This window comes from Triticum aestivum, chromosome 6A (genome assembly GCF_018294505.1).
Source record: "Triticum aestivum cultivar Chinese Spring chromosome 6A, IWGSC CS RefSeq v2.1, whole genome shotgun sequence".
Classification (NCBI taxonomy): Eukaryota; Viridiplantae; Streptophyta; class Magnoliopsida; order Poales; family Poaceae; genus Triticum; species Triticum aestivum.
The window spans coordinates 15,064,340-15,136,122 of NC_057809.1; the positions used below are offsets into that span (position 1 = coordinate 15,064,340).

The 71,783-nt window shown below is 48.9% G+C and overlaps 2 protein-coding genes across 7 annotated transcripts; one reads left to right on the top strand and one right to left on the bottom strand.

Moving 5' to 3' along the window:
• Positions 1–3,690: 3,690 nt before the first annotated feature.
• LOC123131684 (uncharacterized) lies at positions 3,691–12,620 on the top strand. 6 transcript variants are annotated; one of them, XM_044551358.1, is made up of 5 exons: positions 3,691–4,866; positions 6,479–6,562; positions 8,421–8,466; positions 8,556–12,171; positions 12,248–12,620. In XM_044551358.1, exons 1-2 carry the CDS (start codon positions 3,735–3,737, stop codon positions 6,493–6,495), a joined length of 1,149 nt encoding a protein of 382 aa, XP_044407293.1. In that variant the 5' UTR covers positions 3,691–3,734; the 3' UTR covers positions 6,496–6,562; positions 8,421–8,466; positions 8,556–12,171; positions 12,248–12,620. The 6 variants fall into 6 exon arrangements, with proteins under 6 accessions (XP_044407293.1, XP_044407294.1, XP_044407291.1 ...); XM_044551359.1 differs by having other exon boundaries at positions 8,556–9,061; positions 9,162–12,620; XM_044551356.1 differs by having other exon boundaries at positions 8,556–8,639; positions 8,759–12,620.
• Positions 12,621–14,010: 1,390 nt separating this feature from the next.
• On the bottom strand, positions 14,011–15,350 carry LOC123130002 (uncharacterized). The gene is made up of 2 exons (XM_044549952.1): positions 14,547–15,350; positions 14,011–14,451 (listed from the first exon to the last, which is right to left on the bottom strand). The coding sequence occupies exons 1-2, from the start codon at positions 15,335–15,337 to the stop codon at positions 14,052–14,054; spliced, it is 1,191 nt and encodes a 396-aa protein (XP_044405887.1). The 5' UTR covers positions 15,338–15,350; the 3' UTR covers positions 14,011–14,051.
• Positions 15,351–71,783: the final 56,433 nt, after the last annotated feature.

Sequence of the window (71,783 nt, forward strand, 5' to 3'; positions counted from 1 at the left end):
TTACCGTGGGAGCTAGGATGACAGATAACAATTTCTAAACCCTCCACTTGTTCACTTCGTCTATCCATATTATCCATAACTGTATTCATGATCCTCTGCTCTATATATATATGCTATGATAAAACAGCCATAACAAACAAAGTACACATACCAACCTGTGGTTGGATGGTTAGATGGACAGTGACGTGCTTGGGTTAACATGCCAATTTGTTGTCATCGTCTCACTGGAGTAGTGACCTAACATGCCAATTTGCGGTGTGCCCTGTCTGTGTTGGTTGTTCCTCGCGGATGGGTTTTCACTCGTTAGAGATATATAGTCTATATCGGTACATTCTAGTTTTAATTTTATCTTTCACGAATCCTATTTTCACCGAATGTACATCACCATTTACAATGGTTTGAGTCAATCATTTCGTGATCTCTCGATGTGCTCAAAGATCCATGCTAATGCGTGTACGAATGCTCATGCACTTGGCTAATGCATATATTCTGGTTGAGCGAGTCACGTAAACCATATTCACACTCCCCAGATAAAATATCACTTGGGTTGAATCCAAATATAAATGACATAACTGCATATTTTTCTCTTTTGTGGTCTTCTATTATAAAGGAGAAAAAGTGATGCGCTGATAACAAAATGAGGAATGTATAAAAAGTTTGCTTAAACATTTTTCTTTCATAGACCACGACTAAGTATAAAAACGTAAGCAATGCACTATGGTTTCTCCTTGTCGCCAATCAACACGTGAAGAACATGAACTGCCTAAACATGCCATCAGTCCAAGATGGTACTTTAGTTTAGCTACTGGTTGCTTGAAAACTCCCCCATCAGACATAAAGTGTATGGGAAAGAAACATATATGTGGTCTCGAGGTTCCACAGGTAAGCAGCCCAAGTCTTCCATCTTGGAGCTCTCGAAATGATAAGCCACTACTCTTTTGAGAGGTGTATGTAAGAAGACAGTCTCTTCGTTGGGATGAAATCCAAGTAGGGAACCTCTGTTATCACACTGTTCCGAGAAAGTATCACTGTGTTCCCCGAAAAATTCTGCTAGAAGAGGGCCAAGGTTGATGTCGCACTTTGACCTCCAGCTTATCTGATCACACGTTTCGTTTCGTCGAGGTACCAAATCCGAAGTCTGAGGCCACCATGACCATCAAGTAGAGCACAGTACACGCCATTCTCTGATTTCCCTAAATGCTGCTTCGTGGTATATATTTCAGAAAAACATCCCGGCAGCTCAATCACTCGGTATTTATCGTTTGACAAGGTCATTCTGCAAAACACAAACCACTCTAAAAGTTACACCAACAAACGGTTACCTCAAATCGTAACCAAAATAAGGTGATACGGTGCTTAGGATGTGAGACCCATGACAAAATACCTCAGAATGAAACCATTCTGGTGAACGTAGAGTGCCCCTCGCCAGTATGCAGCATAGCATCGTGGGCATTGGAAATCATCAAACATATAGCCGATGGTCGCCGCAGCTTCCCCTTGGCGAATAAAAGGCCTCTCTTCCCACTGCTTTGTCCTCGACGAGAGGACAGGCAAGACGAACGTCGATGGCGGCCATTCTCTTTCTGCCACATGAGCCTCCATGTAATACTCATGGCTAGGCCAGGGGAGGGAGGGAACACGCTTAACTAAAAAGACCTCGTAGTGCGGCGATACGGCGGGATCAAACACGAGGTACTGGTTATGGCAGTGCATGACTTTTTCAATGTAATAATCGAAGACGTCCTCCATGCCAGGGGTGCACATGGGCGGGGGAGGGGGCAGGCGCTCCCACCTTCGCGTGGCGGGGTTAAGCACCCACGCCTTCTCCTTGATAGGCCGTCGGCCTCGTGGCCATTCGTTGTCGATCAGGAGGAGGCTGTTGCAGTGCTGCTTGATCGTCGAGCACTCGGCGTCCAGGTAGTCGAATGCGGCCGCGATGCTGGTGGATGACATGGCGGGCGAGAAGTATTGTGTGAGCAGTTCACGCGTGTCGCCGCTGAGATGGACGAATATGCCGCTCAGAGAGCGCGGCTGGAGGTCCACGAGCAACCGGCGGGTGTCGACGACGTCACGCCACGCTTTGCAGACGCACCGGGACACGGCAATGCTGGGCGGCGACGTCGTCCGGAGGCGGCGCAGCACGTCGGAGAGCAGGTCGACGGGTAGCCGCTGCGTCAGGTCCTCCGTGGATGACGGCGTCTCAATCGTCTGCCCCATGGTTGCTTTGTTGCTACACAACTTTCGATGTAGAACCGTTTGATATGTTTATATAATACGGAGAGTTTATATTTGGTACTACCGGCACCATCATTGTCAAAAACCAAATCCTCCCCCGCTAGTGCTTTGCTCCTATCATCTTCATCGCACTTTAAGATCCAATTTATCGGATCATTTGTTACGTCGCTATCGCACTTTAAGATCCAGTTTATGTGATCACCTGTTTCGTCGAGGTACCAAATCCTAAGTCCGTGGGCATCGAGTAGTGCACAATATACACCATTCTTGGATTTTCCAAAATAATGTCCCATATGATATTTTGGAAAACCTTCCGGGGGCTTAACTAGTTCGTATTTGTGCTTTGCCAAGTTTATTCTGCAAAACGTAGACAACCATCAACGTTAGACTAATAACTTGCGACATCAAAACGTCAAAAAGTAAGGTGGTTGAAGTAAAGTGATTCATGAACAAGTCATGCTGGTTGAGGTAAAGTGATTCATGCCAGTATGCGGCAAACTGATAGTCAGATCCGTAAACCTGCAACATGTCGCCTACGGTTCCCGCGGCCTCCCCTTCACGAACAAAAGGCCTCTCCTCCCACTGATTTGTCTTCGATGAGTAAACAAGCAGGGCAAAGGTCGACGGTGGCCATTCCCTCTCTTGTATGTGAAGGTCCACCAAATGGCCGCTATCAGGCCACGGAATAAAGGGAACATACTTGACTAAAAAGACCTCATAGTGCGGTGAGACCATAGGATTAAACACGAGGTATTGGTCGTGGCAGTCCATGTAATCATCCATGTCCTCCATGCCCGGCGTGCACATGGGCGGAGGAGTAGGCAGGTGCGTCCATTGTTGCATGGCTGGGTTAAGCACCCATGCCTCTTCCGGTTCATCGTCGTTATCGTCGGCGACGAGCAGAAGGAGGCCATTGCAGTGTTGCCTAATGGCTAAGTATTCAAGGGTGTTACGGGTATCCAAGTAGTCGAAGGGGGCGATGTTCGCGGCTGGCGCGCGGCAACGGAGAAGTGCCTCGGGAGCGTCTCGCCGTTGAGGTGGAAGAAAATGCCGGTAAGTGAGTGCGGGAAGAGGTCCGCGAGGAGCCGCCGGGTGTCAACCACGGCGCGCCATGCCTTGCAGACGCAGCGGGACGCGGCGAGGCTGCACGCCGACATCTTCTGCAGGCGGCGGAGGACGTCGGCGAGAACGTCGTGAGGCAGCCGCTGCGTCAGGTCCCCCATGGTAGATGCTTGACAACTTGGCGATGCTTCGATCGATCGATCAAGTATATGGTTCGATATTTATTAAGTAAGTACAGGGAGACATGTTGGCACGTGATGGGATCCGATTCCGAACTGGGCTGGTGCTGGAGATCGGACAAGCACGTAGTAAAATGGGCCGGCCCAAGTGTCCACTGGGCTTTTCCTTCCTTCCTTCTTCTCCTGCGCATCCCCACTCCCCATTTCCGTTTCAACCAAACCCTAACCCTAGCCCACATCCACTGGGACGGCGACGAGATGGCGCTCCGCCGCCGCGGTCCGCCGTCGGCGTCGGCGCCGCCTCTGGAGGACGAGAACCTCCTCGGCGAGATCCTCCTCCGCGTCGCCCCGCTGCCCTCCTCGCTCCTCCGCGCCTCCCTCGTCGCCAAGCAATGGGAGCGCCTCGCCGCCGCGCCCGCCTTCCACCGCCGCTTCGTCGCCCACCACCGGCAGCCCCCCATCCTCGGCGTCTTCGGGCAGCAAGGCCGGGAGCTGGTGTTCACCTCCCTCCTCGACGCTCCCGACCGCATCCCGCGGGAGCGCTTCTCGCTGCGGCCCGGCGACGAGATCGATTTCTGGGGTCTGCTCGGGTGCCGCCATGGACGTGTCCTCTTCATCAGCACGTTTCGTCGTGCGCTCCTTGTGTTCGACCCCGTCAACGGCGACCGCCTGTGCGTGGCAATTCCGCTGTATTTGGAACGGTATGTCTTTGGTGGAGCTGTGGTCTGCGCCGCCGGCGACGACCAGGGCCACGTGCACGGAGACTGCCATTCGAGCCCCTTTAAGGTGGTCCTGGTAGGCACCAGAGAGAACCACCCAGCCATAGCCTGGGTCTACTCCTCCGAGACCGGCATGTGGAGCAATCTTGTCTTCACCACAGAACCATGCGACGGTCTGATTGACGTCCATTTCCCCTGTACCCTTGTCGACAATGTCCTTTATTGGTGGTTGTATGGGCATGACAATGGCATACTCGAGTTCGATCTGCATACCCAGACACTAGCTGTGACCGAGGGGCCTTCCCCTGTGGACATCAACTCTATCAACAGCCGGATCATCAGGGGAGAGGATGGCGGTGTTGGCGTCGCAGTATTTTCGTATCTGAGCTTGAAAATGTGGAAACGCGAGGTCAGTAGTCAGGGTATTCACACATGGCTGCTGCAGAAGATTGTTGTCTTCCACAAGATCATTGATCTTACACATCAGATCAAGGCAAGGAAGGAAGCTATAGTGGGGTACTCAGAGGATGCTCATGCGCTTTTTATAAAGGTGTCTTGCTGTTCAGGACCCCATACCTTCATTGTTGAACTTGAGTCAATGCAGTCCAGGAAAATTAATCAAAGTTTTTTGGAGAATTCATATCATCCGTTTGCAGATTTTTTCACTGCAGGTAATTGTTTATCTTTATATCACAGAAGTAGCTGAATCAACCTATTTGTATATGGTTGTAGGAGTGTCCTTATTGTGCTTTGAAATGTTTGCTAACAACTTAGTTATCTTTTTCTTCCTCATTGACAAAATCAATTTTTTTAATATAACTGAACTGTATTTGTCCTGAAAAATAGTGGACTATTTTGACCATTTGTTTGATCATATCAGTTGTGCGAAGGTTTGCACACATTCTATACAAACTCATTGCAAGGAACCTCATGGTGTGCTGTGTGCCCACGCCAGGAACCTAGATTTGGTTCTCTGTCCTTACAATTGGTTCTTGCACCGTACAAAAAAATTATAAAATCATTGTGGAAATTGGTTGATTTGCTTAACATAAGTGTAGTCAAAGGCACCTTCATGGAAAAAATATTGCACCTTACTTTTAAGTATGCGATGCTCTTAAGGGGGCGCCATTGCTTCTGTTTACACATTTTTCATTGTAGCTAAGGATTTTCTATTGGCAATATAAAATAAAGATACCATTATATATAGCATTCTTTTGCCCAGCTCTCGATATTGTATTACTAGTAGTTACTCAAGCAGACCTTAGCTTGCTTCAGGGTCGTGCTGCTGACAATGCTTAGCATGTTATTCATGTTTAGCCCGTCCTCGTCCTCCCTATTTTAACATGTTGACTGAGTATTTCGCTGAAAGCTTAAAAATTTATATTTGTGTGGCTGATAATCAATTGTTATTTGTTAAATCAGTGAAACTTGTGTCCTTGTTTTACTCACCTCTTTGTAGTTTCATACTTGTGTTTTGGACTGGATTACCCGTGTCTGATTTGGCAATCACGCATTATCATTTTTTAAGGACAAATTTGTCTGTATGCCTGTTAGCTTGCATGAAAATGCCAATGATCAACAGTGTAGGTGTCATCTATGATGTGCCCCTAAATTGAGGTGTGCATTCTATTCTGTCATCTTGACATTTTTTGTGTAGTTTGTTTCATTTGTCGTTTGGCCTTGTGAAGAGGACCAAACTTCCCATGTGATATTATTCACGCTTGTTCTACCTTTTGCCCTGAAAGAAAGGCAGGCTAGCAAGTTGCTCACAAGAATCTGATCATTCAATTGCAAGAATCACCCTCCCCCCCTCCCCCCACCCCCCAAAAACAATATTATAACGCTTCCTGGAATTTTGTGTGGATGTCAAGGTGATTCTTTTTACGAAAAAGACAAGGCTGTGAGGATTATACAGCTGCTACTTGCAGTACTTCAAATGTTTGAGAGTATTGTTAGCAGCTTCAGAAGGTTCAAATAGATAACTCATTATTATGTTTGATCATACTTGGGAATTGGTCATTTCAGAACAACCTGAAAATGTGACATTACTTGAAAAGAATGTGGTACTGTTTGGATCATTTCATACTTCAGCAATTTGAGGATGGGTTAAACCCAAATTAGATGTTCAAACATGAGTTTGTTCAGCTATTTTCCTAATAATGCTAGAGCGACCTGACTTCAGAGGTTCAGTCATTAATTTCATAGTGGTGAAGTTATTTTTTTCTGATCTTTTTGAGCTATGGCTCATGCACTCGTCACTAATGGAGATTGGTTGTTGCACAGGTACTGTTCGAGCGTGAAGTACTGTTCAAGTCACTGAGCCACCACAGCGTACTGTTCCAGCCGTTGAGCCACCACAGCTGCGGGGTATAACCCTATATTGTCATACATTTGTTGAACTTTCCAATTCTGCATCTTCTGCAACTCTGCATTTTTCTTTTGACTTGGTTAATGCAATGAGATGGTTGACTCATAATAAGGGGGGCACCCTGTTGTTAGCTGTGCTAGAGAGAGAGCCTTATCACTTTGTCTCTTTATTTTGCTTGTTCAACTCAGTCAACTGTTCTGCCTATATAAATATAATACCTTATGACTAATGTCACAACAATCCTGATGCTGCGCTATACCTGGTTCATGTATTCTTTCTTTTTGTGTGGAAACAATATGTCTATGTGGTGGTTGGTACTGGCTGCCGCTTGTAGGAGATATGACCTCATTTCTTGTTGAATTCTGAAGCCATACTGGGCACTGTCTCCACTTTTTCCCTAGGGCTGATGGTGCAAGTTGTGGGTAGTTTGAGTTTTTTTTTCTGAGGGGTTGGGGGTGGGGGCATAAATTATTCGAGGGACGAAAAGTAGTCTTCTTCCTAGATAGGTCGTTAACTAGTGTGGTACAGTTAAGGATGGGATGTATACTCTCAACATGTTTATGCAATCTCACTACATGCAGTATAATACGAATGTATTACTTTCTTCAAATGGCCCTACACTTGGGCTGGGAGAGCTACCTAGTGATGGGCGATCGTGGGTTATTTAATCTGGTATTTGCTTGTTTATCGCTACTGGCCGCTCGTTTTCATCGAAGCTCATGGACTTTGGTCACTAAGTCGCTACTTCTCTACTAGCTGGGTCTCTGTTCTCGTTGGTCCCGTCGGCAGCAGCTGGGTTTCATTGCGTCGTGTGTTCTGGGGCTTGACTTTGTTTCCAACACGGCCCTTCCTCTTTTTCACATAGGCTTTTCGTCCATTGTCCCATGGATCAGCCGTGAGGCACATTGTTGTGGTTGGTAGGAGCGTCGCTTCCTGCACCCTGCAGTGCCGAAAGACATACACTGTTGTTGGGCTCTTATCCAATAGGTCATATCCCCAGTGTCCAAGTCACGTCGGTTTTTAGGTTACCTTATTTACCTTTGCTTTCCCACACAACCCTCTCCTTTTTTGTCATGCATCAGCATGCTTCGGGTCGATGGAGAGCTGTTCCGTACTTTTCTTTCCCACCCTACTCTTCTCTGATTAAGCTGCCTAGTGCCTGCCGCTGGGCCATAGCCACTGTTGGGCCTGCACGGCAGCCGGGTGCTCCTTTCCACAGTAAGAACCAAGCGAGTGGTCAAAGCCTACACCTCATGGTGAATAATAATGCTGCCCCTCTCTTCCCAACTCTGCGCTCTGTCCTTTCCTTGTCATGACGGAAGTGGGCTCATGGCGTGTAACCATCGGTTTCAGCCCCTTTCATGGAGATCAAGGCAACAAAAACCACATCCACAATGATGGACGATGGTGAATCAAGCCCATATATCCATCTAAATATTTTCCTGCTTTGTGCAGCAATCTTTCGTTCATAAATGCCAGCCATTTATAGTTTTGCTATTAAAAGATTAGAATGAAACAGACTTGCTACTTTAGTTATGACTACATTTTAGCTAAAGACCTTAATATGGTGTCCGATGTTGTCCTGTGATTGCTATGGTAGTGCGCAGGGACCCACGGCATTGTTAGTGTGTCTAAGACTATCCGCAGTAAAATTGTTAAAGGAAGCCATGATGTGCGAGAGAATGTTTTTCATTTTCTTTTTCGGAGAGATGTTTTACTCACGTAGCTAGAAATCTGAAGATCTTGTTATTTTGTCGGCTAGCGGCACAGATCAAAATTGTGTACATTTTGCGGAATGGAAATAGAAATCAGAATTTTGTTCAGTACAAATCTTTATTTCCTTTGTGCTTGATGCAGGTGGTCACATGATTCAGTTGATCAATAGGTTTTCTTCAGCAACCAGGTATATACTTTTCGAATTGTTTCCTTAGCATGTTTAAGCCAGGTGTAGTATGCATCACCATGAATCATATGGAACTTCATCAATTGCAGTCATATGTTGATGATTTGACATGATACAGAGTTTTAAATTCATCTCCTATATGAAGACCGGAGAAAAAAAGTCAATAGTTGAATGTAAGTAAAAGAATCCCACTATGTTTTGATTCACATGACCAGCTGTTCCAAATTTCGTCTAACTGCAATCTCAAAGCTACTAAAATTCTTTTTTCATTTTGATTTTGTTCTATTATCAGCACTTGATCATACTAGTTGAATCGGAGAACAGGGGGCAGGTAAGCACTAGGTGGTAAGAAAACTAGGTGAGTAGGGGAGGGAGGCACTACCACGGACATTCTAATTTAGATTTTATCAGTCCTCACTATGTGGTAATAGAACACCAGTAAAACATGTTATTGCCTGATATTTTGTCTGATATTTTGAGCTGCCTTTTTTCATTGCCTGCTATTTTGTGCTGCCTTTTTTTAACAACATTGGTTATTTGGCAGATGCACAGTGTGCCGTTTAATGAGGCGGGATCTTGCACTGTGGTTTTACCGGTCAGCCATTGCTCTTTTATTCTTTTCCCTTTTTGTGCTGGACCCATTTTCAGTGCCTTCCTCCCTGTTTTGAAGTTTCATTTTTTTTTCTCTTTTGAAGGATATTGCGGGATGTTTAAGCATGGAAGATTCGCTAGTTTTTTCAATCTACATTTTTGACCTTTTTTGGAGCAACCGGCGGGAGCTCTGCCTTTTCATATAGAAGAGGAAATTGGCTGCTTATAAGGAAAATTGGCCAGCTTATAAGGAAAATTTGCTGTAAACCGGTACAATTGAGCCATGCAAACCAGCCCCGAGGCTGTACCCAAGCGAGCCGACTTTTCTACCATCCAAGCAACCATAATCGACACCCAACAACACAACCTGGAGCCACCACTCCGGCTTACAAACCATCACAATTGTCCACACACCAAACGAGTCGATGACTTTGCCATCCAAGTGATCACATACCAAATGAGTCGACGACTCTGCCAGCCCAATGACCAGACTCAATACCATACATCACAAAGGCGATCTCCGGAGCCACCGCTTCAGCCTCCACACCGGCCCCGAGGCTGTGCACTTGCCTAGTTGACGCCAAAGCCGTGGGACAACCTCAACCATTGTCATCTGGTAGAAGACTGGACCTCCAAAGGTGATGCCCCAAGGGGGAAGTGATGCGAACGCCGCCGACACCCGCTCGGGGCCTAGTTAGAGCTTGAGTTTTCACTCAAAGAGCTCGAGATCCAAATGACGAGGGAGGTGAAGGGGCTCCACGACGACATCTCCAAGGAGGAGAACAACGTTGAGGACGCCGTTGTCGCTGGCATTGTTAGAAGTAAGTGCCAGGCTTTCCCCTGGAGTTCACCATACACTTGTCGCCGGCCATCTTCAACACAACAATAGCTATGGAACCCAAACAACTTGTCGCCGACAACAACCAACTTAGTGACAAACCAATGCAATAACTTGAACCGCCGTGGCCATCCCCGAACCACCCATGTGTGAGTTCTGCTACGCTGCCATCTTCCGTCCACGGCACACCAAGGAACGACACCATGGGCGCCGACATGTTGGCACCACCAACAACCAGCGTTGGTGCCCTGCCGCCCGGGGGACCCTCGACACTGCGAAACAACCATCGCATCCGGAGCCGCCACTCGAGCTTCCATGTACACCGCAACTCTCCAGGTCTAAAGCAAGACCACTCCTGCAGCCTGCTATGGCGTCAGACTGCGCCTGGCCGATCCAGGAGACAAAGGGCAGATCCAGAGCATCATCAGCGACCCCTCCCTGGCTGCCGCCACACAGCCCACACAACCTCCTAGGGCAGATCCGGGCATGGGAGCCTAGGTTCGGCGAGGGTCGACTAGACTGCCACACCACCCTTGTGGCTAGGATAGTCAACCACCCGCAGCCGAGCATGGGCGCCGAAGTGCACCACCCTGACCATCACCTGAGCTTCCGCCTCCCTCGCATGTGGCCGTCTGGCGAGCTCGTCCCGGGGCCGCTGCTCTGCACGCGCTAGTCCGAGCAATGCCACACCAAACCGCGGGCCGACCACCAGAGCCTACCAACGAGAGAAAGAACTCCCCAGCACCTTTGGTAGTAGGGCATGCTGCCACCATGGTGGAGGCCGGCAGCAGTGGCAGCGAATGGGAGAGACCGGAGCTGGGGGCGCTAGGGTTGTCGCCTAGGGAGCGACGCGAGGGGAAACACAGATTTCCCCTGGTTGGATATCTGGACTCCCTTTTTATTTTAGTTCTTTTATTTTTTATTACAGTCTATTCTTGTGTCATTTTTCCTTCTTTCCATGGATTCTTTGGTCAAGAATTTGTCTTGTATTTTTTTATTTTTACTTGATTGAATGTGTATGCGATGAAAGAAGAAATTGAATTAGACTACTTCCTTACTATTTCAATTTACTAATCTGTTCTATGTAGATTTGAAGATAATACAATCTAGCACACTTTATGACTCCAACCAGATCCTTTCATTTAAGACATGGTTTTTTTGTATTTAATCCCTTCGTTTCTTCAGTGATTAATTGGAATTTCAGTTAATCATTTTGGCTGACTACTTTTACATAAGGATGTTGCAAGTTAACATACCCAATCACTGGACTGCATTATTAATTGTTGGTTATGTTGCTACTATTCAGTTTAGAAGTATGCAGTTATTATCAGTATTTTAGGTGAATACCTCCTGTAAACTGAGTCAGTGGGCTATGCAAATTTTATACTCTCACTGTAGAAGATTGATTGGTTTCTAGATTAGTTTTTATGTTCTCCCCCAGAACACTATCTAGAAAATTACAAATACGAACGCACTCACTAATGTCCATGCCTGTAATTCTGTTTGGAAGATTAAATTCGGTTAGCCAACTTTCTTTGTATGGATTTCTACCAGTTCAATTTCTACAATATAATGTTTTCAGAATTTTGTCCGACTTGCTCTAAGAATATGAAACACAAATAATTGTCTCCTCGGATTGGTTAAGCTAGCTAACTTAGTTTTTTCCCCATTGTTTTGTTGATTTAATACCGTTTTTACATTCATGTCGGTTTTTTTGGACACAATTAAGTCAAGGAATTTTCTGTTTCCTTGAAACCGGTTTTTTTGGATTTTTTTTCATGTACCTTGTGATACATGCAAGATCTGTATCCACATGATTTTGGATTTCTTGTAGGCAGGGTTGATGTTGAATCCTTGGTTGCTTGGCATGGCAAGAGTATGTACTCCGTAACTTGCCCTGCAAGCATCTGAGATCTTGTGGATTGATGAAGGCGAGCGCATGTTAGCTAAATAAGGCATGTGACCTGAAATGTCTTAATGAATGTACATATCTGGAAAGTTGCTCTATTTTCTAATCTCTGATGCTGCTAGAAAGTTGCTCCTTTTTCATGATTGTTCCCTCCTGGCTTACTGATATTTTTTCAAATTTTGTTGTGCCTATGTGCTCAAGTGTACGTAGCCTAAAAACTTTAGTGTGCATTATTTCCTTCTTTCCGCATGCCATGCAATCTAACCTTTGTGAACCGAAAACTCTCTAGTCGGAGAGGGCAGCTAGCCCTAGGTGCTGTCATGGAGAAGAATTACCCCGGAGGCCACTACCAATTGGAAGGGTCGAGGTTATCAGGATTTTTCTTTGAGATGGTTCAAGGTGTCAGGTTGGTAATGAGAAACAATCTGTGAATTTCATTGCAGGCTCTTGCAAACGGTATGAACGAACGATTTAAAGTGAAGACAATCTGCTGAGAGTTATCAACAATCAGAGATCAAGAACGTTCAAGGGAAATGTTAGCTGCTGCTTTTGGTTTAGTTCCACACTAGCCCTTCTTTTTGCTAATATGTACTCCCTCTAAAGAAATGCAAGAGTGTTTAGATCACCACTTTGGTGATCTAAATGCTTTTATATTTCTTTACGGAGGGAGTACGTAATACTCTTTTTTTTTCAAAAAAAATTGTAACTGTAATACTCTTGATGAATGAGGAGATGAGGTCTTGCTGTTGCACAAATGTAAACTGAAAGCTAGAACTGGCAATTATCCTTTTTACTCCATGAGTTGGAAGTCAGTCATATCATTCTTTCCTTTCAAAATTAGCAACAATTGTGTGAATAGCAACCTGGATATGAGAAATACCTAGAGATGGTGCGTATGAAGCGTCTGATATCATGTATGCATTTATTATAAAATCAATAATTTGTTATTTCTAAGGCAGCTACAAAATTGGTGTTGTTTAGTTGATAAAAGACGCACGCTGGCAGACCAGAGTTGCGCAGAAAACATCACATAAAACTTTTGTTGGAGTGTAGCTGCTTCTCCATTAGTAGATGCACACATTCAACGCCAACTCACTTACACAAAGAATCATGCCTACAAAGAACAAAGTCATACCGACTGAAGCTATGCCCAGACAAAGAAAAGGGGAAAAAAAAGACACGAAGTGATCAAACAACGGTTGAGAAAATACAACACCATTGACACCAAACATCTCTTGAAAATACAAGGACTACGATAAAGGTTCTCCAAAGCAACATCTTCAAGAAAAAAGAGATGGCGTGTAAGCGCCGTCGTTGCCCGAGCAAACCACTCAATGCGAGATTGTGGAATTTCACTTTGAAGATCAAGTCCGAGCAAACTCTAAGCAATGCCTCCAACAAAGCAATGATACAAAAACATCACCATTGTTAGGTATGTCCAACTAAAGTTAGACCTAGGATTTTTCGCCTTGGATTTTGAGACCAGTTACACAAGAAGCACCGCCATATAGAAGTCCTCTTGAAACGTCCTCCAAATTTTGTGATAACAACAGCTACGTACGTGCACGTCCCTGGTATGAGAAATCACGCGAATGATGACCATACCTGCAAAAGCATGCATTCGGGTCATGACAAGAGACGCTCACCATAAAAGCCATTACTTATGCAGCGGAGTCGATCAGGGAAGAAGTTCACTGGAACTGCCAAAATCCCAATTCGAGACGCTCCGGCAGCCACACACCATGCTCACAAGTGGCAGCCGGTGGTAGATCTACATCAGATGACACCACCATGCGCTGCCTCTTGCTCCGCCGTCCTCACCGGCAACACCGGACCACGACACTAGCCTCTTGGTTAAGCAAAGGGCCGCCTCACAGAGATGCAGATTGTTGTCGCCCGCGAACCAAAAGATTGCGAAATCGTGACCTTTGGTGCAAAACTGACCTCTGTACGATGGGCTCACTTGCCAGTCTCGAAATGAAGCCACCGCTGCTTCACAACCTTCACTACCGCCTAAAGCTGGTGCACATACATCGCATCATGTGGCCACACAGAAACGACCGTAGGTACCACTTTGCCGATCAATGTCTCCGTTACCTTGCCATGAAATAAGCCATGTTGTACCAACAATAAACTAATACAATGTTATTCAGAAGATGTTCATTTCGCTATATGAGTCGATCACTATTGTGCCCCAAATTAATGAACAAGTAAAACGTTCAGCTAATCCATTGTACTTTAACTAAGCTACTGCTTGTTGCTTGAATGCTCTCCCATCAAATACGATGTGTATGGGAAAGACAGCCATATGCGGTCCACATGTAACAAGCCCAAGTCTTGGACATCGGAGCTATTGAAATGATAGGCCATTACTCTTTTGGAGAGTGTGCAGAAGACGAAGATGGTCTCTTTGTTTGGATGAAACCCAAGTAGAGTTCTTTTGCCATAAACATCATTGATGCTGCACTTTAAGATCCACTTCACGTGATCACCTGTTTCAACGAGGTACCAAATCCGAATTCTGGGGTCATCAAGTAATGCACAATATATACCATTCTTAGATTTTCCTAAATAACGGCCGGCAAGATTTTTTCGAGAACCTTTCGGCAGCTTAATTACTTGATATTTATCATTTGACAAGTTTACTCTGCAAAAGATAAACCATGGACAAAGTTAGAATAATAACTGGCTACAAACGTAAAACAAAATAAGGTGGTAATTAAGATGCCAGTAGCCACTGACCTCATGATCACACCACGTTGGTGGAAGTAAAGTGCTCCTTGCCAGTATGCGGCATACCAGTCATCGGACGGGAGAACGTGTAACATGCTTCTAATGGTCCCCGCGGCCTCCCCTTCACGAACAAAAGATCTCTCGTCCCACCGCTTTGTTCTCGATGAGAAGGCAAGCAAAACAAAATTCGACGGTGGCCATTCTCTCTCTAGTATGTGAGGGCCAACCAATTTGTTAATGCTTGACAAGGGAATGAAGGGAACATACTTGACTAAGAAGACCTCAAAGTGCGGTGACACCGTAGGATCAAACACCAAGTATTGGTCATGGAAGTCCATGTAACGATCTACATGATCAACATCCTCCATGCCCGGTGTACACATAACCGGAGGGGTAGGCAGATGCGTCCACTGTCGTGTGGCGGGATTAAGCACCCAGATCTCTTTAGCTGCGTCGTCCTTGAGCAGGAGGAGGCCGTTGCAGTGCTGCGTGATCGCTAAATGTTTAATGGCGTCGTGGGCATCCAAGTAGTCCAAAGGGGCGATGCTCACGGATGATGAGGCGGCCGAGAAGTATCTGGGGAGCGGCTCGCCGTTCAGGTGGACGAATATACCGGTCAGCGAGTACGAAGGGAGGTCCGCGAGCAGCCGGCGGCCGTCGATGATGGCACGCCACGCCTTGCAGACGCACCGGGACGCGGCGAGGCTGGGCGACGTCGTCCGGAGGCAGCGGAAGACATTGGCGAGCAGGTCGTCGAGTAGTTGCTGCGTCAGATCCTCCGCCGACGTCGTCCTATCCATCGTTATCTGCGCAACTTGGTGCTGCTGCGATCGAGTATAATGGTTCGATAGTCGATACTTATTAGGGCGTGGGAGAGTCGGATCGGACTAAATTGGGCCGGCCGAACTATCCATTGGGCTTCGATGACACAGATACCAATTCTGAGATCCTCAACTTATTCCCCTAAAAGTTTCTAAAAAAAAACTTATTCCCCTAAAAACCCGTAAAAAAACTTATTCCCCTAAAAATGGAGAAAAAAAAGATCCTCAACTTGTTCACTATGTTCCGGAATTGCTTTGCCTCTTTCTTCCAATATAATCATCAGTTCTACTTATGCTAATATGCTGGTATGATAATAAACAAAAACAAAGAACAAGAGATAAGATAAAAACAAGAAACAAAAAAGACATGAGATAGATGCGCCAGGTTGCTTTATGTTATGCCTCATTGGTACTACTGCCCTAGTGCAAACAGCTGATGCTGATCTACCTAGCTTGTCGAAAGAGCACATTACCTGCAATAATTTGCAATTGTAAATCTTTATCTTAGCTTTTTTTTTGCGGAAAAAGTAACCTTTCATTAATCAAGGAGGTTCATTACAATCTAACTGGCACAACTGGCTAATTTCATCTGGTCCGTGACGGAGCCAGACGGCAGTGCGAGAAGAAACCCTGCCCATCTGAGCAAGGGTGTGAGCTACAGGATTTTGGCCTCGTCTCACATGTAACAGCACAACTTCACGTCCAGATTTCAGTAGTAGTTTTGCTTCCTCCACCATGGCTGCCATCGGGGACCTATTTGGTTCCCCATCCTTTAGCATGTTGACAGCAACGGAGCAGTCTGATTCAAGGATGAACGGCTCCTTACTCCACTCCAGAGCAAGAGCCAAGCCTTCTGCACAGGCAGCGACTTCAGCTTCGAGCGCGCTGCAGCAGGTGTGCAGGAATCGGCAAGATGAAAAAATTATGTTGCCCTCAGAACTACGTAATATCATTCCAGCTCCACCAGTTCCATCCTCCACATGGAAAGCCCCATCAATGTTTAGCTTGTTCCATCCTTCCGGCGGCCGGCTCCAGCGTGCAGGTGCGTCAACAGAGTGTGCTGGTTGTGGCCTGCTAGCGCGGCACCGGCCGTCTTGCTCCTTGGTGATCACCATCTTGCCCTTCTCAATACTTGCTTCCGGATGCTGCTTAATGCACAATAATGAATCAATGTAGCTATTCAAGAACCTCCGTGACACAGCGATAGGAGGAGCTGGCTTGTTGTGGGATATCTCATTGTGGACATGCCACGTTCTCCAGAGTGTAATGAGGACTGGTAGTCGTTCATCATCATTGCACTGATTGAGGAGGTGCAGTAGCCATTCCGGTCCATTGTGCTTGATGTCTTCCAGCTGCGGCATGCACCAGTGCTCGCTCATCGCGTGCCATAGGCCCTGGGCCATTGGGCATCTGCAGAAGACGTGGAAAGTGTCCTCACGTTCCACACCACAAAGCGCACATATATCAGATTTCACAATGTTCCTTTTAGCTTTATTTTCCAAGGTAGCAAGCGAGTTTGTAACAAGCCTCCATGCAAATACGCGTACCTTAGGAGGGGCAGAGCACCCCCACAATGCTTCCCAGACAGCACATGTGCCGTCCGGTGCCCTGCTCGTGGCGCACAAAGATGTGCTGGTTCGCTCGTCGAGAGCAAGGCGGTAAGCACTCCGAACGGTGAAGACTCCCTTGGGGTCAGGCGCCCAGGCAAGAACATCGTCGATGCGGCGCGCCGATGGTTTGATTTGCATGATAGTGGATACATCCATGGGAAGGAAGTGGCGCTGCAGTAGCTCCCCATTCCATCTTCCGTCGTCAGCCAGGAGCTCTGACACACGCCGTAGACGACACGTACCCCTTGGTGTCACCGGCCTGTAAGACACTGGTCGGGGGAGCCAAGGGTCCCTCCAGATGCGGATATGCTCCCCGTTCCCGACGCGCCATATCAAGCCTTTCTTGAGCAGCTCGAGGCCGTAGTGGATGGCGTGCCATGTCGAAGAAGCATTACCTGAAAAAACCGTATCTTCCAAAGCACCATTAGGATAATATTTTGCTTTGAGTACCCGAGCACACAAAGACCTCGGGCCGTGTGAGGAGCCTCCATGCTTGCCTCGCTAGCAAGGCCTGATTAAACAAACGGAAATCACGGAAACCCATTCCCCCTCTACACTTGGGCTCGATGATCTTGTCCCACGACATCCAGTGCACCTTCCTCTTCCCTTCTTTTGAGCCCCACCAAAAGTTTCGTACTAGCCTCGAGAGATCCTCACACACCGATGCTGGAAGTTTAAACACTCCCATGATATATGTGGGTATTGCTTGTGCGATCGACTTGATAAAAACCTCCTTCCCAGCTTGAGTGATGGTGTCACCCCATATTAAAATTCGTTGAGTGAGCCTTTCTTGCAAATTTTGAAATTTTCCTTTATGCATCCTTCCATCAGGGGTGGGCAGTGCTAGGTACTTGGACTCAAAATCAGTTTGAATAACATCCAGAACATGTCTAACCTCCTGCTGTATAGCTTCTGGGCAGCTCTCTCCAAATTGAATAGAGCATTTCTGGGGGTTTCTGTGCTGCCCAGTTGCTAGTGCATAACTAGCAATGGCCTCTTTAACAAAACTGGCCTGTTCATGATTCGCCTTGAAGAAGAACAGTGTATCATCTGCGAAGAGAAGATGGGAGATCCCAGGAGCACCTCTGCAAATTTTTACTGGCTCAAGCGCACCTGTATCCACCCCATTCTTGAGGATCGCCGACAAACCATCAGCCACAAATAAGAATAAGAACGGAGAAAGGGGATCACCTTGCCGAAGCCCATGCGACGGTGCAAACGAGTCCAAGATGGCTCCATTAAATTTAACTGAGTATCTCACCGATGTAACACAAGTCATAATCCACTGTACCCATTGGCGAGCAAAGCCTAACTTTTCCATCGTTTGCTTCAAGAAGTCCCAATTCACACGATCATATGCTTTAGATAAATCAAGTTTATAAGCACAGAAGCTATTATCCTGGTTCTTTTCCTGTTGGATGAAGTGCATACACTCAAAGGCCAGCAGTGCATTATCAGTGATGAGCCGTCCCGGTACAAACACACTCTGGTAAGGTGAGATGATTTCATCAAGGATAGGTCGTAGCCTGTTGGCTAGACATTTGGCTACAATTTTGTACACAACGTTGTACAAGCTGATGGGCCTAAATTACGTTAAACGTTGGGGGTCGGCCACTTTTGGAATAAGAACGATGACTGTTTCATTAACGCCGTGTGGCATTATTCCTGTCCGGAAGAACTCTTTCACTGCATGGATAATATCATTTTTTAAAACAGCCCAGTTCCTCTGAAAAAATCGTGCCAGGAAACCATCTTTCCCAGGAGCCTTCAAAGGACCTATCTGGAACAGGCTATCAGAAATCTCCTTCTCTGTAAACTCACCACAAAGCTTGGTGTTCATATCATTAGTAACCTTTGCCTCAAAAAGATTAACAAGGGGTTCCCGAACCAAGCCATCATCTCTAGTAAACATATTTTTAAAATATGAGTTTACCATACTTTCCATTACGACATGATCATTGTGACTCTCACCATTATCATCAAGGAGACGCTTCACTTTATTCTTTCGTGCCCTCCAGACTGCCTTACGCTGAAAAAACTTTGTGTTTCGGTCACCATCCTTCAACCAGTCGACTCGAGAACGTTGAAGCCACAAAAGCTCCTCTCTGTATAACAATTCATTCATATGATCCTCAACTTTTCTTATTTCTTTCCTGTCAGCGTTCATGGACATTAGTTCCTCAAACTGACACCGAGATTTTTCCAGTTCACGCACTATGTTGCCAAACTTCGATTTGCTCCAAACATGCAGTTCCGTCATCAGGTCCCGGAGTCCCTGTCGAATGTCACCAAGGTGCACTCGATTCCCTGCTTTAGCCCAGGCTGTTGCCACATGTTCAGCCAAGCTCGGGTCCCTCTCCCATGCTATTTCATAGTGTCTCATGGCAGCCCTATGCTGCTGTTCGTTTTCCTTCTCACATCTTAACACTATGGGAGCATGATCGGAACAGGGGCTGACCAAGTGTTGCACTGTAGCATGTGAAAAAATGTCCCTCCATGCATTGTTAGCCACTGCACGGTCAAGTCTTACTTTTACATTTTTCCTGCCATACCTTTTATTATCAAACGTGTAGGGGAGGCCTGCAAACCCCAAGTCAAACAACTCACAAACTTCTAGTGCATCCCTAAAGGCAATCATCTGCTGTTCATTTCGTTTGGATACTGATAGGTGTTCAAACTGCCAAAGCGCTTCATTAAAATCCCCTATCACACACCATGGCAAATCAGTCTGTACCCTCAGACTTTGGAGCTTAGACCACATGAGATGTCTATCTTCCACTCTCGGTTCACCATAAACACATGTCAAGCGCCACAAGGGGTCATTCGGAGAGACACGGATATGAGTGCCAATATAGCGTTCATTTGTTTCTTTGACATCCACATATAACTGATCGGACCAGAACAGAGCCAGAGCACCACTAAGGCCATCACTATCAGAACCAGCAAAACCACTTAAGCCTAACCTCCCTCAAAGGCGACGAACTTTTTCAGCTTTTTGCCTAGTTTCACACTGAAAGACCAAATTTGCTTTAGCGGACCTTATAAGACCCACTAGATCACGAACCGTCGGTTTGTTGGCCACACCCCGACAGTTCCAACTGATGCAATTCATTGCTCCTGACGGGGCACCACAATTGGCCCCGTCAGTTCACCAGCGGCCCCATGGCTGGTTGCCTCCATGTCCACCATACTGTCCATCTTCATCATTCCCTCTGCCAGCTGCTCTATGTCCTGCATGCTCTTTTCCCTGCCGTTTTCATGATTTCCCCCATCAGTGGGTCTGCCTTGAGAACCTGCATGATCAGCTTGCATGTCCACCTCTTTCTGCTGGGCTGCAAGCTTGCCCAGTACAGGATATGTTTCCTCCTTTTGATCTTCCCCTTCCTGATCAGCCAAGTCACCCATAGCCAAAACTTCTTCTCCCTCCTGGTCTTCCCCTTCCTTTGCTAATTTTCCTTTCAAATCAACAAATTTCTTCAGTATTCCTTGGTCCGCTGCAGCGGGCGCAGGTGCCATTGGATACGCCACCACAGTGCCCTCGATTTCCCCTTCTGCCGGCTTCGGGCGGGCAGCATCCACAAGGGGAGCCCCATAATCGCACCCACCGATTTCCAGGTACACCTTCGGCACTACAGGTGTGCTTTCCATCATGATCCCCTGCATCAATATCGTTGTTCTCGTCTTCGTTCTGAAGATCCGATCTGGTGGCTTACATCGATCAGGTGGAACGCGCGGATCGGTGTGTGATCCGCCCAGAACCCTAGACCCCCTTCCATTGGACGAGACCAGGGCGCCCCAATACTGGAAAGAGGTGTGAGTATCGGCGGCGGCTTTGGACTCCCGTCTCCCATCCTGTTCTTTCTCAGATCGATCTACAGCGTGGTCACCAAGGGCTCGGAGCCCCAGCGACGGAAGGGCGGACAGAGCCGCCAACGGTCCATAGTGCGTCCGGGGGACACACATGGAAACATCGCCGGCGGGCGCGAGGACCCGGCCAGGCGCATGTGGCGGCGGGGCGGAAGTCGCCCCGAGATCGCCCATCGTATGTGTGGCTACCACAAGGATGGTATAAGCTGATTTTCTTAGCTAAACAAAAAAGTGAATAATTTCTTGCTATAGGCCCTCATCCCAGAAAATGACGATTTTTTTAGCTCAGATATTACATGAAACTAATTATGTAACCCCCCTCCCCCCCCACGTTCTAAAATAAGTGTTGTGGTTTTAGTTCAACACTAAAACCACAATACTTATCTCGCTCTTTGCAAGACAGATAGACCGCTCGCCTAAAGAGCAACCTGAATGTGGGTCAGCCAAATATAGTGATTTTGGCTTCATTCTTGTGCAGCTTGCTTGTGAACTTTTGTTTCCAGGGAAAAACAGAGCGGGAAGCACTTCTTTTTTCAAAAAAAGATTCCCTTTCCGAGAAGCGCAAAGCAAATTTGTGCCCCCTCGAAAAGCAAATATGTGCTTCTCGTGGAAGAAAAAAATAAAGAATATTAAGCGTGCGGACCCTACGGGTTCGAGAACTATGTAGACATGACCGAGACTCATCTCCGTTCAATAACCAATAGCGGAACCTGGATGCTCATATTGGCTCCTACATATACTACGAAGATCTTCATCAGTCAAACCGCATAGCAACATACGTTGTTCCCTTTGTTATCGGTATGTTACTTGCCCGAGATTCGATCGTCGGTATCTCAATATCTAGTTCAATCTCGTTACCGGCAAGTCTCTTTACTCGTTCCGTAATGCAACATTCCATAATTAACTCATTAGTCACATTGCTTGCAAGGCTTATAGTGATGTGCATTACGGAGAAGGCCCAGAGATACCTCTCCGATACACGGAGTGACAAATCCTAATCTCGATCTATGCCAACTCAACAAACACCATCGGAGACACCTATAGAGCATCTTTATAGTCACCCAGTTACGTTGTGACGTTTGATAGCACACTAAGTGTTCCTCCGGTATTCGGGAGTTGCATAATCTCATAGTCATAGGAACATGTATAAGTTATGAAGAAAGCAATATCAACGAACTAAACGATCATCGTGCTAAGCTAACGGATGGGTCAAGTCAATCACATCATTCTCTAATGATGTGATCCTGTTACTCAAATGACAACTCTTTGTCCATGGATAGGAAAGTTAACCATCTTTGATTAACGAGCTAGTCAAGTACAGGCATACTAGTGACACTTAATTTGTCTATGTATTCACACATGTACTAAGTTTCCAGTTAATACAATTCTAGCATGAATAATAAACATTTATCATGATATAAGGAAATATAAATAACAACTTTATTATTGCCTCTAGGGCATATTTCCTTCAATCGACCACAACGGTCGGCATCGTGGCTTTCTTTTGGAACACCCTCGCATTCCTCTGGTTCCACAGCTCCCATGATACAAGCATTAGAAGAGAGGACACGGCCTTCCTCTTGTGACCTCGTCCAAGGACAATCTTCTCCCACCATTGCTTGATCGTGGGGATCCCAGCCCAGGCGTCGACATCCAACTCCGGAACGTCGAGCCAACACTTAACCGCATTCCAAATGCATGTGGAGAACCTGCAATGCAAGAGGAAGCGCGCCGCCGTCTCAGGCTCCCTCTTCTAGAGTTGACATAAGTTACAATATGGCCATCCTCTCCTCTGAAGCCGATCCGTCGTCCAAACCCGATTCATGATAACAAGCCATGCAAAGAATTTGCACTTGGGAGGCCCCCAATTGCCCCCAAACAACCCGTGTCATGTTGGAGGCCACAGTCCTCTCGAATTGTGCCTTGTAGGCCAATGACAAAGTGTAAACTCCATTGGCCGTGAGGTTCCAAACTATGTCATCAGCCATGTCATCATGCAGCTGTATGTGCCGAATCATCTCCCAAATTGCGCAAAATTGCTCAATATGCCGCACCTCCAGTCCGTCAGACATGTTGATCCATTAGATCCAATTACAGTCCTAAAGGGCATCCCTAACCAACTTACAGAGATCGCAAAAATGGATGGAGCTATATCTTTGGGCTCCTTCCTTCCCTCCAGCCAAGGGGAGTGCCAAAACTTCGCCTTCCGGCCATCCCCCACAGTGATAGTTGAGGCAGCATAAAAAGGCTCTATCTAGCTCTTTCCACTCGTACCAGAGCCACCTCAATCGCAGAGCACGAGCAAACATATTCAGGTCAAGGACACCCAAGCCACCAAGCCCCTTTGGTCTGCATACCAGCCTCCAACTGACCTTGCATTGCACACCAGAGACTTTATCAGATCCTGTAAGTGCATCTAGTGCCCCTTAGTGATTTTGGTGTATTGAAAACTTATAGGTTAAGGGATTGATGCGTTTGTGAGTGTACACGGGTCTATAAGTCTACGAGGAGTTTGATATTTACAGTGAAAGTCGACCCCTAAAAATGAAGTTCTTCGACTGAAGACTTTGGATTTCTGAAGACTTTCTGAAGACTTTGAAAGTGAAGAAATTTGTGTGACCTTGAAGACTTGGTATTCATTCGAGGAACATGGAGCGTGAAGACTTTTGTTTTCGTAGTTTCATTTTCTCTTTCTTGAGTCATAGGAAACACCGTATTGTTAAAGGGGGTCGAGGAAATACTAAGGAAAAATTTCCATGTGATGCTCAACTCAAAATCCTACACCTACCAATCCCTTCGAGTGAAGCCATTGAAAATCTCATACAGTTCAGTCATATTCTTCAGTGACAGAGACGAAATTCTTCTAGTCTCTGAGGAATTTGTTCTGACTGAGGAGTTAGGAATTCGCTAGTGCGGACTGCCTACACCGTGAGGAACATGATAGCCCTGAGGAATTTGATACTCAAAATTCCGACCGTTGCTATGCTATGCATCAGCTATCCCAAAATATCTACCCACCTAACGGTCATATCATTGAAGGGCATTTATGTCTTATCATGACGGGCTGCTCCCTAGGCTATAAATAGCCGCCCCCTACAACCACTAGCTGGTTGGCTGCTCCGAGAGAAACTGACACTTGTCATTTGAGAGCATCCCATCCTCCGAGGACTTTGAGTGAAAATCATCAAGTGAGGAAAACCCAAACCCAAACACCTACAAACCCAAAGTGATTGAGCATCACTGAAGAGATTGATCCTGCGTGGATCCGACGCTTGTTACCTTTGAAGACTGTGCATCTTCCAGACGGTTAGGCGTCACGGTCTAGAGCATCCAAGAGGAAATTGTGGATCGCCGAGTGACCGAGTCTGTGAAGGTTTGGAAGTCATCTGAAGACTTACCGCGAGTGATTGGGCGAGTGTGCTCTCTGAATCTTCTTGAGGGCGCCGAGTGTGCTCTCTGGTAGCTTAATTACAGTAGCATGAAAGGTTGCCTGGGACACAAGGACAGATTTAACCAACTCCGTGCGCCCAATAGCTGTAATAAATCGGCCTTGCCAAGGCACAAGCTTTCCTGCGGCCTTGTCCACTAAGTGTTGTAGGTCAATCTTCCTGAGTAGGTAAACCAACATCGGAACGCCAAGGTATCGCATGGGGAAGGCCGAGCGCTTGGCCAGGAATCTCTCAAGCACATTGTCGAGGTTGATACCATCACACCGAATAGGCGCAACGGTGCTCTTCTCCAAGTTTGTCACCAGGCCAGTGACCTCCCCAAAATTAGCTAGGATGGAAGTGAGCTGCTGTGTGTCCTCCTTAACGGGCACCACGAAGATTGACGCATCGTCAGCATACAAAGAGGTGCGCATGTGGGCGGTCCTGCCACCGATCAGCTTCAGCTTACCCTACCTAGTGGCGGTGTCCAGCATGCTCTGGATGGGATCAATGGCGAGGACAAAAAGTAGAGGAGATATAGAATCGCCCTACCGAAGTCCGCCACCATGCAAGATGGGCTCACCCAGCACCCCATTTAACAGGACTCTCGAGGATGAAGTTCGAAGTAGGGCGACAACCATGTCTCTGAACCGGACCGGGAACCCACAGCGACGAAGAAGCTCCGCCGTTCGTGACCAGTCAACACATCTAATGTGGTCAAAATGATGGCATCCCGTCTGACTCCTTTCATGAACACTCTGGTATCCCGCTCGCAGAGTGCCTTCATTAGGTCCAGAAGTATACATGACAATTTCATGTACGTGCGAAATATTGCTAGAAGAATCGGTTGAAGAAGCCTACCTTGCTTTTCAAGCTCGACATCAGAAAGGCATTTGACTCGGTTAGATGGGACTACTTGTTGACCCTGATGAAGGAAATATGCCCTAGAGGCAATAATAAAGTTATTATTTATTTCCTTATATCATGATAATTGTTTATTATTCATGCTAGAATTGTATTAACCGGAAACTTAGTACATGTGTGAATACATAGACAAACAGAGTGTCACTAGTATGCCTCTACTTGACTAGCTCGTTGAATCAAAGATGGTTAAGTTTCCTAACCATAGACACAAGTTGTCATTTGATAAACGGGATCATATCATTAGAGAATGATGTGATTGACTTGACTCATCGTTAGCTTAGCACTTGATCATTTTGGTTTACTGCTATTGCTTTCTTCCTGACTTATACATGTTCCTATGACTATGCGATTATGCAACTCCCGATTACCGGAGGAACACTTTGTGTGCTACCAAACATCACAACGTAACTGGGTGATTATAAAGGTGCTCTACAGGTGTCTCCGAAGGTACTTGTTGAGTTGGCATAGATTGAGATTAGGATTTGTCACTCTGATTGTCAGAGAGGTATCTCTGGGCCCTCTCGGTAATGCACATCACTATAAGCCTTGCAAGCAATGCAACTAATGAGTTAGTTGCAGGATTATGTATTATGGAACAAGTAAAGAGACTTGCCGGTAACGAGGTTGAGCTAGGTATTGAGATACCGACGATCGAATCTCGGGAAAGTAACATAGCGATGACGAAGGGAACAACGTATGTTGTTATGCGGTTTGACCGATAAAGATCTTCGTAGAATATGTAGGAACCAATATGAGCATCCAGGTTCCCCTATTGGTTATTGACCAGAGACGTGTCTCGGTCATGTCTACATAGTTCTCGAACCCGTAGGGTCCGCACGCTTAAAGTTCTGTGACGATCGGTATTATGAGTTTTTGTGTTTTGATGTACCGAAGGTAGTTTGGACTCCTGGATATGATCACTGACATAACGAGGAGTCTCGAAATGATCGAGACGTAAAGATCGATATATTGGACGACTATGTTCGGACACCGAAAGTGTTTCGGGAGGTTTCGAACATATATTGGAGTACCGGGGGTTACCGGAACCCCCCAGGAGTGTATTGGGCTTAATGGGCCCTAATGGGAGAAGAGGAGGGGCGGCCAGGGAAGCCGTGCGCCCCTCCCCCTCTAGTCCAAATTGGACAAGGAGGGGGGGGGGGCGGTGCCCCCCTTTCCTTCTCCTCTCCTACTCCTAGGAGTAGGACTCCTCATGGGGCGTGCCATAGGAGGCCGGCCCCCTCCCCCTCCTCCACTCCTTTATATACGGGGAGGGGGCACCCCTTGGAGATACAACAATTGATCATTGATCTCTTAGCTGTGTGCGGTGCCCCCCCCACCATAATCCACCTCGATCATATCGTAGCGGTGCTTAGGGGAAGCCCTGCGTCGGTAGCTTCATCAACACCGTCACCACGCCGTCGTGCTGACGAAGCTCTTCCCGGAAGCTCTACTAGATCGTGAGTTCGCGGGACGTCACTGAGCTGAATGTGTGTTGAACGCAGAGGTGTCGTACGTTCGGTACTGAGGATCGGTCGATCGTGAAAACGTACGACTACATCAACCATGTTGTCATAATGCTTCTGCTTATGGTCTACGAGGGTACGTAGACGACATTCTCCCCTCTCATTGCTATGCATCACCATGATCTTGCGTGTGCGTAGGAATTTTTTTGAAATTACTACGTACCCCAACACCTGAAGTCATCATCGGTCCTCTATAAAGAAGCTCCGCCATTCGTGACCGGTCAAGACATCTATGTGGTCAAAATTTGGTGAGTCCTTAGGTGAAAATGATACATTTTTGCTCACTAGCGTTACTTGTTCCCTTGCCTGATGGTCAACTTTCATGGTTGCGAGAGACGTCAATTGAAGAAGGCCGTTGCAGAGGTCTTGGTCAAGAGTTCTTCGTTTGCTCCTTTTATGTCTAGTTTTCAAGGCAATGTGTATGCAAGTACGACAATTTACTTCTTTTAGGAAAAACACTACTACAACACTGACTATTAGTACATGAAAGAATTGTGTTCTTAGATTAATTATTAAGCATTCATACAATGAGGCCTTTTAGTCATGCTGCTTCGTTGAACTCCATGAGGAACGCTTGGGTCTGCGCACAAGGTGTGACCTTCAATATTAAGGGCTCGAATCTGTTTTTGGCCCAGTGCCATTGTCTAGGCGACTGGAAGCGAGTGATGCAAGGAGGACCATGGTAGTTTAGAAGAGATCCAATTGTTCTTGTTGAATATGATGGGTTTACGAACGTTGCTGAATATGCACTAGATATGTATCCTTTATGGGCAAGAATCAAAGGTCTGCCAGATGGTTTAACACGGAAAAAGGAGCTTGCAGAGAAGGTTGCGAAGAAAGTGGGGAACCCACCATTCACTGTCATTGTTAATGAAGGGAAGATAAATCCTTCTAGCTATTTGCGTGTGAGAGTGTATGTGAATGTCAATGAACCACTCGTGAGATTTGTACCAATCACGTTGAAAGAGAGGAAGAAATACCCTGTTAGTTACGAGAAGTTGCCAGATTTCTGTTTTTCTGTGGCTGTTTGGGACACGTTGTCGAGGAATGTGGAGATGGCATACATGACCCAAGTACTTGTGAATGGGGGGACTGGTTACACTGGAATAATGAACCCAATGGAGGTGCTAGTGGTGGGAGAGGTGGTGAATGGACAAGTTCTGGAAGGGGGAGAGGTACATCCGAAGCTCGTGGTCGTGGTGATCGTGGGGAAGGTGGTCGTGGCAGAGGGAGAGGTGGACGATCAGCACCAGAAGCGGGGCAAGGGGGTGGAGCCAGCTCTGAAAACAGAAACAGTTTGCTCGGTCAGGTTGCTGCTCTAGGGGAGGATGGGAAGAGTGCTTGGAAAAGACTTATCACTACTGATGGTTCCATCAATGTTAGGGGACAAGAAGTGCCTAGTTTATTAGGGAGAGTGTCTACTACAATTTTATTGATTGAGAACAAGAGTATTACAGAAACATTAGGTGTAACAGGGCTAGCTAGCTCTACACCGGGCAAGGCACCTATAGTAAAAAGAAGACGGCAGGGAGAAGGTGTTGTCGGAGATGATACTGATATGAGTATGGAGGCGGCCTCCGAGACGAAGGACCGCCGAGTCCAATGATTCACTTAAGCTGGAACTGCCGGGGAGGGGGGAATACCCGGACAGTTCGTGAACTTGCAACGTTATGTCAGTCACATTCCCCCACTATGGTCTTTCTGTGTGAAATGAGGCAAAAACCAGAAAAGATGAGGAGGATTCGGGGCCGTTTAGGCCTCAAAGGCTTCTGTGGTGTAGATAGTGATGGAATGAGTGGTGGTCTAGCCCTGTTCTGGCATGAATCCTATGATGTTGAGATCATGGAGAAAAATGAGCGATATGTTGACGCCCGTGTGCGAGTTAATCAGGACGCCAAGCAATGGAGGGTCACCTGTGTATATGGGGAGCCAAGAGTTGATAATAGACATATCATGTGGACAAAATTACAGAATCTGAAAAATGTAAGTCATTTGCCATGGTTAGTGATTGGAGATTTCAATGAGGCGCTTTGGGACTTTGAACATATGTCAGCAACTCCAAGGGCTGAAGCTCAAATGATAGCTTTTCAAGATGCATTGGAAATCTGTGGCTTGGTGGATCTTGGTTTCGTAGGTGTGCCTTTCACCTGTGACAACAAACGTAGTGGTGCAAGTAATGTGTGTGTTCGCCTTGATAGAGCTGTAGCTACCAACGCCCTGGAGGAACATGTTTGCATTATCTTCAGTTTTACATGTCCCATCACCATGTTCTGATCATGTGGTAGTTGTACTCAAGGGATCGTCGGATCCGGGGCCAACAAGAGCAAAGTCTAGAAGGTATGAGCTATTTTGGGAGAGGGATGACACGCTCCCAGAGGTGATAAAAAATGCTTGGATGGCTGTAGGAAGGATGCAAAACCTTGGACAATTGCGAGATGCTTTGACAAAGACTATCGGCTCGTGGAGCAAAAAATTTGGAAATGTTACTAGGGAGCTGGCCAAATCTAGGTCCCAACTGGAAGAACTCATGCATATGAATGCGGACCAACAGGACATCCGTAGGGTGACGAATAAAATGAACGAGTTATTATATCAAGACAAAATGCTATGGCTTCAGAGATCTAGAATTTCTTGGTTGAAGGAGGGGGACAGAAACACTAAATTTTTTCAGAGTAAGGTAATATGGAGAGCTAGGAAGAATAAAATCCGCCAACTTACAGACAGTGTTGGCATGGTGCACTCGGAGTTTGCTGCAATGGGTAAGCTTGCAAATGACTATTTTATGATATCTTTGCTGCAGACCTGACACTTGATGCTTCACCGGTCCTCGATCTTTTGGAGTCTATGGTGACGGATGAAGATAATGTCAAGTTATGTGCCCTGTTCTCGGACAAGGAGATTTCTGATGCGTTGTTTCAGATTGAACCGCTCAAGGCACCAGGGCCGGATGGTTTTCCCGCCAGGTTTTTTCAGCGAAATTGGAGTACTATCAAAGAGGATGTGCTTGCGGCGGTTAAGGATTTCTTTGTGATTGGAATAATGCCTGAGGGGGTAAATTCTACGCCCATTGTTCTTATTCCTGAAATTTCTAACCCTGCTAAGATCTCTGATTACAGTCCCATTAGCCTTTGCAATGGAATTTATAAAGTCATCTCAAAGTGCTTGGTGAACCGGCTTCAACCACTATTGGATACCCTAGTTTCGCAAGAACAAAGTGCCTTTATTCCTGGTAGGATGATCACGGATAATGCTCTTGTGGCCTTCGAATGCATTCATTACATCAAGCAGGAGAAGGATCCAACAAAGATTTTTTGTGCTTATAAGCTTGATTTGTCAAAAGCATACGATAGAGTGGATTGGGTTTTCTTGAAGCGGGTGATGCAAAAGTGGGGTTTCTATCAGCGATGGATTGACTGGATTATGACGTGTGTCACATCGGTGAGATATTCTATCAAATTAAATGGGACCCTCTTGGATTCATTTGCACCGTCGCGTGGACTTCGGCAAGGCGACCGTCTCTCACCATTCTTATTCTTGTTTGTTGCGGATGGCTTGTCTGCAATTTTAAAGAACAAAGTAAGGTTGGGCAAGATCACCCTAGTTAAGGTATGCAGATCATCCCCTGGTATATCCCACCCGTTATTCGCCGATGATACTTTACTGTTTTTCGAGGCCTCTAGTGCTGTCGGGTGGTAGGTGCGACATATGCCAACGGGTGGCTTATCATTGTGGGAGCCAGTAAGACATCGCCGGTGCCTGGAAACGGGATGAGGCGAAGACATGCACGCCGGCGGATCTTACCCAACTTCGGGGCTCTCCGTGGAGATAACACCCCTACTGCTGCTCTGCGGGGTCTCCGCATGATCACTAGATGGACAAGTAACTACACAATGCTCCTTGAGCTGTTCGGTGGGAGGAGAAAGAAGGATCGGCTGGCCTGCTTCTTCTCCTTGTGAGGTGTCTAAAACTAGCTGGGGGTCCAACCCTTTGCATGGGCGCCCTGGGGGGTTTATATAGGCCTACCCCCTGGGGGTACAATGGTAATCCGACTGGGCGCGGGGCCCAGTCGTCTGTGACTGCGCTCGCCGGCTTCTGCGCCGGCTGCTGGGGCCCGCCGACTGGTGGGTCCTGCCGGCTGCCGGCCCCTTGGTCGACAGGCAGGCCCCACTGTCTAGGACCTGGTCGGCGGCTGGTTACTGTTGCTCTATCTTGGTGACGTGGGCTTCGTCGAGGTAGGCGTGGCTACAGTGCCGCCGCCCGGCGGGCGATTGCTGTAGCCTCATCGCGTCTTGTCTCCTTAATGGGGCGTCTCCTTCGAGGGAAGCGGCAAGCCGGCTGCGGGGAGCCGGCTCTGTCTTGGGCCGACTGGGGGAGGCGTGGACGCCTTCGGGTGTCTCTCTGCCCGAAGGGGCCCACCGCCCATGGGTCGTACTGGCAGCCCATCGTGGATGGCGTCAGGGTCAACATGGCAACAGTGTTGCACCGGACGGTTCATGGTCACCCGTACGGTGCACTGTGCCGGTCGTGCTCCGGGATTTGGGGGTGGCAGGCTTTACTGTAGCCGCGCCCTGTCACATCGCCATTAGGTGAATGCAAACTTTGAGGGTATGGTCTCGACCGCTTTGTGGGAGCCGGCTTCTTGGAGTCGGCCTTCTCGCGGCTGGCTTCTCGAAGCCGGCCCTCCCGTGGCATCCTTTGCGAGGGCTAAAGTCGGGCCGCCTTCCGGCAGCCGGCCCGGGTGACGGCCAGCAAGGGGAAGGCGGCCCCACGTCTTGGGTTCTTGAGAGCCGGACGGGCTCGTAATTTTTTCTGAAGGGCCAGGGGAAGCCGCCCTGGCTACCCATGGCTATTTACTCCGACAGTAGTCCCCGAAGCTGATCGAGCTTCGAGGCGGACAGAGGGACGAGAAGCTTGGTCAGCTTCCTACCCCGAGGAGCCGGCTTTGCTGGTGTACGCCGATTTTGGAGAGCTCTATGTCTTGCAGGTGGGAACGTGGTTGACCCGCGTGTCGACCGCGGGCCCTCCCTGGGCCACGTGGCAGCGAAACCCTGCCAGTGCACGCGCGCGACGGGACGCTGCCGCAGGCCCGGGCCCGCCACTCCTAGGCCTCGACCCAAGCGCTGATCTTCTACGGCCCAGGTGGACCGCTCGCCTCCCCGTGGCGATTTTATTTCGCCGTTAGGGCGCAATAAACGCGGGACGTGGGGGAGTGGGCATAGTCGATCCCCACGTTTCCCCACGCCACGCCTCCTTCGCTCCGCCGCGCGAGCCTATAAGTAGGGGGAGGAGGGGGAGAGACAGAGGTTCGCATGCTCTCTCTCACTCCGCCCCCCTCGTCTTCCTTCTTCCTCTCGTTGCCGCCGCAGCTTCCCGTCTCAGCGCCGCCGCGCCACCACTTCGTCTCGCTCCCATGGCGCTGTCGAGCTCGTGGGACAGCTCCAACGTCCATGAGCACCACGTTGAGTTCCTCTGCCGGACTCGGCGCCTGCCCGACGCCAACCTCGTGCGGGTCCGCCTAGCGCCGGAGAGGGAGATTTCGCCGGCACCGGAGGAGGGCGAGCGGGTTGTCTTCCGCTCGCACTTCCTGCGCGGCTTCGGCCTTCCGGCGAGCGGGTTCCTGCGCTCCTTCCTCGAATTCTACAATCTTCAGCCGCATCACCTCACGCCCAACGTGGTGATGCTGCTGTCGGCCTTCGTCTCTCTCTGCGAAGGTTTCTTGGGGGTGCTCCCCACGCTGGAGCTCTGGGGGGAATTCTTCCAGAGCAAACTCGGCACCGTCGTCGCAGGCGTGCCCACCCCCTGCGGGGCCTACATCGCCATGAGGAGGTCGGGCGAGAACAACCCGTTCCCATCCATCCCCCTAATCCAGTCGGTGAAGATCTGGCAGAAGTCGTACTTCTATGTGAAGAACGTCTCCCAGCAAGGAGACCACGTCAACCTGTCGGCATACGTAGCCGGCCCGCCGGCTGGGAGGCAACCCTCATGGAGTTTCCGGTCCAGGTCACTGTCTCAGGCCGGGAACGCAGCCGTCTCCCGACTTCGGGTGATGATCCAGTCGGAAGGCCTGACCGGGGCCGACTTGGTGGCCGCCTTCGTGGAGCGCCGGCTACTTCCTCTCCAAAGCCGTCCCCACATGATGTGTCAGATGAGCAGCCGCTTCGACCCAAGCCGGCTAAGCACCAGGGAGATGCCTCATTCGGAGGTGTCGTACATGGTGAATTATATCTCCAATTGCAAGCTCGCCGAGGACTGGCGATACGGCAAGGCGCCGTATTCTCGCGCCAACCCTCCGCCCGTGGTATGTTTTCCTCTCTTTCTTCTTTTTGTTGGTAGCCGGCCTCATGATGGCCGGCTTCTGATCAGTCGGTTCTCCTTAGCAGAACCCCCTCCTTCCGCCGACGACCGGGGCAGCAGGGATAGAGCGCCAGTATGTCCCCGACCGCACGGTGGACGACGTCGACGACCCGGATTTGGGAGCGGCCGCCATGGAAGACGCCGTCGTGGGGGACAACGATGAGCCCGGAGGCACGGGGCTTACTGCCGGCTTCGAGGACTGGCCGGATGATGCCGAAGTTGAAGTCGCCCCACGCCGCTAGCTGGCGCCTGACCATCAAGGCGCGGGCTCGTCCACCGCACCGGCTGTCAGCGGCGGCGCACAGAAGCGTCGGGCCGCGTCAATCCTCTTCGGCAGCCGGCCGAAGAAGTCCAAGGCCTCCACCGCGGCGACCAAACGATATGAAGCGGCCGCGAAGGCAGCCCGCTTCCACAAGGCGGTGAAGCAGCCTCAGGCGGTCTCAGCGTAAGTCATCGATTGCTTGGACGCGTGCTTTTCATTGTTCTCTTCAGTTGAACATTCTTCCTAACCTTTCCTCGCTCGCTGGACAGGGCGCCGCTTTCCCTTGAGCGGGGTTCGGGCGGCTCCGTAGTTGGGCCGACTGGAGGGTCTTCAGGCTCCCGCCGCGTGGACCCCCGTGCCAACCTCAGGGAGGCCACGGAGCGGAACGCCCGTGAGGCGCGGGAGGAGCGGGAGGCGGCGGAACAAGCGGCCGCCCCGGCGGCGAAGGAGCAGGCCGACGCGGCAGCCAAGGCCCAAGCGGAGGCGGTGGCTGCGGAGACGGAGGGGAAGGGCTCTCATAACCAGCCTCCGCTGCTCGCCATTCCCCTCCGAGCCGTGGCCCCTGGCGGAGGAAATCGGCCAAGACCCGCCGCTGATGGAGAGGAGGGAGGACTCCGCGGTCTTCGCGGAGAGGGCGCCGCCGGCAGCGCCAACCAGAGTGGGCCAAGGCGGCCAATCATCAGCGGCGCCAGAGGAGCCGGCCGGGGGCGAGCCGGAGGTCGGAGCCGGTCTCGAGGTGCAGCCGGTAACGCGCCGGCGCGCAGGAGGAGGCACCGCTGTGCCGGAGCCGCGCCGAGTTGTGGGCGCCGGCCAGTCGGCGGAGGCCCTGGAGGCGGCCAGCACCGCTACGTCCGAGTGGACTCCCAGCGGGGGGACGGGCGAGCTGAACGTGGCGGTCCAAGAGGTCCGGAGCCGGCTTCAAGCCCAGGCCGCCTTGCTGCAGCAGTACACCCAGGAGTTCCTTTCGACGCGGGCCGCCATCCGGGTGAGTCTTTTATCCTCAGTCCCTTTGTTCTCTTGATTTCTTCCGTGGGGGCGCGTCAGCGCACCCACTGGGTGTAGTCCCCGAGATTCGGGCCGACTGCTGAGCAGTCGGGTCGGATCTTCCTTGACGATTACCTTATTCTCGCCTCCTGTTTGATCTTCTAGGAGTACCATAACTCCCGTGCTGCCGCCTTCAACTCTCAGGATCAGGAGTTGGGTCGGAAGACCGAAGACCTGGTCAACAGCCGAAGTAAGTACTTGATCTTGTTTGTCTCCTGTGGGGGCGCGTGAGCGCACCCACTGGGTGTAGTCCCCGAGATTCAGGCCGACTGCTGAGCAGCCGGGTCGGATCTTTCCTGATGACTTTTTCCTCATCGGCTTTTTTCTTTTTGTCTTTCGTGCTTGCAGGGGCCAACGCCGTCTTGAGGAGGGAGCTCAGCGAAGCGCAGGCCGCCCTTCGCACCAAGGATGCTGAGTACGCTGCCTTGGTCCAGGAGCGTGACCGCCTGGCCAAGAAACTGGCTGACTAGGAGGAGAGCCACAAGGCGTCCCTGAAGAAAGCGCAGGATAGCGAAGCCGCCCTGAAGGCAGAGTTCGAGACTAAGGCGGTGGGCTGGGCTGAGACCCGGCAAGCGCTGGATGAAGGCTTCGGCCGCATCGAGGACTTGGTCGACGGTAAGCCGCCTTCCTCGCTCCTCTCCTGCCCCTGGCTGCCTGGTTTTTGTCTCACTTGTGCTGCTTCCTGTTCTTTGTGAAGACTACTTTCCCGGCTACTCCGTCTTCGCTGCCCAAACCATCGAGGCCCATCGCGAGGCGCGCCGTCAGGCGGGGGTCAACATCGCGCCGGATGCGAATCGGACGCTTGAGGAGCAGCTCTTGGCGGTCCAAGCGCGGCTGCAGCCGGCTCATCATATGCTTCGCCGCCTCCAACGTGCCGGAGCGCAGGTGTTGGCCGCCCTCTGGCCCGGCGAGGCGATCCCCCGCACCCTGAGCCGGACTGCCGACTGGCTGGAGGTTGCAGTCAGTCGCTTTGAAGCTTGGAGGGCGTCGGCGGCCCGGCTTGGAGCCGGGCGGGTGTTGGAGTTCGTCCGAGCCTGGTACCCAGGGCTGAACCTGGACCAGCTGCACACTTGGCGGCTGGAGGCCGACGCGGAGCTGGAGGAGGTGCGGCCGGCTATCGCTCAACGTGCTTCGACAATCGCCGAGTGCACCGACATCAGCGTTTTTGCGCCTGAAATCAATGATGACGGCGTTGCCCAGCCGGAGGAGTGGTTCAGGCTGAACCCGGCGGTGGGCGAGGACTCGGCGGAAGAGATCGCCTCCAGCGACGAAGGCGAAGACGACGAAGAAGAGGACGGTGAAGACGTCGAGCCGGCCGGTGGAACAACCGTCCGGCCTCAGGCTGACCGTGCCTCCAGCAACGAGGCACGCGCAAGCGCGCCCTCTGCGGGAGGCGGTGATCAAGCCGAGGTTCGCCAGCCGGCCACTCCTTCAGCCGGCACAATCGTCTCCACCGACCAGCCCGGCTCGTCGGTCGCTCCGCCGGCTTAATCTGCCGTCCTTGTTTTTCCTGCTTGTTGCCTTTTGAACAATTTTTATTAAGCTTTCGCAGTTCCACCCACTAGGGTGTATCCAAACTATGTTGAATGCTGGCCTCTTGGAGGTCTTTTATGTAAATATTATTGTGTGCATGCTTGGTTTCCATTCGCGTATGCTTTTTATCCTGAGGCTTTTTCCTTTGCCGCCTTCCCTCTTTGGGGAGGCAAGTACTCGAGCTTTATTGGATTAAAGTGAAGTGAATGGAAACCGGCCGGCTGGCTACTCTGGTAGTCGGTCGGTGGTAGGAGGCAAACCGGCTTTCGTTATATTAGTCCGTTGGTCCCTAGCCATTTTTCGTGTGGGCATCCTTTCCTGCTCTTAACTCTTGCCAGCCGGACAGCCGGTTCTTCGAACTGCGACTTTGGCAAGAGCTGAGCTTGGGTGTCGGCACACTACTTGTCTGACCGCGGGTAGGACTTCTAATATAACTCCAGTCGGCCAGTCCCCGGGCCGACTAGTCGAACCCGGTGCCGGACGGAACAAGTAAATGAAATGACAAGGTCATAAGCATGATACTCTTCATTCATAAATAAAAGATGGCAGTCCCCGAGCCCTCCTCGGGGGGGCTATTGTCTCGTACTCAGTATAAAATTTAGCGTGATACATACTGCATTTCAACTATAAAATCTTCGAAGGAGGTTGGCGTTCCATGGTCGTTTCGACTCCTTGCCAGAGTCATCTCTCTTGCGTGCCTTGGGTTTCTGTGCGTCGATTAGGTAGTAGGAGTCATTGCCTAAAGCTCTGCTGATGACGAAGGGGCCCTCCCAAGGGGCCGAGAACTTGTGTTGGCCGGCTGTTCGCTGGATCAGCCGGAGCACAAGGTCGCCCTCTTGGAAGGATCTTGGTCTGACCTTCCGGCTGTGGTAGCAGCACAAACCCTGCTGGTAGATGGTAGACCGGCTGAGGGCTAATAGCCGGCCTTCTTCCAGCAGGTCGACGCCGTCTTCTTGTGCTTCCTTGGCCTCCGCCTCCGTGTACATGGTTACCCGGGGCGAGTCGAACTCAATGTCGGTTGGGATGATCGCTTCGGCACCGTACATGAGGAAGAAAGGAGTGAAGCCGGTTGACTTGTTTGGGGTAGTGCGCAGACTCCAGAGGACAGCCGGCAGCTCGTCGAGCCAATAGCCGGCTGAACGCTCCAGTGGTACGACCAGTCGGGGCTTGATGCCGGAGAGGATGAGGCCGTTGGCTCGCTCGACCTGGCCGTTTGACTGCGGGTGGGCGATGGACGCTAAGTCCAGCCGGATACCTTGCGTTGCGCAGAAACGTGCCAGTGCTCCTTTGGCAAAATTCATGCCATTGTCGGTGATGATGCTGTGTGGCATGCCGTACCGAGTTGTTATATCTGCGATGAATGTCACGGCAGTCGGCCCATTCAGCTTCTTAATCGGCTTTGCCTCAATCCACTTGGTGAATTTGTCCACGGCGACGAGCAAATGCGTCATGCCGCCGCGCGCGTCTTGAATGGGCCCACCATGCCCATTCCTCAAACGGCGAAGGGCCAGGTGAGGGGAATGGTCTTGAGTGCCGAAGCCGGCATGTGTTGCTTGGAGCTGAAGAGTTGGCACCCTTTGCAATATTTAACCAATTCTTTGGCGTCATCCAAAGCAGTCGGCCAAAAGAAACCATGGCGGAAAGCTTTGGCGATAAGTGATCTTGAAGCCGCATGGTGGCCGCATTCTCCTTGGTGGATGTCTCTGAGGATTGCAATGCCCTTATCTTGCTCGACGCATCGTTGGAGGACTCTAGTGACACTGCGCTTGACGAGCTCTCTGTTGACGATTGTGTATGCTCCGGCTCAAAGTTGGACTTGTCTTGCCTCTGTTTCGTCATCCGGCAGATCTTGGTTTACTAGGAAGTTGAGGATGGACTGAGCCCATGACGGAGCCGCGACTTCTCCTATTGCCAATGTGGCTACTGCCACCAGGGTGGGCGGGCTGGGTGGTGAAATGCTGGAGTCGGCCGCCGGCTGTTGTGTTGGTGCAGTCCCCGGGCCGACTACTGCAGTCCCGAGCCGGGTGTGGCAGTCCCCGAGCCGGCTACCGAAGTCCCCGGGCCGACTGCGGAAGTCCCTGGGTCGCCTGCTTGGTTCTTCGAGCCGGACCTGGCCGCGTTGGGGTCAGGCGGTACGAAGATGGAATCGGACTCTGGAGACGGCTTGATGGACGGCTTGAGGAGGCGTTGTAGAGCGACGCCGGTTGGTATTGCTTGTCGAGTGGAGCCTATTCGAGCCAGGGCATCGGCTGGCTCGTTGTCGGCTCGCGGTACGTGGAGGAAGTCGCATCCTTCAAAGTATCCACTGAGTTGCCGAACCAGGAAGCGGTAGCTTGCCATATTTGCGTCCTTGGCGTCCAGTCGCCGGATGATTGCTGAACCACCAAGTCCGAGTCGCCATAACATAGGATCCGGCGGATGCCGAGTTCCTTGGCAAGCCGGAGCCCTTGTATGAGCGCCTCGTACTCGGCTACATTGTTGGAGGCGGCAAAGTGAATCTGCAGCGTGTATCTGAGCTTGTCGCCTTTGGGAGAGGTAAGGACGACGCCGGCTCCCAAGCCGGTGCGCATCTTGGACCCGTCGAAGTGCATGCGCCAATGGGTGGAGTCGGGAGCCGGTGGCAGGTATTGGGTCTCGGCCCAGCCGACGAGGAAGTCGGCCAGTGCTTGGGACTTGATGGCGGTGCGGGGCTGGTAGAAGATCGTGTAAGGGGCCACCTCGATGGCCCATTTCGCCACCCGACCGGATGCATCCCGGCTGCCTATGATCTCGGCCAGCGGGGCGGTGCATACGACCGTGAGGGGATGCTCTTGAAAGTAGGGCTTCAGCTTCTTGGCGGTGAAGTACACGCCGTAACACATCTTCTGGTAGTGCGGGTAGTTCTGCTTTGAGGCGGACAGCACCTCGCTCAAATAGTACACTGGCCTTTGGACCGGCTGGGCTCGGCCTTCTTCTGGGCGTTGGACTAGGATGACGGTGCTGACCACCCGGCTGGTTGCGGCAATGTAAAGGAGCATGGGCTCTTTCTCAGTCGGCGCCGCTAGGACAGGCGGCGTGGCCAGCATCTTCTTCAGCTCGTGAAAAGCTTGGTCGGCCTGGTCATTCCACTCGAAGTGAGTGCTCTTCTTCATGAGGTGGTAGAGGGGGAGAGCTTTCTCTTCAAGCCGACTGATGAAGCGGTTCAAGGAGGCCAAGCATCCGGTGAACTTCTAGATGTCTCGAAGCTTGGTGGGGATCGCCATTCTCTCGATGGCCTTGATCTTCACCGGGTTGCATTCGATGCCGCGTTCGGGGACCAGGAAGCCTAGGAGCTGGCCGGCTGGCACTCCGAACACGCATTTCTCGGTGTTGAGCTTGATTTGGAACCGGCGTAGGTTCTCAAACGTTTCTTTGAGGTCTTCCAGCAAGGTGTCACGCTTCTCCGTCTTCACCACAATGTCGTCTACGTAGACGTGAGCATTTCTGCCGAGTTGCTTGAGGAGGCACTTCTGCATGCAACACTGAAAAGTGGCACCGGCATTTCTTAAGCCGAATGTCATAGTCAGGTAGCAGAAGGCTACAAATGGCGTGATGAAGGCGGTCTTTAGGCGGTCAGCCGGATCTAGCTTTATCTGGTGATATCCTGAGTAAGCATCCAAGAAACTCAATAGCTCGCATCCGGACGTGGAGTCTATCACTTGGTCAATCCTCGGCAGGGCAAAGGGATCTTTAGGGCAGGCCTTGTTGAGGCTTGTGTAGTCTATACACATGCGCCACTTGTTGTTCTTCTTTAGCACGAGGACCGGGTTGGCGAGCCACTCTGGAAAGAAAACTTCCATAATGAAGTCGGCTGCCAGAAGCCGGGCTATCTCCTCCCCTACAATCCTTCTCTTTTCCTCTGATAGTCGGCAGAGGGGCTGCTTGACTGGTTTTGCGTCTTCTCGGACGTGTAGTTTGTGCTCGGCGAATTCCTTCGGAACTCCCGGCATGTCCTTGGAGGACCATGCAAAGATGTCCCGATTCTCACGGAGGAAATCGGCGAGCTCGCCTTCCTATTTGCTGTTCAGGCTTGCCCCGATGACGGCAAACCTCTCGGGGTGCTCGGGGTCAAGGGGTATCTTCTTGGTTTCTTTGGCCGGCTGGAAAGATCCTTGGGCATCATACTCCTTGGGGTCGGGGGACAGGTTCGGCTGCTTGCCGGCCATGGCCACGACCCGGTCCAACATCTTCTTCTCTTCGGCAATCACGAGGGACTCGGCCAGCCGGCTGCTGGCGGCAGCACTCGGAGGACTTCTTGTAATCGCCGGCTACGGTGATGACGCCCTTGGAACTCGGTATCTTCATCTTGAGGTATGCATAGTGGGGAACTGCCATGAACCTGGCCAAGGCGGGTCGGCCAAGCAACGCATGGTAGGGGCTTTCCAGGTCCACCACTTCAAACCAGATCGCTTCCCGGCGGAAATGCTCCTTGTCCCCAAAGAGTACATCAATCTTGATCTTGCCAATGGGGGCGCAGGACAAGCCGGGTACGATGCCATGGAACACTGTCCGAGTAGGCATGAGTTGCTTCGTCTTGACATTTAGCTTCTCCAGGGTGTCACGGTACAGGATGTTGATGCTGCTCCCGCCGTCTATCAGCACACGGGAGAGACGGGCGGCGCGTCTGTCCGTCGCGAGGGTGGCTTCTAGGACCAACACATAAGAGCCGGGAGACGGCATCACCTCGGGGTGGTCGGCCCGGCTCCAGCTGATGGGTTTTTCTGACCAATGCATGTGTCCGGCGGGGTTGGCAGCGACCACGCTGACTTCCTGGTGCTCTCGGCGTTTGCCGCGCCGGTCTTCGAGCTGGCTTGTAAAGACGATGTAGGTCGCATGCTCGTCGGGGAATTCGTCGTGCACGGCTCCGACTGCAGGCCGAGCGGCCGGAGGCGGCGGGCCGACAAGCGGAGGCGGTGCGAGCCCTTCGCCTTTAGAGATTCGGGTGAGCCAATGGCACTTCCGGGTTGTGTGGTTGGACGGCTTCGCGCCGCTTTGGAATTTGCACGGGGCGTCGAGAGTTTGTTCGTAGGAGAAAGCCGGCTGCCAAGCCGGCCGCCCGCCCTCGGGCTTCTTGGGCGTGGGCCGACCTTCAGGCAGCGCGTCTTCGACCGTGGCCACTTGCCGACTGGCGGGAGGCGGCGCAGGGCCCTTGCGCTTGTGGTCGTTCGGGTGTGGGCGTCGGCCGGAATCCCCTGCCGGCGTCTTGGGCGCTGGGTTGAGTACTTTCCCGGACGCGTCTACCCGGAGCTCGGTCTTCATCGAAGAGTCGGCGGTGGCATATTTGTCCGCTATGTCCAGAAGCTCGTCGAGGGTAGTCGGCTCATCGCAGAGGAGCTTGTGCTTGAGGAGGGTGCCTTCCCGGCACCCGGCAGTGAAGTATTCTATGGCTTGCACCTCGTGCACCCCCTCGCAAGAATTGCGGAGCTCGGCCCAACGCGTGAGGTAGTCGCGAGTGGACTCGGCTGGGCCCTGCACGCACAAGGAGAGCTGCCTGGGCTTGGGAGCCCGCTTGTAGGTGCTGGTGAAGTTGCGGATGAAAGCTTCGGCGAAATCTAGCCAGCAGTTGATGCTGAAAGGCTTGAGGCTGTTGAGACAGGTCCGCGCCGTGCCTTGCAGCATGAGGGGCACGTACTTCACGGCAACGCGCCGGTTGGCGTTGGCTATGCTAACCGCCGTGGAGTAGTTGATCAGCCAATCTTCCGGCTTCACGGAGCCGTTGTACTTGGGCATGTCTCTCAGGAGTGAGAACCCTTTAGGGAAAGGCTCGTCGCAGATGCGGGGGCCGAAACAAGGCGGGCCGACATCGTCTTCTTCTTCCAGCGCCAGGGATCGCACCAGGCGGTCGATCCGATGGCGGGCGTCGTTCTCGCCGACTCCTTCGCGGCGACCTAGTCGGCCGCTGAGAGTCGGGTGCGCCACAGGCGGCGGAGTGGGATATCTCTCTCCACGGGGTCGAGGCGGAGGCGGGTTGCCCCGCCATTCCACGGCTCGGGGATGGCCTTCTGCGTCTCGCTCGATGGAGATTCGGGTCCGGCTTCGGCTGGCCGCCGGCTCTTTCTCGCGCCGCGCGCGGGTGTTGCTCGTAGTTGGTGCCCGGGACGTCGCGTCGTGATCTCGGCGCGGGGGAGGGCTTCCCGCGCGGGCGTCGGCTTTGTGTCGTCGTGCGGCTGCATCAATCAGCTGCTGGATGCGCCGGGTCATGTGGGGGAGTTCTTCGGCCTCCAATCCGTCCAACTCGTCTACGGCCGCCTGGGCGGCACGCAAGTTCTCGAGTGGAGTGGCATAGACCGGGCGGTCGACTCCCAGCGTGTCGGTGATGACGGCGTCGCGTTGCTTGACAACGCCGGCCCGGCTTGGCCCGCCCGGGGCCGGCGTGCCAAAGGCGGCGTGATCAGCTTCGCGCTGGTAGGCCTCAGTAAGGCGTCTCACGGAAGCCAGCCTACGGCCCTCCACGAGGAGAGCGAGGCGGCGTGCCTCCAGTGCTTCGTCGTCGGCATCAGCCGGGAGGGGGATGGACAAGTCGTGGGCCGCCGCGTGCGGGGTGTCGTGGGCGCTCTCGTCAGCCATGCCGCCGTGGCCGATAACCATCACCTCGATGGTGACAGTGTCGCAGCCATCGGTCCGGGGAAGCGGGTCATTGTAGATCGCGACGTTGGTGGGGAAGGTGTCGAGTGAGGTCATGTCGGAGTCGACAGGCATCAGGTCGGTGGAGCCAACCGACTCCAGATCCACAGCGGGCTCGCTGGAGACATGGAGCTGGCCGAGGAGGTTGGCGAGGTGGTCGGTGCCCGCATCGGAGGCGAGCTCATCGGAGATGAGGGTCTCGTCGAGGAGATTGGCGAGGCTACTCGCCGCGCAGATGCTGGTGACGCCTTGCAGCGCGTCGTGGCAAGCGCCATCGGGCGTGCCGGGCTAGCTACGCTCGCTGGGGATGAAGAGGGTTCCCGTCCAGAACAGGTCTCCGGACAACGGTGCACCTGGCCCCACGGTGGGCGCCAAATGTCGGGTGGTAGGTGCGACATATGCCAATTGGTGGCTTATCATTGTGGGAGCCAGTAAGACATCGCCGATGCCTGGAAACGGGATGAGGCGAAGACATGCATGCCGGCGGATCTTACCCAGCTTCAGGGCTCTCCGTGGAGATAACACCCCTACTGCTGCTCTGCGGGGTCTCCGCATGATCACTAGATGGACAAGTAACTACACAATGCTCCTTGAGCTGTTCGGTGGGAGGAGAAAGAAGGATCGGCTGGCCTGCTTCTTCTCCTTGTGAGGTGTCTAAAACTAGCTGGGGGTCCAACCCTTTGCATGGGCGCCCCGGGGGGGGGGGTTTATATAGGCCTACCCCTGGGGGTACAATGGTAATCCGACTGGGCGCGGGGCCCAGCCGTCTGTGACTGCGCTCGCCGGCTTTTGCGCCAGCTACTGGGGTCCGCCGACTGGTGGGTCCCGCCAGCTGCCGGCCCCTTGGTCGATAGGCAGGCCCCACTGTCCAGGACCTGGTTGGCGGTTGGTTACTGTTGCTCTATCTTGGTGACGTGGGCTTCGTCGAGGTAGGCTTGGCTACAGTGCCGCCGCCCGGCGGGCAATTGCTGTAGCCTCACCGCGTCTTGTCTCCTTAATGGGGCGTCTCCTTTGAGGGAAGCGGCAAGCCGGCTGCGGGGAGCCGACTCTGTCTTGGGCCGAGTGGGGGAGGCGTGGCCGCCTTTGGGTGTCTCTCTGCCCGATGGGGCCCACCGCCCATGGGCCGTACTGGCAGCCCATCGTGGATGGCGTCAGGGTCAACATGGCAACAGTGTTGCGCCGGACGGGTCATGGTCACCCGTACGGCGCACTGTGGCGGTCGTGTTTCGGGATTTGGGGGTGGCAGGCTTTACTGTAGCCGCACCCTGCCACATCGCCGTTAGGTGGATGCAAACTTTGAGGGTATGGTCTCGACCGCTTTGTGGGAGCCGGCTTCTTGGAGTCGTCCTTCTCGCGACCGGCTTCTCGAAGCCGGCCCTCCCGTGGCTTCCTTTGCGAGGGCTAAAGTCGGGCCGCCTTCCGGCAGCCGGCCTGGGTGACGGCCAGCAAGGGGAAGGCGGCCCCACGTCTTGGGTTCTTGAGAGCCGGACGGGCTCGTAATTTTTCCAGAAGGGCCAGGGGAAGCCGGCCTGGCTACCCATGGCTATTTACTCCGACAAGTCCCCAAGCGGAGAATGTGAAGGCTACTTTGGAACTTTATGGTAAGGCCACTGGACAAAGTCTGAACTATGGAAAATGCTCTGTTTTCTTTGGTGCTACATGCCCTCTGATGATACAGCAGCAAGTTAGAGATGTGTTGGGGGGTAACAAGCTTGGATTTTGAGGAAAAATACTTGGGCCTCCCAACTCTTAAGGGGTGTATGTCCAAGGGACGTTTTCAGAATCTACAAACTAGTCTCACAAAGCGTTTGATGCAGTGGGGGGATGGACTTCTTGCCCTGCCAGGAAGAGAGGTTTTAATTAAATCAGTTGCACAAGCATTGCCAACCTATATTATGGGTGTGTTCAAGTTACCTTATTCAGTGTGTGATGATTTGACAAGCATGGTGAGAAATTTTTATTGGGGGTCTAGAGAAGGAAAAAGAAAGGTCCATTGGAGAGGATGGGATTACCTTTTACAGCCTAAGAACAAAGGAGGTGCTGGATTCCATGATTTTCGTATGTTTAATCAAGCGTTGTTGGCCCGACAAGCTTGGCAATTGTTATCTAGACCAGACAGTCTGTGCGCCCAAGTCTTGAAGGCCAGGTATTATCCTCATGGTAATTTAGTGGACATGGTCTTCTCAGGTAATGCTTCATCATCGTGGCAAGTTATAAGTCATGGGCTCGATCTCTTGAAGAAAGGCTTAATTTGGAGGGTTGGAAATGGACGGAGCATCATAGTATGGAGAGACAATTGGAATCCAAGACCTCACTCATACAAACCGGTGTCATTACAAGGTCGGTGCCGCATACGTTTTGTATCTTGTCTGCTCAATGACAATGGTGTTGGCAATATGAGCAAGTTACTACGAGATTTAATCCGAATAATTAGAAGATAAATCATGACTACAGTAGCAGAGATTAAACTAATCATGCGAACTAGCATAGCAGATGAACAGATCACATCTAGGGCACATACTAGAAACATGAATTCTACTACGATCTCGAAAAGGAAGGATAGAATCACCTACGGTGCAGCGGGAGCAGCACCGCCGGCGTTGACGTTGTCGCCCATGTCATCGAGGATGAGGTTGCCGAGGTCAGGGAAGAAGTCGTCGTTCACGAAGTCGTCACTGCCAGCAGTCGCGCGAGTGCGCTCCCCAAAAATCTGATCGCCCCTCTCCCGTATAGGATCACGAGAGGCGGGGTTCTGGAGGCCTGCTATCCCTTCTCCCGGTGCATGCCAAAAGGAGGGATGGATAAGACTTGCTTGGCGGCGCAATGATCTGAAACGGTGGTGAGAAACCATACGAAGCGGCGGCGGCTAGGGTAGACATCCACCTGACTATATAGTGCGGGCCGGGCAGGTCATGGGAGTAAACCCCACGTCCGAGTCATCACGATCCAAAAGAATCGGAAACAATTCAGTAATTAACGCGTCCGTTAATTATTAACTAATGACTCATTATTTTTTCCCGAGCAGCAAAAATATAGACAACATGCATAGCTCTGTCCTTGGCTCGGCTCGGCTCAATCCCGCAACCCGCGGTGCAGTGCGGCGCGTCGTGATGAGGCGAGTGAGGAGGAGCGCGCGTGTAGGTCTCCTCTTCTCATGCTCATACAAGTGGTAGAAGATCTCACCTTATAAAGAGGTGCAACTCTCTCTCAACTTCCGGGGTGGGACTAAACTTTAGCCTCACTCACTCCACTCACATGTGTGCATGAATGGGCTAAGAGAATTTCAGAATTTTAGTTGGGCTTTGGGCCAAAGGCCTACTAGCAAAATTCTGACAATCCCCCACAAAGTCTCATTGGCACATCTCACCATTTAGTTCCAAAACATTGTTTATATACCGGTGCTTAGTGGAGACTGTGAAGTTGAACTTCCACTTAAAGATTTATGCTACACTAGATCACAACTTGAATAGTGGACTATGCCTTGAACTACAAGTTTTCTGCGAGACTAGTTTCACACAGATTCTTGAACGATACTGGGATGCCGCAAGGCTTCCCCGCGGGTGGAGCGTATACGTCATACTCCAGGGCCTTTTCATGAATTTATTAGAGAACACCCAATTCTCACAGACTGCGACATTGCTACGTCTTGAGCTTGCGTTGGTTTTCCCCGAAGAGGAAGGGATGATGTAGCAGAGTAGCGTAAGTATTTCCCTCAGTTTTTGAGAACCAAGGTATCAATCCAGTAGGAGGCCACGCTCAAGTCCCTCGTACCCGCACAAAACTGTTGGAAATATGCCCTAGAGGCAATAATAAATTGATTATTATTATATTTGCTTTTTCATGATAATCGTTTATTATCCATGCTAGAATTGTATTGATAGGAAACTCAGATACATGTGTGGATACATAGACAACACCATGTCCCTAGTAAGCCTCTAGTTGACTAGCTCGTTAATCAATAGATGGTCACGGTTTCCTGACCATGGACATTGGATGTCGTTGATAACGGGATCACATCATTAGGAGAATGATGTGATGGACAAGACCTAATCCTAAGCCTAGCACAAGATCATGTAGTTCGTATGCTAAAGCTTTTCTAATGTCAAGTATCATTTCCTTAGACCATGAGATTGTGCAACTCCCGGATACCGTAGGAATACTTTGGGTGTGCCAAACGTCACAACGTAACTGGGTGACTATAAAGGTTCACTACGGGTATCTCCAAAAGTGTCTATTGGGTTGGCACGAATCGAGACTGGGATTTGTCACTCCGTGTGACGGAGAGGTATCTCTGGGCCCACTCGGTAGGACATCATCATAATGTGCACAATGTGATCAAGGAGTTGATCACGGGATGATGTGTTACGGAACGAGTAAAGAGACTTGCCGGTAACGAGATTGAACAAGGTATTGGGATACCGACGATCGAATCTCGGGCAAGTATCGTACCGATAGACAAAGGGAATTGCATACGGGATTGATTAAGTACTTGACATCGTGGTTCATCCGATGAGATCATCGTGGAACATGTGGGAGCCAACATGGGTATCCAGATCCCGCTGTTGGTTATTGACCAGAGAGTCATCTCGGTCATGTCTGCATGTCTCCCGAACCCGTAGGGTCTACACACTTAAGGTTCGATGACGCTAGGGTTATAAAGGAAGTTTGCATGTGGTTACCGAATGTTGTTCGGAGTCCTGGATGAGATCCCGGACGTCACGAGGAGTTCCGGAATGGTCCGGAGGTAAAGATTTATATATGGGAAGTCCTGTTTTGGTCACCGGAAAAGTTTCGGGGTTTATCAGTAACGTACCGGGACCACCGGGAGGGTCCCGGGGGTCCACCAAGTGGGGCCACCAGCCCCGGAGGGCTGCATGGGACAAGTGTGGGAGGGGACCAGCCCCAGGTGGGCTGGTGCGCCCCCCCACCAAGGCCCAAGGCGCAAGGAAGAGGGGAAGGGGGCAAACCCTAGGGCAGATGGGCCCTAAGGCCCACCCTGGTGCGCCTCCCCCTCTCCCCTCCCCTTGGCCGCCCCTAGATGGGATCTAGGGGGCTGCCGCCACCCCTAGGGAGGGAACCCTAGGTGGGGGCGTAGCCCCTCCCCTCCCCCTATATATAGTTGAGGTTTGGGCTGCCCAATACACACGAGTTCCTCTCCTCTTGCTGGCGCAGCCCTACCTCTCTCCCTCCTCATATCTCGCGGTGCTTGGCGAAGCCCTGCTGGATCACCACGCTCCTCCACCACCGCCACGCCGTTGTGTTGCTGCTGGATGGAGTCTTCCTCATCCTCTCCCTCTCTCCTTGTTGGATCAAGGCATGGGAGACGTCACCGGGCTGTACGTGTGTTGAACACGGAGGTGCCGTCCGTTCGGCACTAGGATCATCGGTGAATTGGATCACGACGAGTACGACTCCATCAACCCCGTTCTCTTGAACGCTTCCGCTTAGTGATCTACAAGGGTATGTAGATGCACTCTCCTTCCCCTCGTTGCTGGTCTCTCCATAGATAGATCTTGGTGACACGTAGGAAAATTTTGAATTTCTGCTACGTTCCCCAATTCTACACTGTTTATATACCGGTGCTTAGTGGAGACTGTGAAGTTGAACTTCCACTTAGAGATTTATGCTACACTAGATCACAACTTGAATAGTGGACTATGCCTTGAACTACAAGTTTTCTGCGAGACTAGTTTCACACAGATTCTTGAACGATACTGGGCTGCCGCAAGGCTTCCACGCGGGTGGAGCGTATACGTCATACTCCAGGGCCTTTTCATGAATTTATTAGAGAACACCCAATTCTCATAGACTGCAACGTTGCTACGTCTTGAGCTTGCGTTGGTTTTCCCCGAAGAGGAAGGGATGATGCAGCAGAGTAGCGTAAGTATTTCCCTCAGTTTTTGAGAACCAAGGTATCAATCCAGTAGGAGGCCACGCTCAAGTCCCTCATACCTGCACAAAACAATAGCTACTCGCAACCAACGCGATTAGGGGTTGTCAAGCCCTTCACGGTCACTTACGAGAGTGAGATCTGATAGATAGAATATTTTTGGTATTTTTGATATAAAGATGCAAGGTAAAAAGTAAAGGCAAAGTAAATAGCAAAACAATATTAAAGTGATGGAGATTGATATGATGAGAATAGACCTGGGGGCCATAGGTTTCACTAGTGGCTTCTCTCAAGAGCATAAGTATTCTACGGTGGGTGAACAAATTACTGTTGAGCAATTGATAGAATTGTGCATAATTATGAGTATATCTAGGCATGATCATGTATATAGGCATCACGTCCATGACAAGTAGATCGAAACGATTCTGCATCTACTACTATTACTCCACTCATCGACCGCTATCCGGCATGCATCTAGAGTATTAAGTTAAAAACAGAGTAACACCTTAAGCAAGATGACATGATGTAGAGAGATAAATTCATGCAATATGAAATAAACCCCATCTTGTTATCCTCGGTGGCAACAATACAATACGTGCCTTGCTGCCCCTTCTGTCACTGGGTAAGGACACCGCAAGATCGAATACAAAGCTAAGCACTTCTCCCATGGCAAGAACTACCAATCTAGTTGGCCAAACCAAACGGATAATTCGAAGAGACTTGCAAAGATAACCAATCATACATAAAAGAATTCAGAGAAGATTCAAATATTATTCATAGATAGACTTGATCATAAACCCACAATTCATCGGTCTCAACAAACACACCGCAAAAAGAAGATTACATCGAATAGATCTCCACAAGAGAGGGGGAGAACTTTGTATTGAGATTCAAAGAGAGAGAATAAGCCATCTAGCTACTAACTATGGACCCGAAGGTCTGAGATAAACTACTCACACTTCAACGGAGAGGCTATGATGATGTAGAAGCCCTCCGTGATGACGGCCCTCTTCCGGCGGAGCTCCGGGATAGGCCCCAAGATGGGATCTCATGGATACAGAAAGTTTTGGCGGTGGAATTAGGTTTTTGGCTCCTGTTCTGATCGTCTGGGGGTACGTGTGTATATATAGGAGGAAGAAGTACGTTGGTGGAGCACTGAGGGTCCCACGAGGCAGGGGCGCGCCCTAGGGGGCCCCCTACCCTCGTGAGCACCTCTTTGCTTCCTTGCAGTAGGGTCCAAGTCTCCTGGATCACGTTCGGTGAGAAAATCACGCTCCCGAAGATTTTATTCCGCTTGGACTCCGTTTGATATTCCGTTTATCTGAAACACTAAAATAGGCAAAAATAGCAATTCTGGGCTGGGCCTCCGGTTAATAGGTTAGTCCCAAAAATAATATAAAAGTGGAAAATAAAGCCCAATATAGTCCAAAACAGTAGATAATATAGCATGGAGCAATAAAAAATTATAGATACGTTGGAGATAAAAATAGAACTTTTGATGCGGAGTGCTACTTGGCATAATTTCAATGTAAATCTTCTTAATTGTGGTATGAATATTCAGATTAGAAAGATTCAAGACAAAAGTTTATATTGACATAGAAAATAATAATACTTCAAGCATACTAACAAAGCAATTATGTCTTCTCAAAATAACATGGCCAAAGAAAGTTATCCCTACAGAATCATATAGTCTGGCTATGCTCCATCTTCCCCACACAAAGTATTTAAATCATGCACAACCCTGATGACAAGCCAAGCAATTGTTTCATACTCTAACTTTTTCAAAACTTTTTCAATCTTCACGCAATACATGAGCGTGAGCCATGGATATAGCACTATAGGTGGAATAGAATGGTGGTTGTGGAGAAGACAAAAAGGGAGAAGATAGTCTCACATCAACTAGGTGTATCAACGGGCTATGGAGATGCTCATTAATAGATATCAATGTGAGTGAGTAGGGATTGCCATGCAACGGATGCAGTAGAGCTATAAGTATATGAAAGCTCAAAAAGAAACTAGTGGGTGTGCATCCAACTTGCTTGCTCATGAAGACCTAGGGCAATTTGAGGAAGCCCATCATTGGAATATACAAGCCAAGTTCTTATAATGAAAGATTCCCACTAGTATATGAAAGTGATAACATGAGAGACTCTCTACTATGAAGATCATGGTGCTACTTTGAAGCACAAGTGTGGTAAAAGGATAGTAACATTTCCCCTTCTCTCTTTTTCTCTCATTTTTTTATTTTTATATGGCCTTTCTCTTTTTTATGGCCTTTCTCTTTTTTTTTATTTGGGCTTCTTTGGCCTCTTTTTTCGTCCGGAGTCTCATCCCGACTTGTGGGGGAATCATAGTCTCCATCATTCTTTACTCACTGGGACAATGCTCTAATAATGATGATCATCACACTTTTATTTTTCTTATAACTCAACAATTACAACTCGATACTTAGAACAAAATATGACTCTATGTGAATGCATCCGGCAGTGTACCGGGATATGCAATATGATAATGATGAATGTGTCATGAACGGAACGGTGAAAAGTTGCATGGCAATATATCTCGGAATGGCTATGGAAATTCCATAATAGGTAGGTATGGTGGCTGTTTTGAGGAAGGTATATGGTAGGTGTATGATACCGGCAAAAGTTGCGCGGTATTAGAGAGGCTAGCAAGGGTGGAAGGGTGAGAGTGCGTATAATCCATGGACTCAACATTAGTCATAAAGAACTCATATACTTATTGCAAAAATTTAGAAGTTATCAAAGCAAAGTATTACACGCATGCTCCTAGGGGGATAGATTGGTAGGAAAAGACCATCGCTCGTCCCCGACCGCCACTCATAAGGAAGACAATCAATAAATAAATCATGCTCTGACTTCATCACATAACGGTTCACCATACGTGCATGCTACGAGAATCACAAACTTCAACACAAGTATTCTTTAAATTCACAACTACTCAACTAGCATGACTTTAATATTATCACCTCCATATCTCAAAACAATTATCATGCTTCAATCTTTTCTTAGTATTCAACACACTCAAAAGAAAGTTTCATAAATCTTGAATACCAAGCATATTATTATTAGGCAAATTACCATGCTATTAAGAGACTCTCAAATTAATTTAAGTGAAGCATGAGAGATCAATAGTTTCTTTAAAACATATCCACCACCGTGCTCTAAAAGGTCTAAGTGAAGCACATAGAGCAAAATTGTAACGCTCAAAAGATATAAGTGAAGCACATAGAGCAAAATTATCTAGCTCAAAAGATATAAGTGAAGCACATAGAGTATTCTATCAAATTTTAATTCATGTATGGCTCTCTCAAAATGTGTGTACAGCAAGGATGATTGTGGTATACTAGCAAACAAAGACACAAATAATACAAGACGCTCCAAGCAAAACACATATCATGTTGGTGAATAAAAATATAGCTCCAAGTAAATTACCGATGGAAGTGGACGAAAGAGGGGATGCCTTCCGGGGGCAACCCCAAGCTTTGACTTTTTGGTGTCCTTAGATTATCTTGGGGGTGCCATGGGCATCCCCAAGCTTAGGCTCTTACCACTCCTTGTTCCATGATCCATCAAAAGAATTAATCCAAAACTTGAAAACTTCACAACACAAAACTCAAAATAGAAAACTCGTGAGCTCCGTTAGCGAAAGAAATCAAAAGACCACTTCAAGGTACTGTAATGAACTCATTCCTTATTTATATTGGTGTTAAACCTACTGTATTCCAACTTCTCTATGGATTATAAACTATTTTACTAGCCATAGAATCATCAAAATAAGCAAACAACACACGAAAAACAGAATCTGTCAAAAACAGAACAGTCTGTAGTAATATGTAGCTAGCGCAAGATCTGGAACCCCAAAAATTCTAAAATAAATTGATGGACGTGAGGAATTTATCTATTAATCATGTGCAAAAATAATTAACTAAATAGAACTCTTCAAATAAAAATGACATCAGTTCTCATGAGCGCTAAAGTTTCTGTTTTTTACAGCAAGTTCAAGAAGACTTTCCCCAAGTCTTCCCAACGGTTCTACTAGGCACAAACACTAATTAAACACAAAAAAACACAACCAAAACAGAGGCTAAATAATTTATTTATTACTAAACAGGAGCAAAAATCAAGGAATAAAAATAAAATTGGGTTGCCTCCCAACAAGCGCTATCGTTTAACGCCCCTAGCTAGGCATAACGAGAAATGATAGATCTAGATATTGCCATCTTTGGTAGGCAATTATTCAATTAGGCATCTACCATCTTTAAGAATTTCTTTCTTTTTATTGATCAAACTTTTAGGCACAAGCTCAAAAAATTCATTTGTAATAAATGGTTCCTTAATGATAGCAAAAAGATTGGGATGAACACTTATAGATTTAAGATCCGCAGTTTCCTTACTAGGTGATTCACCCTTATTTTTAGGAACATACATAAGATTGGCAATTTTAGTAGGAGGACTTGGAGTATTCTTTACGGAAGAAAAAGCGGTTCCCAAGTTTGTAATGATACCCTCAAGTTTATCAATTCTAGTAGAATCTAAGTTCATTCTCTCATTAACTATGGGTTCTTTTTCCTTAATATTTTTCAAAGTCATTCCTACCTTAGATCCATATTGAGTAATTTGATTGTGGATCTTTTTATCTAGATTTTCAATTGATTCAACAGTAGCAACTTTATTTTCGATAATTTCAAGTCTTTGCATAACATGCTCCAAAGTTAATGTGGTTCCATTAATCAAAAGAGGTGGTGAGCCAAATAAATTTAGCATAGAATTATAAGAATAAAAAGTATGACTACCCAAGAAGTTCCCTCCGGTAATGGTATCGAGGATATATCTATACCAAGGATCAATACCTACATAAAAATTGCGAAGAAAAACTAAGGTGGATTGCTTCCTGGTAGATCTATTTTGAGCATTGCAAATTCTATACCAAGCATCTTTTAGATTTTCTCCCTCCCTTTGTTTAAAATTTAGAACTTCACTCTCGAGGGACAACGGAGAAGATATGAGACTAGTCATGACGACAAGCAAGTAAACTAGCACATGAGCAAACAAAAAGGCAAATAGAGAGGGAGGATAGGGAGAGAGAGGGCGAATAAAACGGCAAGGGTGAATTGGGGGGAGAGGAAAACGAGAGGCAAATGGCAAATAATGTAATGCGAGAGATAGGGATTGTGATGGGTACTTGGTATATTGACTTTTTGCGTAGACTCCCCAGCAACGGCGCCAGAAATCCTTCTTGCTACGTCTTGAGCTTGCGTTGGTTTTCCCCGAAGAGGAAGGGATGATGCAGCAGAGTAGCGTAAGTATTTCCCTCAGTTTTTGAGAACCAAGGTATCAATCCAGTAGGAGGCCACGCTCAAGTCCCTTGTACCTGCACAAAACAATAGCTACTCGCAACAACGCAATTAGGGGTTGTCAAGCCCTTCACGGTCACTTATGAGAGTGAGATCTGATAGATAGAATATTTTTGGTATTTTTGATATAAAGATGCAAGGTAAAAAGTAAAGGCAAAGTAAATAGCAAAACAATATTAAAGTGATGGAGATTGATATGATGAGAATAGACCCGGGGGCCATAGGTTTCACTAGTGGCTTCTCTCAAGAGCACAAGTATTCTACGGTGGGTGAACAAATTACTGTTGAGCAATTGATAGAATTGTGCATAATTATGAGAATATCTAGGCATGATCATGTATATAGGCATCACGTCCGTGACAAGTAGATCGAAACGATTCTGCATCTACTACTATTACTCCACTCATCGACCGCTATCCAGCATGCATCTAGAGTATTAAGTTAAAAACAGAGTAACGCCTTAAGCAAGATGACATGATATAGAGAGATAAATTCATGCAATATGAAATAAACCCCATCTTGTTATCCTCGATGGCAACGATACAATACGTGCCTTGCTGCCCCTTCTGTCACTGGGTAAGGACACCGCAAGATCGAACCGAAAGCTAAGCACTTCTCCCATGGCAAGAACTACCAATCTAGTTGGCCAAACCAAACGAATAATTCGAAGAGACTTGCAAAGATAACCAATCATACATAAAAGAATTCAGAGAAGATTCAAATATTATTCATATATAGACTTGATCATAAACCCACAATTCATCGGTCTCAACAAACACACCGCAAAAAGAAGATTACATCGAATAGATCTCCACAAGAGAGGGGGAGAACTTTGTATTGAGATTCAAAGAGAGAGAAGAAGCCATCTAGCTACTAACTATGGACCCGAAGGTCTGAGGTAAACTACTCACACTTCATCGGAGAGGCTATGATGATGTAGAAGCCCTCCGTGATGACGGCCCTCTTCCGGCGGAACTCCGAAACAGGCCCCAAGATGGGATCTCGTGGATACAGAAAGTTGCGGTGGTGGAATTAGGTTTTTGGCTCCTGTTCTGATCGTTTGGGGGTACGTGTGTATATATAGGAGGAAGAAGTACGTCGGTGGAGCACCGAGGGTCCCACGAGGCAGGTGGGCGCGCCCTAGGGGGGGCGCCCCTACCCTCGTGAGCACCTCTTTGCTTCCTTGCAGTAGGGTCCAAGTCTCCTGGGTCTTATCCGAGAAGAAAATCACGTTCCAAAAAGGATTTTTCTGTTTGGACCCCGTTTGATATTTTGTTTCTTCGAAACACTAAAGTAGGCAAAAAACAGTAATTCTGGGCTGGGCCTCCGGTTAATAGGTTAGTCCCAAAAATAATATAAAAGTGGAAAATAAAGCCCAATATAGTCCAAAACAGTAGATAATATAGCATGGAGCAATAAAAAATTATAGATACGTTGGAGACGTATCAGCACGCAGGGGAGCCGGCGGCGTGTGCCGGCGCCCGGGCGGCCGGGGTGCGGTATTGTGACGGTGTCATGAGGAGGAGCGGCCGGGGTCCGGGTAAATTTGGAGTCTTCACGGTAAAATCAGCTTGCAATGTGGCGTTTGAAGAAGCCCACAGGGAGTCGTCAGTGGCATGTAGTTCCTCTCCGGACGGGAACAGGAAATGCTGGCAGTTTATTTGGAAATGTAATGTTCCCCCTACAGTGCGTAATTCCGCATGGAGACTGTCGATAGATTCTCTGCCAGCGTGGAAAAATTGTTAGAATTATGTCGAATATTATTGTACAAGGTAGGTTACAGTTGGACTTGGTTTGGACTGTGTATAGACAGGGTAGGAGTTGTGTCCTAATAGGACACTTGTATCCTAGACCTCTCATATATATCAGGGGTAGACACACGATGTAACCTATGCCAACATAATAGCATAGGCACGTGGAGCACCGAGGGGCCCACGAGGCAGGGGGCGCGCCCTGTAGGGGGGTGCCCCCTACCCTCGTGACCGCCTCCGGTACTTCTTGGAGTAGGGTCCAAGTCTCCTGGGTCTTATCCGAGAAGAAAATCACGTTCCAAAAAGGATTTTTCTGTTTGGACCCCGTTTGATATTCTGTTTCTTCGAAACACTAAAATAGGCAAAAAACAGTAATTCTGGGCTGGGCCTCCGGTTAATAGGTTAGTCCCAAAAATAATATAAAAGTGGAAAATAAAGCCCAATATAGTCTAAAACAGTAGATAATATAGCATGGAGCAATCAAAAATTATAGATACGTTGGAGACGTATCAGCACGCAGGGGAGCCGGCGGCGTGTGCCGGCGCCCGGGCAGCCGGGGTGCGGTATTGTGACGGTGTCATGAGGAGGAGCGCCCGTAGTCATGCCCCGGGGATGTAGCCATATCGGCGAACCTCGTTAATAAATCTCGGTGTCGTGCTTGTGTGATTGCTTGATTCTCGGTAGATCGACGGAGCGCCTCGAATTTATTCTAACAAGTGGTATCAGAGCAAGGTTCGAAGAGGTCGCGGATTGTTGATTTAGAGGAGGTCGTGGTTGTGGAAAAGGTCGATGACAGGCGGCGGGATTGAGCGGCAGCGGATGTTGTGGGCAGTTTTAATGTCGCCGAGAAGTCTCGGCCAGTATAGCAACTGCGATAGGAATCAAAAGCAGAGGAAGCAGCAAGGCGGTGACAGATCGGAATCAGCGGCTACGATTAGAGGCATACCGAGTTACCGACGAGATCGGATCGAGCGAGTAGTTGCGTGTTGGCGGTGTACGCGGAGTCGCTAGACAGCAGCGTCCGGACGGAGGCAGCGGTGGCGTATGCAAGGCCAAGGCCCATCTCGGCCGCTGGGCAGGTGGTCCGTTGCAGGCGCGGGCATGCTAGGCAAAGGCCCTGCTGCAGGCTGACTAGCGGGAGCGTGTTAAGGACAGGTGCTGGCCGTGCGTGGCCGAGGGTGCATGGGAGCAGCAGCAATGCGTGGCTCAATTCTAGTAGCTTGGTGCACGGGAGCGTGGTGTCGGAAGCCGGCAAGGACGCGGGAGCTGATCTGTACGCAGGCTGGACAGCCATGAGAGATTTGTTCTAAAGAAAACGTGTATGACGTGAAAAGAGGCAACAGCAGATCAATTCGGCGGAGAGAAAATATCCATTGATACGCACCCATCAGGAACTAGCAGGAAGGATTTTGGCAAAGCAATTGCTAGCATTGGTAGCTGTGCCAGGGAGCCAAATCAGGTGTTGGATTGCTATTAGTACACAGAGGCATACAGGTTATGTTCTGCTATTGTACTTGGGTATCACGTGAACAAAGCTAGGGTATTTTTCAGGGGTCAGCCGTATGAAGATCATAGCACCATGGGGTACTAAAACTTCAGGTTGTGGCAGACAAAGTGAGAAATTTGTTGGCGCAACAAGGATGCTTGAATGTGTTTTGAGAAGTCATGCTAGCTGAGATGGAATTATCATGTGATGATGAGGATTCGCGAAACTGATTTGAGAGCCTGAAGCGCGTTGTGCGGGATCATGCATACACAAGGCGTTAAGGCAATGCACAATTGTACGAAGCGGACACGACGCAGGGTGAAGCATGGTTGCAGTCAGATAATTTCGGCTGGGTCGGACTGGACTGTCTGACGGACCGACATGGATGTCGGTCAATGCAGAAGACGGCGGTGATTTCAGCGACGATGACATAGGAGCGTGATGCTGATGGTGGCCGACTTCTGGGGCATGGAAACACGTGGTGCAGGCTTGAGGGCTTGTGCGGCTTCGACAGACTATTGCGTAGGGTTGACTCAAGACGGTTGACATGAGAGTTTGGAGTCGACAGGGCGCGGGAGGGTGACACGTAGAACCACCATGGAGTCATGTTGAAGGTGGAGCTGGAGTCTGACGGATGACTACACTCTGTGCTGATGGAGGGGCTACGGCGTAAGTTAACAGAGAGTCGAAGCCTATTTCAGCGGGATAGCGAGAGACACGTCGTTTCAGACTGGGTACCAATGGTCTGATGGAGGCGTGATACTCGGCACCGGTCAGTGATGATCGATGGTTCTCTGCAGTGGGAGTTGAGATAGTGGGGGCTAGCTACCTGGGAGACTCGACCAGGACAGCAGAGGCTCGACGCGGTGATAGCGGCGAGGCGTGTGGTAAGCACGGGACACAGCGACAGGCCAAGGCACTGGTGGTCAGACATGTGGTCAGACAAATTGTGCAGGGGTGCTGAAGCAGTGTTGACGAGTACCAGATTCGAGTTGGTGACTGGGTCTATCGGTGCCGGTTGATGGACAAGAGTTGACCATGGAGAATCTGAGAAAGTGGTGGAAAGTCTGAAATTGTCAAAACAGAGAGAGTATATGGCCGTATATTCTGTGGTGCTCAGTGCACATGGCAAAGTGTGGATGACAAGACAGAAAGAGGCGGAGTGCTATAGCTGTGGGACATGTCAAAGACTAATAGGGAAAAAAGGATGAGACAACTGCGAATTTGACTCACGGTGACACAGGGCAACGGTGAAATTCATTCAAGTTTCAGACAGACGGTCATGAAAGAGCGGTGATGTTGAGTTCAGGTAACTCTTATATGTGACACCCAATATGTGAGTTATTCATTTTCACACAGATTAATGATCAGTGTGTGATGGCGTTGAGCGGATACTTCGAAAGTTGAGAGCACAAAGTAGAGTAACGAGGAACTTAATTTTGCTTGAGAGTTGACTGCTAAGAAGACGAGAAGGACTACAGTTGCAGGTGGAGTCACATGAAGTCTGGGAGTAGCAGCGGTGCTCATGGTGTATCTCAAGTCTAATGTACGTGGAGGTCCGACGCATGGACGAATTCAAGATGGTGGAGAATATTCGCCAAGGTGGAGTTTGTTAGAATTATGTCGAATATTATTGTACAAGGTAGGTTACAGTTGGACTTGGTTTGGACTGTGTATAGACAGGGTAGGAGTTGTGTCCTAATAGGACACTTGTATCCTAGGCCTCTCATATATATCAGGGGTAGACACACGATGTAATCTATGCCAATATAATAGCATAGGCACGCAGGGGAGCCGGCGGCGTGTGCCGGCGCCCGGGCGGCCGGGGTGCGGTATTGTGACGGTGTCATGGGGAGGAGCGCCTGTAGTCATGCCCCGGGGATATAGCCATATCGATAAACCTCGTTAACAAATTTTGGTGTCGTGCTTGTGTGATTGCTTGATCCTCGGTAGATCAACGGAGCGCCTCAAATTTATTCTAACAAAAATAAGCACAAAATTGATCTGGACTCGTCTAGTAAGTGTCCTGTTTGCGGCATGAAAGTGGAGGACAATTTGCACCCGTTCGTGAGATGCCAGTTTGGACGCGACCTTTACTTGTCCATGGCAGATGTGTGGTGTCTACCTGCTCTGAGTTCGTTTCAACACAGTGGGAAGGAGTGGCTGCTTCATGCACTTGGTGAGCTGAGTGATATTCAGAGATGCATGGTATTATTAATTTTCTGGAGAAGCTGGTATATTCGAAACGAAGTAACACATTCTAAACCTGCCCCGCCCATGGCTGTCTCTATAAGCTTTCTGCAAAATTATTTGGATACACTGCTCGGTATTAACTCCCACTGTGACCCAGCCAAAGGAAGGTGCAGTATTTCTTATGACCTCACTGCCACACCTCCTGTTAAGGCTCCAGTTCATGAATCTGAGTGGAGGCCGCCTCAACAAGGATGGGTTAAGCTAAATACGGATGGTTTTTATTCATCTGGTGGTGGTGCAGGTGCCGGGATGATCTTGCGTGATGTTGCTGGTTCGGTCATCTTCTCATCTTGCATAGCCCCTGTTCTCGTGCAGAGATGCTCTAGAGGCGGAGTTGTGTGAATGTATGGAAGGATTGTCTTTCGCACTTCAGCGTTGTGATCGTCCAATCGAAGTCGAGATGGACTCGAGTACGGCGGTGGCTATGATTTCCTGTGGCGAGGTGGATCGGTTGGTTTATGCTTCTCTGGTTGGCGAAATTAAGTTACCGTTGAGTCTTAGACAATCTTGTATTACTCTTGTTCCTCGTTGTCAAAATAAAGTGAGTGATAGACTAGCTAGTTTTGCTAGAGTAGAGGGTCAAACAATTACGTGGATCGATTCGGGCCTTGAGGATGTTTTGAAGTTTGTCCAAGAGGATTGTAAGGACCTGGTAATTGAGTAATACAAGTATTATTACCGAAAAAAAAAATTATTAAGCATTCCAGCTAGTGGAATGTTCGCTGTAACACCCTCGATGCGACTATAGCTCCCACGTGTCGAGGCACATCTTAGAGACATAATCGCATTGAAGGCATATGTCGCAAGTTAGGCAATCTTCACAATATCCCATGTAATATGAATAATAAAGGGGAGATAACAATAGTTGGCTTACACTCGCCACGTCAATCAAGTACATAAATAATATTACATCATCCAAACACTCATGGCCCGACTACGGCGCCAAAATAAAAGATAACCCAACATGCGACACGGTCTCAATCACCCCCAACTGGGCATCACTACTGATCATCGGGAAAGGAAACATAGTAACGTTGTGAGTCTTCGTCGAACTCCCACTTGAGCTCATACGCGTCTCCTGGAGCGGAATCATCAGGCCCTGCATCTGGTGTAATAGTAATCTGTGAGCCACAGAGACTCAGCAATCTCGCACCCTCGCGATCAAGACTATTTAAGCTTATAGGTAAGGCAAGGTAAATATGTGGAGCTGCAGCAAGCGACTAGCAAATATGGTGGCTAACTTATTCGCAAAAGAGAGCGAGAAGAGAAGGCAAAGCACGAGCGAGAAACTAGAGAGCAACCTGCGCAAACATTACTCCAACACCGTGTCCACTTCCCGGACTCCGCCGAGAAGAGGCCATCACGGTAACACACTCAGTTGATTCATTTTAATTAATTAAGGTTCAAGTTATCTACAACCGGACATTAACAAATTCCCATCTGCCCATAACCACGGGCACGGCTTTCGAAAGTTCAATCCCTACAGGGGAGTCCCAACTTAGCCCATGATAAGCTCTCACGGTCAACGAAGGAATAGACCTCCTCCCAAGACGTTCCGATCAGACTCGGTATCTCGGTAACTCAAGACACTTCAAAAGGTTAAAACAAGACCAGCAACACCGCCCGAATGTGCCGACAAATCCCGATAGGAGCTGCACATATCTCTTTCTCAGGGCACACTCAGGTGAACACTACGTACAACTAAAACCAACCCTCAAGTTGCCCCGAGGTGGCGCTGCAAGTGGCTTTATTTGGACCAGCACTCAGAGGAGCACTGGCCCGGGGGGTTTAAAACAAGATGACCCTCGGGCTCCGGAAACCCAAGGAAAAAAGAGGCTAGGAGGCAAATGGTAAGACCAATGTTGGGCATTGCTGGAAAAGCTTTAATCAAGGCGAAATATCAAGGGGTTCCCATTATAACCCAACCGCGTAAGGAACGCAAAATCCGGGAATATAACACCGATATGACGGAAAGTAGGGCGGCAAGAGTGGAACAAAACACTAGGCGAGAGGCCGAGCCTTCCACCCTCTACCAAGTATATAGATGCATTAAGATAACATGGCAATATAATGATATCCCAACAAGTAAATAAATGATGTTCCAACAAGGAACGACCACCAAACTTCACCTGCAACTAGCAACGCTATAAGAGGGGCTGAGCAAAGCGGTAACATAGCCAATCAACGGTTTGCTAGGACAATGGTGGGTTAGAGGTTTGACATGGCAATTTGGGAGGCTTGCAAGCAAGGGGTAGGCATCGTAGCATTGGCATAGCAAAAGAGCGAGCAAACTAGCATAGCAAAGATAGTAGTGATTTCGAGGGTATGATCATCTTGCCTGCACAGTTGTCAGAGTTGACTGGATCCTCGAAAGCAAACTCAACGGGCTCCTCGTTAGCGAACTCGTCTCCCGGCTCTACCCAAACAAGACAAACAAGCAACAAGGATACAATCAACCACGTGCAAACTCAAACAACACGATGCAAAGATGATATGCTATGCGGGATGCAAAATGCAAGATATGACAGGAAATGCATGAACCTGGCCTCAACTTGGAAAACCAAGTGTGCCACTGGAAGGATGAGATGAAATCGCTTGAAAACGATATAAAGAACGCCGGAATCGGAGTTACGGTTTGAAAATGGCAAGCGATTCAAAAATGACACCGGTCTGCGATTTACAGCAAGTAGGCATCTAAATGCAATGAGATGAACATGCTACAGCACCCAAATATGACAACAAAATACATGGCAGGGATGCACACAAGATGCTTAACAAAAGTCTAGCACTGAGCTACGGCCAAATCATCCATTAACAGGTTCAAACAAGCATGGCAAAAATGCAAATGGCAAACAGATCTCAGACTTAGTGAAATCAACACTTGTCTGGAATTTCAGATCAGGTAGTCGTCTTCGGAGCAACAAAACTATATGCTACAGGGCTTGAACATAGCAAAGTAAAGCATGGCATGGAGCTACTCAAAGAGCTTAACAAAAGTCCCTTAGTGACCTTGAGCCAAAAGGGAGCAGAAAATACAATTGCAAGCATGTGAACATAGCAAAAACATAATCAGTTTTCATACTTAGTGAAAACTGGCAGATACTGAAATATAACTCAAGTAGGCATGTTTACGAGCTCGATGCACTCACTACGGTGCAAGTCATGGCAATACAAGCATACATCCATCAAGAAGGCACAAAATAAAAGTTAGACATGACAAGAACAATAGCATAGCATGCACGGGTCAACTACAACATCACCAGCAAAATTGCAAACAAGTTGACAATCTGCCCAGATTCACAAAGTAGCAAAAGTAGAGCTCGATTGACTCAAGATAGGGTGCTCCATAATTGAAAACAAAGACATGGATGGATAGAGCACTACAAGATTAACAAAACATCCTCATTGATCATCCTCAAAAGAGGCACGGATCACTAGAAAACAACATGAACATATGACAACATGAGATAAACAGCTCCAGGACTTAGTGAAATCACTAAGTCCCTGAAAACAGAATTACCGAGTGCCTCACTTTGCAAGCTTGCACAAGTCACCACACACATCCTAAAAATACATGGGTTGCACCTCTAGAAAGATGACAAAACCCTTAACAAAACATATGTAGAGCATCAGGGCATATCATGCACACAATAATCATGGCAAAAATGATAAAAGTGCTAAACGGAGTAGCAGATCTGACAATTAACTCAAGTAGCCCTCTTCTAACAGCATTTCGTGCATCAAGATGAACTCAAATGAAAATGACACAATGGTATGAAATGATGTACTCTCTGAGATTAACATTTTGATATGCTATATGCCAAAAACGGAGTTACGGATGCAAAGTTACGGAGCCGTGAACATGGGCACATGGATCTGCAATTTCTGGGACTTGGTGAAAAAAACGACCTAGGGTTAGGGTTTACTGTTCACGCCAGATCTAGATCGGGATCGCACGGAGCCCGAGGATCGCCGGCCGGAGTCTTCGCCGGAGTGGGAGAAGATGGCCGGGGGCGGCCGGATCCGTACGGGAGGCGAGGCCGGGAGGAGGCGGAGGAGCTCGCCGGTCGGGACGGCGCGCTGCCCGGCGGCGGTAGGGACCCGCGGGCGAGGCGGCGGCGGCGGACGGCGGGCGAGGCGGCGGCGAACGGCGGGCGGGGCGGCAGCGGCCGGCGCGCGCGGCGGGCGAGGCGAAGGGCGGCGGCGCGCGGGGCGGCCCGGTGAGGCGCGGGAGAGGGCCCGCCTGGGGCCTGGGCGGGCCGCGGCGGCGGCGGTGGCCGGGTGCCACGTGGCGCGCTGCCACTAGCTGCGGGCGGCGGCTGCGGCGTGTCCGGTCGGAACAGACACGTCCGGCGCGCGAGGTGGATTTTTTTTAGGGTTTTGGGGGGGGGGGGAAGAAAGATCCGGATTTGGAGGGGTGTATATATAGGCATAGAGGGAGCTAGGAGAGTCCAAAAGAGGTGCGGTTTTCGGCCACGCGATCGTGATCGAACACTCTAGGTGATGGAGCAGAGTTAGGTGGGTTTTGGGCCAAAATGGAGAGGTGTTGGGCTGCAACACACACGATGCCTTTTCGGTCCCTCGGTTAACCGTTGGAGTATTAAACGAAGTCCAAATGATACGAAACTTGACAGGCGGTCTACCGGTAGTAAACCAAGGCCGCTTGACAAGTCTCGGTCCAATCCGGAAATGTTTAATCCCCACACACGAAAGAAAGCTAGAAATGGCCACCGGAGGAGAACGAAGCGCCGGAATGCAAAACGGACAACGGGGAAAATGCTCGAATGCATGAGATGAACACGTATGCAAATGCAATGCACATGATGACATGATATGAGATGCATGACAACGACAACAACACACGAAGATAAAAACCTGAACCGAGGAAATAAATATAACTTAACGTCGGAAACGGCAAGAGTTGGAGTACAAATAGGGAAAGTTACATCCGGGGTCTTACATTCGCTTCCAAAGCTCGTCACATAACAAACTACCAACATTGGCACCCTCTAAACAAAAAAACTACCAACAATGGCCATATTGAGATTTTTTTTGTATGAGCTGACACTTGCACGTGCACACGTGCCCGATTACTAGTTAGAGAGAAAACTGTAACATTAGTTATTTTAGAGAAACGATATAATTTCTTTTGACAATCATAACATTTTTTAGGAAACCCTAGTTGCTCCTACAAATCAGCATAGGCATCTTCTATTTTCATGCGCAAAAAAAGGCCAAGACCACGTGCCGCAACCGAGATCAGATTAGGGCGTCTGTACCCCAATCAATAGTTCCAACGCTCACCATGGCGGAGTCCGAGCCCGTCCACCGCCAACACCACCACCGCAGGCACCTAGATCCCGGGCCCTCCACACGCCGCCGCGCAGCCATCACCCAACGCTGTCCAACGCGATCCTAGTTTTTATTACTTCCTTCGCTTCTAAATATCTGTCTTTTTAGAGGTTTCAAATAAACCACCATATACGAATGTATATAGATGTATTTTAGAGTGTAGATTCACTCATTTTGTTTTATATGTAGTCACTTTTTAAAATCTCTAGAAAGACAAATATTATTTAGGAACGGAGATAGTAGAAACGAAACTGACATCAATTTTTTTTTAAGAGAGACCCTAACATTAGTTTTTCTTTTCAGGGATAACCGTCCCATTAGTTTTTTTTAGCTAATTATATTTTTTTTGAAGGTAAGCTAATTATATTGTTCCCATGAATCAGCACAGGCATGTTTTTTTTTCACCCGCAAAAAAAAGCACCGATATCTTTTTATGTTTGTTGGGCCGTAATCCATCACTGAGCTTTTCTAGTGAGAGGCCAGCCCGTGTATTCCTCACTTCTCCTATGCGTCTCCCTCCGGTCTGACTCCCCCCATTTCCGTTTCAAACAAACCCTACCCCACATCCAGATGAGCCACCAGGCCGGCGGCGACGAGATGGCTCTCCGCCGCCGCCGCCACCCGCGGACGGCCGCGCCGCTGGACAACGAGGACCTCCTCGGGGAGATCCTCCTCCGCGTCCCCCCGATGCCCTCCTCGCTCCTCCGCGCCGCCCTCGTCTCCAAGCTATGGGAAGGCGTCGCCGCCGCCCCCGCCTTCCGCCGCCGCTTCGTCGCCCACCACCGGAGGCCCCCCGTCCTCGGCTTCTTCGAGAAGGGCGACGGGGAGCTGGTCTTCACACCCATCCTCGACCGCCCCGACCGCATCCCTCGCGCGCGCTTCTCCCTGCGGCCCGGCGGCGACGGCGACGATTTCCCGTTCAATTCGTGGGTTCTGCTCGGGTGCCGCCACGGCTGGGTCCTTATGGTCATCCGGTTTTGGCCTATGTTCCTCGTGTTTCATCCTGTCTCCGGTGACTGCCGCAGCGTCGACATTCCGTCAGATTTCTTACAGTGTGTGCACGACTTCAGCGGAGGCGTGCTCTGCGCTGTAGGGGACGACCAGGGCCACGTGCACGGAGACTGCCACCCATGCCCCTTCAAGGTTGTCTTGGTAGGCACCAGAGAGAAACAAGATCTAACCGTCGCCTGGGTTTACTCCTCAGAGACCGGCATGTGGGGAGATCAAGTTTCGACGACGCAACCATGTGCCGGTTTGGTCTACAATCTCCCCGGTATGGTTAACCGTCTCCCCTGCACGCTTGTGGGCAATGTCCTCTACTGGTTGTTGCATGGGTCGGACAATGGCATACTCGAGTTTGATTTGGATAGCCAGAGACTAGCTGTGACAGAGAGGCCTTCAAGTGCGGGCATCAACCGCGGCAACAGTCGGATCATCAGGTTAGAGGATGGCAGTGTTGGCCTCGCTGTATTTTTGTATCCGAGCTTCAATATGTGGAAACGCAAGGTCAGTAGTCAGGGTGTTGCCTCATGGGTGCGCCACAAGATTATTGACATTCACAAGATCATTGGTCTGCCACGTCGGATTAAGACAGGGAAGGGAGCTATAGTCGGGTACTCCGAGGATGCTAACGCGGTTTTTATATCGGTGTCTGGCTATTTACAATACTATGCCTTCATTGTTCAACTTGAGGCCATGCAGTCCAGGAAACTTAATCAAATATTTTTCGAGAAGTCCTACCATCTGTTCGCACATTTCTATACTGCAGGTAATTGCTTACCATTACATCATAGGGGTAGCTGAATCTCCGCTTATTGTTCATACATGGTTGTAGCAGTGTCTTTACTGTGCTTTGAAGTGTTTGCTAACAACTTAGTTATCCTTTTCTCTTAATCGTTAAAATTAATACTTTTTTTCTTCTATAATTGAACTGTATTTGTCCTGAAAGGTAGCAAAATATTTTCACTATTTATTCTATCATATCATTTCTGCGAAGGTTAGCAAACATTCTATATAACCTCATTGTGAGGAACCATCCTAGTCTGATCAGTGGGTGCGCGCACGCCCCGGGTTTGGTCTGCTGTCCTAACATCAGGTTCTTGCAGCATTTAGAAAAACATTGTGATAATTGGTCAATTTGATTAAGATGAGTGGTCAAAGGCACCTTGCATGCAAAGCGTACACCTTAAATTTAAGTATACCTTACTCTAAAGGGGGTTCCATTGCTTCGGCATGCACACTTTTCGTTGTAGCAGAATATTCTCTATGAACAATATAACTTAGTAAACATATCATTCTATGTAGCAAGTTTCTTATGCCCAGCTCTTGATGTTGTATTACGACTAATTAATAATACATATGGCTAAGTTGCTGACATCTACAGATCAGCGTTTTGATTTTCGGTTTGTGATTTTTCTCGCCCTAGGCCGAGATGGCCGAATTTCGGTCGTTTTTAAAAATTTCGGCCTAAATTTGACCAATTTTTGACTGAAATTTGATTAAAATTTGATCAAAATTTCTCAAATTTGACCAATTTCGGCGGAAGATAGATTTCGCCCTAGGCCAAGATGGCCGAAATTCGGCCGAAATCCGTTTTTTTCGGCCGAAATTGAAAACACAGCTACAGATAACGAACAAATATGTCAAACAAACCTTAGCATGTTTCATGATCGTGCTGCTGATAAATGCTTATCCTATCCCCCCCCCCCCCCCCCCCACACACACACACATTTTAACATGCTGACTGAAAGGTTAGAAATTTATACCTGTGCGGCTCATACTCAATTGTTATTTGTTAAATTACTGGAACTGGTGTCTTGGTTTTACTCACCTCTTTTTAGTTTAATAATTTTTTGGACTGGATTCTCTGTGTTTGATATGGCGATCACACATGACCATTTTGACCTGCAATCGCCAATGGTAAACAATATAGGTGGCATCTCAATGCCCAGGAAATATTGCTATCGCTCACGCTCCTTCCGCTACCTTCCTAGCCTGACATAGCTGTCCTCCAGCTTCCCTGCCTATGAATTCTTGCCGGCGGCCCTCCCAACAACATCCCCACCCCTCCCCGGAGCGCCCCCTGTTGTGGCATCCTCTGGCTCTTGTTCTGGCAACTGTGCTGAATGGGGACACCGGGCCTACCATTTGGCATCATTGGGGAGCTATGCCAAGGCGATCCCATGTCACCATAGTTGTTCATCCTAGCCGTTGACACTCTTGGCCGCTTGTTCAAGCGCGCCACTGAGATGGGGATCCTTTGTCAGCCGTTCCCTCGAAGATCGATCCTTCCCATCTCGCTCTCCGTGGATTACGTGGTCCTGTTTTGCTATCCCCAGCCCGACGACTTTTCTCACGCCATGGATGATTTGGAAGCACTGAAGCTGCGAGGCAAGGCACACCAAAGCTGATGCGCAAAGGGCTCGCCTCCGCGACGCTTCTCATGCCTTGGATGATTTGGAAGCACCGAAATGTGATTGCATTTTGACCGTCCTGGGCCTTCTTTTAACACATTGGTCGTGGAATCAAAGATGAGGCTAGCCTATGGGCTAGCGCAGGTGCCACCGGGCTTAGAACTGTGCTACCCACGACCTGGGACGTGCGTTAGTCTTGCTCCCTACCTGTAACTTATCTCTTAGGAGGACTGTAACCAAAAACTCTCTCGTTTCAATGAAATGAACCGCAAAGGTCCTTCGTGTTTTCTCAAAGAAATCTCTCATATGCCCCTAAATTCAGATGTCCATTGCTATTATGTCCTGTCATCTTGACTTTTTTGTGTATATGTTATTTCAATTGTCATTTGGCCGTGTGAAGAGGACAAAATTCTCATGTGTTATCCTCTTTTATTCTACCTTTTGCCCTGGAGCAAGGAATTTCTCAGAAGAATCTGATCATTCTGTTGCAATAGTTACCCACCAGAACAAATTGAGTAATAAATTGTTGACTATTCATAATACCTGTTTCACAGAATTTTTTCTAGATGTCAAGACAATTATTGTTTACAAAAAAACAAGGCTGTGAGGATAATCCCTCTGCTTCTGCATTACTTTTAACATTTGAGAGTATTGTTAGCAGCTTCCAAATGTTCGATAACTCATAATTATTAATGGTTGATCATACTTGGGAATCTGGTGATTTGAGAACAACCAGAAAATGCAACATTATTTGAAATGAATATTGCGTCTTTTTTGATAATTTCATATTTTAGCGATGTTAGGGTGGCCTTGAGCCTTATTGGGTGCTCAAACACTGGGTTTCTCAAGCTATTTTACCTTTTCTTTACTGGAGAAAGTTCAGTCATTAATTCGGTGATGGTGAAGTTAATTTTTACTAATCTTTTTGAGCTATGCCTTGTGTAGTCATCACTAATGAGATTGGTTGCTGCACAGGTACAGTTCCAGCCATTGAGCCAACACAGCAGCAAAGTACTGTTCCAGCAATTGAGCCACCACAGCTGCAGGGTACATAATCCTATATTGTCATACATCTTATGAACCTTGCAATTTCGTATGATCTGCATATTTCTCTTAATAAGATGAACGACTCATACCAAGTGGGCACCTTGTGTTTAGCTGTGAGAGAAAAAGCCTTGTGACTTTGTCAATTGTCTCTTTATTTTACTACTAGTTCAACTCAGACATTTGTTCTTCCATACAATACCTTATCACTGATGTCACAACAATAATGATGCTGTGGTATGCCTGGCTTATGTATTCTTCTTTTTTTGTGGGGAAGCTACCTATGTGCTAGTTGATACTAGTTGTCGCTTGTAAGAGATAGAACCTCATTTCCTATGCTATCCCTATCATAAGACAAGTTGATTCCTGGGCGTTGGGGCTCTGAATGGAATTCTGAACCCGTGTGTCTCCGCACTCTTTTCCTCTAGTGTTGCCAGTATAGTTTTGATAGTTGACAACTGAAGGTGCAAGTTTTGGATGGTTTTGAGTTTTGGGGGGTAAATTAAACCAAGGCAATAGTCGGGGAACCAAAAGTAGAGTTTTTCCTAGGTAGATCATTAACTACAGTGTGGCTACAGTAAAAATGGGATGTATACTCTGAAATCTGAACAGGTTTATGCATTAATTAAATCGGGCAAGCAAATCCAATCCCACCACATGTAGTAAAGTATGAATGTATTACTTTCGTCAAATGGTCCTGGACTTGGGCTGGGAGAGCTACCCAGAGATTGGCAATTGTGGGTTTCTCAATCTGGTAGTCGTTTCTTTCTTTATCGGTACTGGCTGTTTGTTTTCATCGAAGCTGATGGACTTTGGTAATTTGGTCGTTGCTTCTCTCGTAGTGGGGCCTCCGTCCTCCTGCAGCAGCCGATTTTCATCACGTCATGTTTTGGGGTTCGACTACGTTTTCACCACATCCCTTTCTCCTTTTCACAATTCCTTTTCGACCATTGTCCCACATTTGCCATGAGGCAAAGAGTTGGGTTTGGTAGAAATGCCGCTTCGTGTATGTGGCAGGGCCAAGCAGACGCTGATGTCATTATCCAAGAGGTCATATCCTCAGTATCCATCCAAGTGTCGATGTTTAGGTTAGCTTTTTTGCCTTTGCTTTTCCGCATAGCCATATCCTCATTTGATGTGTGTCTTCCTGCTTGAGAGCTGCTCCTTAGTTTCCTTTCTCACCCCACTCTTCGTTGGTTAATCTGCCTAGCGCTTTCCGCTGGGCCCTAGTTACTCTTGGGCCCAGCAGCCATGTGCTCCTTTCCATGGTAAGAACCGATCAAGCGAGTGGTCCAAGCCTACACCTCATGATGAATAATAATCCAGCCCCTCCCCACCCAACTCTCTGTGCACTCCTTCTCCATGGTATCCGGCGCCTTGTCAAGCTACTGCACCCATATTGGGTGACTGTCATGGTAGTCCTGGTGTGATGGAAAGGGGCTCACTGCGTGTAACCGTCGATCTCAGCCTCTTCCATGGGGATCAAGGGAACTACATTTACATCCACAATGATGGACGATGGTGAAGCACCAAGCCCATGGACCCATCTAAATTTTTTCCTGTTTTGTGCAGCAATATTTTGTTACTAAACGTCTCCCATATATAGTTTAGCTATTAGTTAGATGGTATAGAATGAAGAAGATTTGCTACTTCAGTTATAACTACATTTTAGGGAAAGGAGCTCCACACATCTATAGTTTGGCTCACTGTTTTTGAGTTGAACCACTAGTCACGACTAGTCAATGAGTCGTAAAAAAAGTTGACTCAACAACGTGTCGACAAGATGTGGCTAGTCGCAACTACAGGGTCAACTACTCAAGAGTCGCTACCTCAGATCGACTCGTCAACTCAAAAACCTTGGTTTGGCTATTAGTTACTCCCTCTGTCCCATAATATAGGAGTGTTTTTTACACTACACTCTTATATTATTGGACGGAGGGAGTAGATGACATAGAATGAAGAAAACTTGCTACTTGAGCTACAGCTACCTTTTAGGGAAAGGGGCTTCTGTTAGTGTGTCGGCTAGCGGCACAAATCAGGATTACATACATTTTTCTGCATTAGAACTAGAGTAGAAAATGAGAATTGGATCCACTCCAAATATTTATTTATTTTTTATGCTTGATGCAGGTGGTCACATGATTCAGTTGATCAGTAGGATTTTCGTCTGTACCAGGTATACAATTTTTAAATTGCTTCCTTTGTATGTTTCAGCTGAGCATACTTTGTATCACCATGAATCATATGAAAACATCATCAATTGCAGAGTCATAGTTCATGTTTTTATAGGATTTTTACATTTGTCTCGTACATGAAGGCTAGAGAAAATGAAAAGTAAATAGTTTCTAAGTAAAATACTCCCAGTATATTTGATTCACATGGCCAGCTGCTCCAAATTGCTTCTAACTAGTTATCTCAGTGCTTCTAAAATTCATGTGTCATTTTCATTTGGATTTGGTTCTCTTATCAGCATTTGGTGGTTTTCCCTTCTCATATCTGACTGTAATGTGGTGTAAGAACCGGTTATATTCTGTTGAGCAATTAATGGAAAGGTGTGAAGGCCCGGTTGGGAGAAAATCAGCACTTGGTTGTATGACTTGAAGAGGAGAACAGTGGGCAGGTAAGCACTACGTGGTAAGAAAAAGCGCATGCTAATTTAGTTTTCGTTAGTT

Bases quoted from the DNA above. Each gene is read 5' to 3' on its own strand.
- LOC123130002 (XM_044549952.1), bottom strand. From the start codon at position 15,337: ATGGATAGGACGACGTCGGCGGAGGATCTGACGCAGCAACTACTCGAC. The intron at 14,452-14,546 runs GTCAGTGGCTAC...TATCTTTTGCAG, and splicing joins CAACGTGGTGTGATCATGAG to AGTAAACTTGTCAAATGATA.
- LOC123131684 (XM_044551355.1), top strand. From the start codon at position 3,735: ATGGCGCTCCGCCGCCGCGGTCCGCCGTCGGCGTCGGCGCCGCCTCTG.